The 64,879-nt window shown below is 38.7% G+C and overlaps 4 protein-coding genes across 9 annotated transcripts; 1 reads left to right on the plus strand and 3 right to left on the minus strand.

Moving 5' to 3' along the window:
- Positions 1-22,668: 22,668 nt before the first annotated feature.
- LOC108412640 (natterin-3-like) lies at positions 22,669-25,961 on the minus strand. The gene is made up of 3 exons (XM_017684749.2): positions 25,901-25,961; positions 25,420-25,513; positions 22,669-23,884 (listed from the first exon to the last, which is right to left on the minus strand). Exons 2-3 carry the CDS (start codon positions 25,511-25,513, stop codon positions 22,779-22,781), a joined length of 1,200 nt encoding a protein of 399 aa, XP_017540238.2. The 5' UTR covers positions 25,901-25,961; the 3' UTR covers positions 22,669-22,778.
- A 4,308-nt stretch (positions 25,962-30,269) lies between these two features.
- On the minus strand, positions 30,270-32,290 carry LOC108412639 (natterin-3-like). The gene is made up of 3 exons (XM_037531955.1): positions 32,279-32,290; positions 31,917-32,043; positions 30,270-31,528 (listed from the first exon to the last, which is right to left on the minus strand). The coding sequence occupies exons 2-3, from the start codon at positions 32,041-32,043 to the stop codon at positions 30,447-30,449; spliced, it is 1,209 nt and encodes a 402-aa protein (XP_037387852.1). The 5' UTR covers positions 32,279-32,290; the 3' UTR covers positions 30,270-30,446.
- Positions 32,291-42,225: 9,935 nt separating this feature from the next.
- LOC108412648 (protein FAM163B) lies at positions 42,226-47,761 on the plus strand. 3 transcript variants are annotated; one of them, XM_037531956.1, is made up of 4 exons: positions 42,226-42,457; positions 42,557-43,025; positions 44,808-44,923; positions 46,729-47,761. In XM_037531956.1, exons 3-4 carry the CDS (start codon positions 44,831-44,833, stop codon positions 47,209-47,211), a joined length of 576 nt encoding a protein of 191 aa, XP_037387853.1. In that variant the 5' UTR covers positions 42,226-42,457; positions 42,557-43,025; positions 44,808-44,830; the 3' UTR covers positions 47,212-47,761. The 3 variants fall into 3 exon arrangements, with proteins under 3 accessions (XP_037387853.1, XP_017540251.1, XP_017540248.1); XM_017684759.2 differs by lacking the exon at positions 42,226-42,457 and having other exon boundaries at positions 42,465-42,809; positions 42,924-43,025; XM_017684762.2 differs by lacking the exon at positions 42,557-43,025.
- Positions 47,762-48,435: 674 nt separating this feature from the next.
- On the minus strand, positions 48,436-60,639 carry adamtsl2 (ADAMTS-like 2). Of its 4 annotated transcripts, none has more exons than XM_017684757.2 (19): positions 60,509-60,639; positions 58,032-58,134; positions 57,736-57,878; positions 57,381-57,456; positions 57,007-57,109; positions 56,786-56,931; positions 56,473-56,596; positions 56,295-56,375; positions 55,793-55,968; positions 55,037-55,370; positions 53,687-54,029; positions 52,634-52,734; positions 52,398-52,524; positions 51,567-51,780; positions 50,901-51,056; positions 50,586-50,756; positions 50,113-50,289; positions 49,753-49,897; positions 48,436-49,294 (listed from the first exon to the last, which is right to left on the minus strand). In XM_017684757.2, exons 1-19 carry the CDS (start codon positions 60,634-60,636, stop codon positions 49,173-49,175), a joined length of 2,970 nt encoding a protein of 989 aa, XP_017540246.2. In that variant the 5' UTR covers positions 60,637-60,639; the 3' UTR covers positions 48,436-49,172. The 4 variants fall into 4 exon arrangements, with proteins under 4 accessions (XP_017540246.2, XP_037387851.1, XP_037387850.1 ...); XM_037531954.1 differs by having other exon boundaries at positions 60,502-60,573; XM_037531953.1 differs by lacking the exon at positions 60,509-60,639 and adding an exon at positions 58,233-58,768.
- Positions 60,640-64,879: the final 4,240 nt, after the last annotated feature.

Raw genomic sequence — 64,879 nt, forward strand, 5'->3', positions numbered from 1 at the left:
CTTGGAATTAAAAAAAAAAAAAAAAGTAAAATATAAGAATAACACTAAAAACAATAGTAAAATAAAAGTAAAAAGTACAGTTATGTGCAAAGCTGAAAGAAAATTAAAGTTACATGTGCATATGTGCAAGTATGAAGAGCAGCGGTTCATAAAGTGCATGTTGCAAGTAACAGATGTAAACAGTAGTGTTCTGACAGCAGCAGGAGGAGTGAAACTGTTTGTCAGTCTTGTAGTCCTGGACTTGACGCTCCTGTAGTGTTTGCCTTAAGGTAGGAGTGTGAAGAGTCTGTACTGGGGTTGTGTACTGCCCTGATGATGTTGTGGGCTCTCCTGTGATAGATGTCCTGCAGAGAGGGGAAGGCTGCTCTTGAGAGGGACTGTGCAGTTTTGATCACACACTTTCTGAGCAGTGCAGTTTCCATACCAGACCATGATGGAGTTGGTAAGAACACTCTCGAGCGTACTCCTGTAGAAGGTGCTGAGAACATTGGCTGGCATGCCAAATTTCCTCAGCCTTCTCAGAAAGTACAGTCGCTTCTGGGACTTCCTGATGATGACGTGTGTGTTGTGAGACCAGGTGAGTTGTTCTGATAGGCCACACAGTCATATGTGAAGATTATGTACAGAAGGGGGCTCAGCACACAGCTCTGGGGAACCCCTGTGCTCACTGTTCTTGTGCTGGATGTGTGGCTGCCGACTCTGACTGACTGGGGTCTATCTGTTAGAAAATTCAGCACCCAGTTGCATAGGGCGGGTGTCAGTGCGAGGGTGACTTTTCTGAGAGTTTATATGGGATGACTGCGTTAAATGCTGAGCTGACATTCGTGTCCTTGGCCTCCAGGTGTGTGGGCTGTGTGAAGGGCAGTGTTGACTGCGTCGAACGAGCATAGAACTACATTCAGCTCATCACGTAGTGTAGTGTGGCTTGTTGTGACCACCCTGCTCACCTGTTGGTAGTTGGTGATGTGCTGCAATCCTTGCCACATGCACTGGGAGTCAATGGTGGTGTAGTAGCCCTCCAGCTTCAGGCTGTACTGTCTCTTGACCTCTGATAGATCTATGCAGATAATATCTGGACCCTTTATCTCTTAGCTAGCTGAGAACAGCTCTTAGCTAGCATATTTAACTAGCAACTTTCATTAAGCTTCAACAGTAACGTTTTCTTAGTAAACATGAACAGCAGCTCTCTGAAATCAGACACAAGGCTTTTTATTAAAATGCAGTTTTAATAAAAGCATTTAAAAATGAAAAACAGCTCCTGGCTAGCATGAAACAAAACTTTTTATTAAAACAGTAGTAAGAGTAGGTTAAGTTAGCTTAAAACATACATATTTTCTAGCATTAAGCAATATTGAAACAGCAGTTCTAGTGAGAACATTCTTTGAGCTAACACGACACATACAGTGTGGTCCAAAAGTCTGGGACCACTGATGAAAATGGATGGATGGATGGATTTTGCATTCCTTTCTAATTTAATACGAGGCTTTTACCAATTCTATTATGAGGAAAAATATTTGAGTGAAAAGTAGAATTTTTGAATGTTTGCATGAATTTCAGAATTTTTAGTAATTGGTATTGTGGTGGTGACCACTTGCTCTGGTTCTGAGACAGGGGGTTTTAAGGGCATGGTATGCAAAGCTGACTCTTCTTCTGCGAAATGCCACAGTATGTCCCCCTTTTTCTGTAATGAAAGTGTGTGCTGCAAGCTGGCATAGCAGTCCAAACTTCATGAGTTTGGACCAAAGCCTCTGATGAACAGATCAAATGCACCTGAGAAACACCTACATGTGTTTCAATGGACTAAAAAATAGGAATAAGACTAAAAATCATCAGACCTTATTATACAAAGGCCTCAACATGATCAATTTCACAAATATGTTTCAAATTGAATAGTTACTGAAAGTTAATAGGAACAGTTTACAATTTCAAGCATTTTTTCTCCATTTCTACCAGATTTTCTATGTGGTCTCATACTTTTGGACTATCTTACCCCTTAGCAATCATGAAGCAAAACCCCTTACTGAAACATTAGTTTAGGTGAGGATATTCTGAGCCTCTCTGAGTTTCAAAAGCACTTTCCTATTAAAGTCATAGAGTAAACATTAATAAACATTTTCAGATTGAGTCTACCATCTCCCAGCAAAATCCTTTACCCCTATTAACTGTAAATAGAAAAAAGAACATTCCATTGTAATAACGAAAAAGGAGGATGCAGTTGTGATTAAAGAGAAGTGAATGTAGAGTCATGCAGAGGTCGGGCCATTATGATAGAATAAGGGAGCACACTGGCCTACAATGTGACTGAGCTGAGGATATGACAGCATCAGCAGAGTATTCTACACTCATGATTAAGTAAAAGTATTGTTACTTTCGTGAAATAATGAGGCCACAAGAAATAAAAGTAGCAAAGAACAGCTGGAGTTGATTGTGAGGGCGAAAAAAGACTGGACTGACTGAAACTCCTCAGCACATTCAGCCTTGGAACTTCAGTTAAGGCATTATTACCCTGTTAGAATGATGTCTTAAACAGAGCTGCTGTATATTAGAGGAAAAAACAATTTTTTTTACTTAGTTTAGTTTCGTCCTCTCTTCTGGAAGTGCAGGGTCATTTCAACAGGCATTGTTTCATTGTTGTACTTTGTCATGTGTTCGTGAGAGCGACTTTAAGGAGGCTGCACTAAGCCGTGTTGTGCAAAGGGAGTGAAATGTAGCAGGGAGGTGTCAGCATTCAAAATGCCGTGTAAGGTCATCATCTTCTTCTGAGTTTGCAGTGCTGTGATGATGCTTGTATTCCTGCAGAAGTCATGCACAAGGGCAGTGAGCCTTCCTGGGTGTCATGCTACTGTTATTTTACTGAGAGGGTGAGCAACCCACAAATCACTGACTTGCAGTCTGCAAGGATTTTGCAACAGGAAATGACAACATGTTCACAACATCCATGAAGAAAAACAAGCATCGTTTTTTTTTTCTCATGTCTATTTTTTTTTCAAAGCACATCCTCAATGTTTACATAAGTGCTATCATGGGGCAGAGGGTGGGAAAGAGACGAGAAACAGGGGGTGGGGCAGTTTGGAGATGATAGAGAGGATGGGAAGGAGGGGTGATGGTGAGTGAGAGACAGGGCGAGCGAGGGAGGAGGAGAATGAGTAAGAATGCGATATGGGAAGAATAGAAATGACAGAAGACAGAGAGGCAGAATGAGGTCGTTTTAGAGAGAGAGAGATAAGAACGGGAGAGTTAAAGTCACAGGAGATCAGCATTTCAAGTGATAAATATTAGTCTTATTAATATCAAGATCTTTTCTAAAATTGTTACATTTTTGTTTTTTCTCTTTCTAAAGAGAGAGAGAAAGAGAGAAAGAAAGAGATAGATAAAGATAGAGAGAAAGAGAGAGAGAGAGAGAGAGAGAGAGAGAGAGAGGTACGTATAATATATAATGTATAAAAGTCAGAGATCATTTATTAAGTTATTTTCAGTCCATTTTCATTAAGAAAGAGTTGTTTATTTTTCCTAGGATATTTCTGAGGAGATTAGATATAAAATAATCTGCTTTCAAAAGGAAAGGAAAGCAGAAAATCAAAGGAAATGTTTCCAAAACAGAACCACAACAAATTATTAAAAGATACAGAGAAAATGAAGCTGCTAACTACCATGTTTTATATTCTGTGCAAATTTCTATTAAATACGCTTTCCACTGTAAAAATGAATAACTTGTACTTAATAGCTGTTTTGGCTGTAAATGGAATGAAGGGCTCTGTCTGATTTTTACACAGTATTGTGTGTATGTGCAGTGAGAGAGACAGAGAAATCGAGAGTGAGTATGGGTGCACAGCAATGTTCTGGGCTGGAGGGAAGAGGCAGGTTCTCATGCTCCGGATCCTCTGGGGAGTGGCAGTGGCAGATGTGGCGTCTGGGTCGCCGTGCTGGAAAACAGTCTAATTCATCACACGCACAGGACCAAGGAATTGAGGGGCAGCAGTGGTGCATTTAAACACTCACAAAAAACATTTTATCATCCACCAGCACAAAACAAATACAGAAAAAGACATAGCTTTCCATACAGGAGCACACAATCCTGAGACTCTGTTGAATAAACAGCCTCTGCTGACCAAAACTGAAAAGGTCAAAAGCCTGGGTTAAAAGTATCAAAACTTTCCTCTTGATAACAAATCACTGCTGTTCATGAGAAAAGAAAAAAATAACTCAAGTGTCTATTTTTTACAGTTTGGCTCTTTATGATCCCTGGGAATGTTGAGCAAAAAAAAAAATCAACTGCAAGCACCGTTTTTGTCATAATTAAGCTGAACGGTGGGACTTCCCGATGCTTTATCCCTTTTTGGTGGGTTACAGGGAGGACGTGTGTGGACACAGTGTCCGAATGTAAAATCACACTGAGATCATGTTCAGATCTGCAACTTTAACTTACAGCTGCAGGTCAAGTGTGAGAGGTGAGAATTACTTATACGTAAATATAGATTTTAACATATGAGATGCTGACAAACAAACAAAGAGAGTGGAAGTAAAGTGACCCATCCTCCACACACTCTCATAGTGGCACTGCATGTACTTGCATGTTTATTTCATTAATGTTTTTTCATTATTATCATTCCAACTCCATTTTGTTGCAATAATTAATTCAAATAATAATTATTATTGTATATTACAATATATATTCATAATTATTCATATTCATTCATTGGTCATAATCACACTATTGTAACATGATATTTAGTAGTATTGAAAACAAAGAGAAAGGCAGAGAGAGAGTTTAAAAAAGGTGGATAGACAGGGGAGAAAGAGACACAGTGACAGAGAGAGCAACATAGTCACTGTGAGAGACAGAGGGAGAAAAAGACAACAATGAGAGAGAGAGGAAGGGAGCGAGAGGAAGAGAGACACAATAAGAGAGAGTGAGAGAGCAAGAGAGAGAAGAGAGACAATACGAGAGAGAGAGATACTAAATATCATGTTGCAATAGAGGAAAAGAGAGACACAATAAATAGAGACAGACAGACACAAAAAAAAAATATATATATATATATATATATTGTTATTTTATAAAATGTTATTTTCAGAGCACAGTAAATCTATACTGCTATACAAGCTGTAAACTTTTAGTTATATCCAAGTTTCATTTCTATAGTGTTGTCCCATGAAGAGATATAATAAAATATTTGCAGAAATGGGAGGGTTGTACATATGTATATGTTGAATTGAGTTGAATTGAGAGAGAGAAAGAGAAAGAGGAATACAGGTATACAGGGAGAGAGCGTTTTCTTTTCTGTGGATCTGTCAGTATGCAGCAGCTGTGAGGAGCAGGCCTTTATCTGTTAATACAGTGTATTACAGAGTCCTTGGAAAAAGCTCTGCTGGTGTGAGGGCAGATGAAAAAGATCCAGATGAGATCCTGCTTTAAACGGATTAGCGCTCAAGCAGTCACACATCCGCACACGCCTTTGAAGACCCACGAGTGGCTGTCGCCAGCCATCAAATGCCTTCAGGCCTCAATGTCAGGAGAGTCCAGGCCTGAAGAGGCCCAGATACTGGACTGCACACAGCAATTTGTAAGTGTTTTACTGCACTGATAAGTGTATTACTGGACAGTCGCTGGATTTGCCCAGGTAAAGTCAAGAGAAGGCTTGAAAATCATGGTGGTCATGGGAAGAATTATGAGTGGGCACTAATAGGATCAAAAGGGCCAAAACAGGGGATAATAGGATTCTTCTTGGAACACATTTTCCTGGAATATCACGCTTTGGTAATGCCATGTTGTAATTTAAACTAAATGTGGGAAACACTGTATATGGTTGAACTGGGTTTAGCTATGGCTAGAATCAGGGATGGGGGAGTAGCAAAGCAGCATGCTACTTTTTTGTAGCTAGCTACACATATTACTAGCTAGTAACTGTAGCCGCTACAGTTTTATGAAATGTAGCTAGTAGCTGTAGCCGCTACAGTTTTATGAAATGTAGCTAGTAGCTGTAGCGAAAATTTCCGTTACAATTTCGCTACATTCAATCCGTGCAAAATGCATCAGAAAGCGTTGTCGTTACCTGGGCTGGTGGAGGCTGTGCAATCCTGACTGAGCCGCCGACAGCTTGAGCAAACGGGCACGCACTTTAAATGCAAACTCAGACTTTCATTGCTCTTCTTTAACCTTTAGCTCAGCTGTAGCTGCATTGCTCATATCTCGGGAAACATCTCAGCGAGTTTCTTGTAAAATGTCTCTTAATGTTTGATTTTTTATGAGGTTGAAGTCGTTACTCTTCCTCCTGCTTCTCATTCGAATTCTCCTGTTCCACTTTAAATGTTTGCAGATTGTCCTGCTGCACCATATAATGTGGAACAGGAAAATTCGAACGAGAAGCGGGAGAAACAGAAGTGACTTAAGAGTCAGTGATGAAGATTTTGAGGCTAAAGTGTTGGTGATGTTCAATAAAGACTCTGAATGTCATGTCTGTTCATCAGGACCCCCATGGACCCTCACAGAGCAGGTAGCAGGTACTATTTGGGTGATGGATAATTCTCAGCACTGCAGTAACACTGACATGGTGGTGGTGTGTTAGTGTGTGTTGTGCTGGTATGAGTGTCAGACGCAGCAGTGGTGCTGGAGGTTTAAACACTCACTAGTGTCCACTCACTGTCCTCTCTGTTAGACGCACCTGCATTGTCAGTTCACCCTGTAGATGCAAAACCAGAGATGACAGCTCATCTTTTGCTGTACAGTATGAGCTAATCATCATCTAGTCCTTCATCAGTGGTCACAGGACACTGCCCAGAGGACACTGTTGGCTGGATATTTTTGGTTGGTGGATTATTCTCAGTCCAGCAGTGAGACTAAGGTGTTTAAAAACTCCAGCAGCACTGCTGTGTCTGATCCACTCAGGCCAGCGCAACACACATTAACACATCACCACCACATCAGTGTTACTACAGTGCTGAGAATGATCCACCACCCAAATAGCACCTGCTCTCCATGGTTGTCCTGACCACTGAAGAACAGAGTAAAAGGGGGCTGACAAAGTATGCAGAGAACTGGATTCACCAGTCACCAGTTTGGAGATTTGCCCCACATGTCCTTCACAATCAATGAAACATTAATGGAGGCTGAAAATTTCCCAGTGTCAGCACACCTGTAAGTTGTCAAGTGGTCAAAAGAGCCAAAACAGGCAAAACAACCAAAAAGACTGGTTCATTGAAGATATTTGCATGTGCCGTCACCTGTTTATGCTGGTTACTCATTAACATTTTGAGTAGAGTTAGTTTACTTGAATGGATAACCACGGTGGCATCTGATGGCTCTCTCTTGTCTCAGGTTTCACAAACCATTCAAATTTAGAATTATCTTCTCCAGAGCTCTGCTTCTATTTACTCTCTATCTGCTGCATCTGTATATGATCCGTTAACAGACACAATTCTGAAACATTTCACAGTGAGGGAAATAACAGGAAACCCACTGACTTGAGAAACACTTATAATAGAAGCCAATGGGCAGGTGCTAAAGCTTCCGTTATAAATGTTGAGTCAAACCGTTTTCAGTTCTTTTGCTAATTGGGGAAAAGCACACTTTGGGTTTTGCTTAATATTCTAAAAATGATTTGTACGTGCATAAATGACTCACAGTTATTTATTTAGCTAACCAGAGTAAAGCAGAGCCTCCACATGGCAGAGTTAGCTGTAGGTGTGGTTAACTAACAGACAGTGAGGTTACTGTTATCAGCTACTAAAAAGTCTTGTAAATAGATGCAAAACACAGTTAACTCAGGGCAATTCAGTTGTTAGGCTTTCATACCTAAATACACTAAAATCTATGCGTAAAAATAAATATGACTAGTGAAAAGAGGCTGTGAGAACACTTGCAAATTTGTTTCTAAAAACAATAGAAGAGCATAATAAAACTGAAAATCTGTGCATGAAAATGTTCCAAAAATGAACCGTTTAGAATTTATGAGGGGTATATGGACGCATTGTTTACTTTACAGCTGATGCTGCCATGTGGAGGCAGTACTTTAGTCTGGTTAGCTCTTACTGTGAGTTATTTACATATTTCTAAATTGTGCTAAACTACAGTCACCAAGAGGTTTATGAAAATTATATGTATAGGTCTGAATTATGTGGCTTATAGAAAAACCTCAGTAAAGAAACATCAATTAAAATGAAAAAACATTTATATGATACACAAATGTTCTTCAGGGTGAATCTTGAGACATATTTGTCTGACTACTGTGAAAATTCACAGATGATGTTGCTATGGGAGAATAATACATTGGCCATAAAACTCCATGACACATTTTACCCCACACTAGGTTGTGCCACTCTTTCCTAGAGGGAAACATTCTTTCCAATAGCGGGAAACATATTTAAATTATTGGCCATTGTAATCTGCTGTATTCTACCAATGTGGTGAAGAGATTGTCAGAGTCATTTTCACTTTTAGTTTTGGTTGTTCTTCTGTGTTACAATAATTAGCATTGTATTATATAACAAAAAGGGACTTGGAAGGCTTAAAAGAATAGAGTTTCCCAATATGCAAGGGACTTTTGCAGAAATAGAGTTGAAGTGAATTGGATCTAAAGCATTATGGTATGCTGAGTGGGTGTTATCTTCCTTTCAGTAACCCCTGTAGGGACTCCTGAAACAACATTACAACAAGACAAGGTTTCTCCAGGTATCACTCTGAGCTCCCTAAACAAGACATCAAGAGAACCTGACACAAAAGTCAGGTATTTCATTGCGTGGATGGCTGATCCTGCAATATCAGGCCACACAGCTATATTGGCCTTTTGTCTCTGGACACCTTTCACGCCCCGCTGACAGACAAAGCAAGATCTCCAGCCACAGCTTTGTGGGACAAAGATGTCTCTAGCAAGCCCACCTCCTTTCAGTTCAGTTGCAATATTGGGTTTCTTTAACCCACCTCTAATGGCAGACGGGAGTAAATAGGAAGATCATGTTGCCGAAACGTAGTTTGTGCCATTGTCTGGGTGGATCTGACTTAAGTGGTGATATTCTTTTGGTTTGGCAAAGGCTTAATTATGGATGAGTTTTAGAGGATTTGGAAACTACTTCAGTGTTTTCCAGCAGAGAAAAGCAGCAGAGGCTGTGGGAGGACACAGTTATTGCAACACTGCGCCCTACTGGAGAAGCATACACACATTCATACCTGTATTCCTATCGTTGTTGGGTGTTTCTATTGACTTCTGCATGATTGTATACCATTAAAAATAGACTCATAAAGGGATCTTTAGTAAAGGCAGTGGTCATATATACAACCACAGTAGAACTACTTAAATGTTTCAATGGTTCTTCTCTATGATGGAGGACACATTGGTGCAGCATAAAGCAAATCATGGATAATTATTGTTTTTTGATTTAACAATGTGTCAAGTCTAACAATGTTTTATATTATGAGTTTATTACTTATATATTACTTGTGATATTAATGGCATTTTGGAGGTGCACATTTTCCTGTCTTTATAGGCTATTTCTATTGACTGATGTATGGCTGTCGCTACATGAGGTTGTGCTATTCCTAACTCAGTGATATCCTTACCTCAGAAAATTAAAGGGGGTCTTCTGATTGTTTTTTCAGATGAAAGCTGAATTTTTAGAAAGCATTTCAGGACAAAAATCAGAATCGCTTTATAGGTATAATTGCATGTTCTCTGAATTTGTTCTTGGTGGGTGCAATCATGAATGGACAACATAGAAGACAAATAGAAAACAAATAACAGAATAAATACAAAGACATGAAAACAAAGAGTATTGTAAAATACATTATACACATAAATAAACTGGCTGTATATACAGGATATACACAACAATATAGATCAGAGGATAAGTTATATTTCATGATAATGTACAGATTCATATGTTTTACTATTATTCTGGGAATATTTGGTCTTCACAAAGAACAAAAACCATGACCCCTTCCCCCATCCACACACTGAGACTGAGTTTCACATTCACTATTATCTCACGCAGTTACTCTGCATCAGGGAAATCCCAGAAAGGGTTGCTATTGTCCGGAACGCTCTTCTATCCTTGGATGGCTCATCTTTCTACTGACTCAGCTTTCTGCTCGAAATGTGCCGAGACACACAACATGACAGCTTGTACACTATACCACGCAGCCAAAGTGAAGAGCAGGCACCCAGTAAGTGACATTAACTGTCACATTAATGACACACAGTGTTGGTTTTGATGTAAAATCAACCTGAAGTTTTCAACCCAACAAACACAGTGCACTATGATCAAAGCAGTTTCGTTAATCAAGCACTTTCCTGCTGGCTACAGTCCACTGCTTCCCGTTCAAGCACATTTGTGAGGCTGTGATTAATAATTTGCCTCACATGCAACCAACCCTGATTAGGGTCTCTGCAGGTCACCACATCTACTGCACACTTTAGGAGAGCAATGTTTTTAAAACGTTTGATGTACTTGTTTTGTATGAAATGGACCTGATAACTAACAAATACATGTGGGAGTCCTATTGAGGTAAGTTGCCTTGAGACAACATTGTACAACATTTGAAAGACATGATACACAGAATCATAGAATTTCATGGAATGTTCCTGATTTTCTTACAGTGCACATTAATTTTTTGCAGGCAGAATTAAACTTTATAGACTTTTTGTGTTGAGATTGCTTTTCCCTAACTGAAAGGTCTTCAGTGCTGTTCAGACAACATCACAGTCTGTATTCCTGTTTCTATTACTTCATTATTAAAAGATTCTTATTTAACATTTTATAGTAACCAGGTTGTTATTTTTTTTAAGCTAAGTTGTTGTTTACAGGATGATCTTTTATAACAGTCTGTTTGATTAATGGAAAAAAATGATCATATTTGTGAACTCATGCAAAATTTTCCAGGAATATGTTTTAAGCTACATCATGTTGCTGTTGGTGATTTAAGTTGGAAATATTTTGGGACTGTATAAGCTCTTCCTTTTCTCTTTGTACGGAGGCTGTAAATGATATTACATTATACAAGGTTCATTCTGTCTAACACCTGGAGACACCAGTGTCAAAGGTCATGTCAATGAAGTAAGTGCAGTGCTGCTCTCCTATTCAAAGCCCTTTGACCTCTGGCTCTCATTTCACATTATTTTCATGGCTAGAACAATTGAACAATTAAAAAGAGATAGAACAGAGAATACCTAAAGCACAGTGCTGCATGACCACTTCTCAACATGTCATTAACTGTCTGTGGTGATATGGTACCCAGTCGCTGTATCTACAGATTAAAAAAAACAATAGTATAAAGTCAAATTTAGGAGCATATTAAAGGCGTTCAGCATGGACATGCAATTGACAAACATCAAAGTAAGCTTGCAGGCCAATTTAAAACAAATAAGAAAATGATACTGAAGATAATAATTGCATTAATCCAACCAGGGAAATCGTTTAGTTATTAAAGTGGCAGGAACAAGTTTTAGTGACAGAAGCTGCCACTTCAGATGAGCTAACACTGGAGCTAGTCAGAAAAATGTTACACTCTGGGAAAAAAATGTTGTTTAAATGTTTAAAAGTTATTTGGGCTGCCTTAAAATTTTTAATTGACTGAATTTATCAAATTCAAAATTATAAGGTCTCACTATCTTTTACACAAGGTCTTTTAGCAAACTTGAGTGAAACAAACAAAGAATGGCATTACTATTTAATATTCATATCTAACATTTTAATATTAATACTTATCTTTACACACAAGGTTTTAACCACAGATGTGAATGCTGTTCAGTCTTGTATCATCTGTCTGGTGTATAAAGCTCATCAGCAGGTAAGTTTAGAAAAGCAAACTAAAGCTAATAAACTAAGTGATATTTATGTTTTTCTCTAACATTATTTATTTTCAACGAATTTTTAGCAAATTCAGTAATGCAGATATTGTTTAGTTAGTTTTTACCGTCACTGAGCTGTGAGTTTGTTTTATTCCTGAACTGTGAGTTTAATCCAAAACTTTTTCAGCTTCAGAAATGAAACAAAAGCAGCATCACCTTTCGGGTGATCACGTTAGTGTGTGTTAGGTTTAGCACATTCTTCAGTAACACCTTTCCACCATTTCTTAGTCTAATCATTCTGACTAATTTACTAATTTACTTAATTTACCACCATTCTCACAGCAGGTTTGTTGGGAGAAGTTCTGTTGAATTTTTTCCTTTACTTGATGGAAGGGGGAACATTTAGAAATGGTTGTGATTGGCAGAGAGGCATTTCAATCATAATTGTGCAGTTAACAGACGTGTTTGACAGTAGAAGGGAGATATGATGATTTCATTTTGATTAAACATTTTAGTCATGCTCTGTTGAAAGAAAAGCACTCTTTATGTTTTTTTTGCCGTTGTTTGTTATTTTTGTCATGAAAAAAGTTTGAAAAAGCTAAAAGTACAGACATGGAAACAGAATGTAAATGTTACTCATTAGACTGCATAAATATGCAAATAAAGACAGAATCATGTGATTACATATAAATAAATAAGTATCCATCCATCCATCCATCCATCCATCCATCCATCCATCCATCCATCCATCTATCCATCCATACATTTTCAAAGCCGCTTCTCCGTCAGGGGTAAATAAATAAGTATATGATGTAAATGTGTAGCCAAATGACAAAAAATGACAGTTTTGTTGTCCTGTCTAGTATTTACTGGCATATGTGTATGTTGTTCTGTATATTTATTGTCTGGTGTATCTGGTTATTATATCACTGCTGTCAGAACAAATCACAGTTTTTGACCTCATTTGAAAATGCCTGTTGCCCTTTAGTTTGTGTCAAAATTTCATGATGAATGGACCTAAAGAAAGGAAATCTGGTTCCTCTGACTTGCATTAAAAGTAAAGCAAGTTTTTTCCTTCTCCTGTCAAGTTACCATTTTGAAGATACAAGGTTTTGCTCTGACAAAAGCGATATATTCTTCACTCATTTCACACTGTCTTGAATTTATGCTTTGTGTAGTCCTGGGTACTGTACTGTTGTTGTGAGGAATATTGAGGAATAACAAGAAAGACCACTTTACTTGACTTGACAAAAACTCCAGAATTGACAAAACTCCAAAAGTATAGACATTTCCAATGTTAGCAGCAAAAAGGTGCCATCGATTCAGCTTGAAAAGGAATACCTCAGTGTTTTTCAGCCTAATCTCTGTTTCATACCGTGCCTATTAGCTTCTATTCTAACGTGCTTTGAGTGAACAGCTTTCCTGTTCTTTTCTGAGTTCAGAGAAACACGTCAACACTATTGCCCATAGTAAATAACTATATGATGCAGATATAGAGATCAGGCTGATAAATGCTGGAGTATTCCTTTAAGTCTCATCACGTCACCTGCTCACCCATTCCAAACAGTGGCTGGCAGTTAGCTGAGCTATGGCTACAGCTCATTACAAGCACGGACCCAGAGCCTCTTACGTGCGCCTGGTGTGTGCCGGAGACACGATGGTGTGTGATTAGGCTACAGAGTGGCTGCTGCTGGCACATGCAGATGCTGATTGCGGTTAACCCCCCATCAGCCCCCACACACAAATAAATAACACTGAAGGAGCTGCTCCGCACCTGCTCCACTCTTTGCTCAAGGCAAACAGTTATAGTGGAGGGAGGCCTGCAGAGTTAAGTGGAAGGGCAAGGAGGAAGAGGCACGGCCAATAGGAGCTCAATCAGAGCAAAGGGTACTTTCCCCCACCATCACACACCTGGTGGAGAAGTAGTGTCTCTGATCTCTGCAGTGGGGTGGTGACGATAACTGTAAATGATATTGCTGAGGCGTAACAAACACTTTGACTGAACAAATTCTACACAGTAATTTTCTACATATTGTTTTAGATTTTTACACTGAATTTATATATTTGTTTAACCTGATATTTGACCTAAAACACATTTGAAGTCTGATACAAAAATTTGAAACAATTTGGAACATAATTAAAACACCACACATTCATCATTTTTAAAATGATTCTGCTTTATGTGTGAGGTTTTAGTTTTAGGCTGAACAAAATACATTTCAAATCAAATAAATTAGTGAATCAACAACTAAGAAACGCCTTGTCTAAAAAAGTATTGGCACTACTGAAAAAGTAGTGCTGTGAAAAAGTATTTGCCCCTTCTTACTTTCACTGTTATTGCATATTTGTCACAGTGAATGTTATGTATTTAGACAAAAGGTAATATTAGAATCTATCAAACACAAAATACTTACTATTTTATTTAAGGAGAAAAGATATCTAACATGTGAATCGCCGTGTGAAAAATTTTATGGCTCCCTTAAAATCATGAATTTGTTGACCTTTAGCAGCAAGAACTGCAAACATTTCCTATGATTATGTACGGCTCTATACAGAAATTTTCAAAAAATGGTTCTACAAAGCACCAAAACGTTTTCTGCTGTTGGTACAAGCTTGACATCATAACAACAGCAGAACCCTTTTTGGGGCTTTATAGAACCACACACAATACATTCTCCATCAAGAACAATGTCCCCACGCAAAGAACCATTTAAGCACTCAAATAGTTCTTTGAGTGTTCATGGCTCTATATAAAAAATTTTGTTTACTAACAAACCCATAAAAATACATCTTTTTAAAGAGTGTACTATGAAACACATGTTCTTGCTGTCCAATCTCCAAAATGGTAAATTTACAGGAGAACAAAAACAAAAACATTCTTAACTTGTAATGTAAGATCATGTAAAGAAATTGTAAGTCATTTTTGAGCATTTTTGAATGTTTCATTTATCATAAGATTTTCCGTAGTGTAAAAGAGAGCTGCTGTGTTTAAATTATGTAGAACATATATATATATATATATATATACACACACACACATAGAGAGAGAGAGAGAGAGAGAGAGAGAGAGAGAGATACTTTTTGTGTTTTTTTGTGGTTATGTGGTTACTACATTAAAACAGTGAAGTGAATTGTGTGCCCCTGTACCGGCTCTAAGAGATGATCCATTTCAGAATGATGTAACATACAATGATGTTGTTTGGTGAACAAGTCACCAAAAGTACCTTTGACACCTTTCCTTTTGTTTGTCTCTGTATTGACCTCCCTGTCATGGCAATGTTTAGATGATCTTCGCTGGTTTCTCTCTCTCCTGAGGCTGTGGCATGCTCATACTCGATCAGGCAGAGCGCTGTTAGCACATGTCCACTCACTGATCTCACTGAAGCATTTATTATTCAATAATTATCTGCAAATATTTTATGAAAATCACCCACGCATGAGCCAAGACGCTTTACATACAAAACTAAGCACAATATATGGAGAGAGTGCGGGAGCTAATTTTCATAACAAATGTTACGCATGTAGGCTGTTGTAGATGTGCTGTAGATGGTGTTGAAGAGAAAATACAAAATGAAATGAATTGTGGGTGCAGTTCAAAGTTAGTAAAGGTGATTCTGAGAAGTTTGAATATAAACTCTGCAAATGGTGTTTAAACAGTACAATGTCAAAAATAATGACAGCCCAGGGCCAGAGACAAAGAAAGGAGAGAATTTCTTTGTTTCATTTCTGAAAATGAAGTTAGCTCTAATAGCTAACTTTTTACTGTCTCACAGCTAACTTAGTAGAGGAAGGTTAATTAATGACTGCTTTCAACTTAGCTTAGCTAACAACTACTTGTGAAATCTTTATTATGCATTTTCATTTTCTTTATTTCCCTCTCTTATTTGCTATAATGAGAGACCAGTCAGAAAAAAGGGAACTGTGCAGGTATATTTTTCAATCAAGGTACAAACAATATAAATGTACCTTCAAAGGAAGTTTTAAGAACCACCTTAAAACTTAATTAATACATTTTTAATTATTTTTTAAAAAATTCCCAGGGGAAAAGTACATATTTGTACCTTTTCATAAGCTAATGTTTTAAAACAGAACAGTGAAATGAAAAGCGAGAGAGACGAGAGGCTATGTGGAGTCAATACAGCTCAAAAAATATACTTTCAGTGTATTATAGTACAATTGTTGTTCCCATTGAAATAGTTAGAAGGCTTCTAACTCAGGGACAGTTCAGACTTCTTTTCTGAGAGTGTGATGAAATGAAAACTGAAGAAAGCTTTTGTCTTAGATGTGACATAATAAAATTTATGAGTTACAATATTATGAGAGTTAATTTGCTACAAACTAATAATAGCCAATCAGGTTTCTGTCAGCATTTCTCAATGCCCATATGTATATGTATATATATATATATATATATATATATATATATATATATATATATATATGTGTGTGTGTGTGTGTGTGTGTGTGTGTGTGTGTGTGTGTATTGTCAAAAGTATTCTCTCGTCTACCTTCACACGCATATGAAATTGAGTGAGATCCCATTCTTAATCCATAGGGTTTAATATGATGTATGTGGCTTTGCATTGTCATTGGTGATGTAAGGCTTGAATGCAGCTGCTTGGCCATGGAAACCCATTTCATGAAGCTCTCTACGCTGTTCTTGAGTTAATCTGAAAGCGAAATGAAGTTTGGAGGTCTGTAGCGATTGACTCTGCAGAAAGTTGGCAACCTCTGTGCATTATGCGCCTCAGCATCCGCTGACCCTGCCCTGTCATTTTACATGGCCTACCGCTACGTATCTGATTTGCTGTCATTCCCAATCACATCCACTTTGTTATAATACCGCTGACAGTTGACTGTGGAATATTTAGTAGCAAGAAAATTTCACAACTGGACTTGTTGCACAGGTAGCATCCTATCACGGTACCATGCTGGAATTCACTGAGCTCCTGAGACATTCTTTCACAACTGTTTGTAGAAGCAGTCTGCAGGCCTAGGTGATTGGTTTTATACACCTATGGCCATGGAAGTGTTAGGAACACCTGAATTCAAAATGGATGGGTGAGTAAATACTTTTGGAAATACAGTGCACTTTTAAAAAGTAATCAATTAAAAAAAAAATCTCACATTAAATATGGAAGTGGTCTTACAGGGTTTTTCTCACATATTCATTATTCTACAATACTACGGTTTAGCAAGACTTTTAATCATGGGGGATTTCAACTCCAGTTCTGAAGGGTTGGTTTCTAGCACAGTGTGGTTATTCAACTGCTTAAACAAACCACTAAACCACTAAACCAGGCAATAAGATGATGAGTTGAATCAGGTGTTTTTAGCAGGGAAATCATCAAAATGTGCTGGACATCTCAGCTGTATGAAACACTGTTAATATCTATTAACTACCAGATAAATAATTAATCATTTGTGGCAATGGGACCCTTTCAGATTTTTTGATCACTTCATTGAACTGACGTATAATTCACTCACTCACGTTTAGCAAGCTGAAAATTCTCCACAAGGGGGCACTCATATAGCTTTTGATGCTTCATAAGAAGAGTGTTTCACACCAATGATGCTGTATCAATATTTGCCATACTATTACAGTAACACCTACCACACACTATATAACCCTATATGTTTGACTTGATGTTTGATATGTTACCATAAACACATACTTTCCTGTTTAACATACAGATCGTAGTAACAAGGACAGAATATTTTCTGAGATCTTTAAACTTAAGGTAAGCTGGGTTCTACCAAAGAGGTGTATTGTAGATGCAGATATTTTCCCCTCAGGCCAGAGTACAATGAGGTACACCACTCTTTTCATCTTCTAGGAGAGAGAGCTAGAGCGGGAGACAGCCCCCTGCCCCACATCCCGTCTTAATTATGTGCAGGGAGCATTTGGAGGTGTACAAAAGGATTTCGTAGTGTTGGGTTCCCTGATGGATCGAAAGTGTTTCCACCTCCTCCGCTCCTTTTGTTTATTCAGAAAGCACAGGGCAGATTTATATCAGCCTAAATCTACAACATCACCTCTCGCTTCACCTACACAGGCCTAATTAGCTTCATTGTGCACTGATCATTTCATTAAATGCCTTGGGGAAAGGGTTTTTTCTTCTTTATGCCCGATCCAACATTAACCCCCTCATTAAACTTTACTGGAGTGCATGCGTATGTGCTGCTGTGCTGTCTGTGTGGTTGTGTCGATATGTCAGATGCTGGCTTCTGTTGATCACCCTCTCAGAAGCTGGCACTTAGTCTAGTGGCTAACTAAGGCACGTGTTTCAGTCAAAACGGGAACATTTGAGCAATAATATAATATTTTATATTATACATATATATATATATATATATATATATATATATATATATATATATATATATATATATATATATATATATATAAATGAGCAAAAGGTGTACCTTAAAGTAGCTGAAGTCACGTTTAGAAAAGTTTTCTCAAAATGTTTCAAGGTTAGTTTATCTCAGAAATGGTGACTTTAAAGGGAAAATGTCAAAAATGGCAATGTATGTTTATGTAATTATGGATCATTTCCGCCAATTTTAGTTTTAACAGCTGCTATTCTAAAACCTAAACAGGTCAAGGATGGCATCATTTCCACTATTAGAAACATGAAAATGTGCTGATGTTAACTCACACAAGGACTCAATTAACAAAACTCTTATTCTCAGAGTATGATTCATCTTCAGGCCTTTGCATGTCATTTCATTTTCATTTAAGAGTAAAACTGATCTTACATCAACATTAGAAAGGAGAATGAAGAACTCATTATTCCAACTCTGCAACAAAAACACAGATCTCTCACCATTTCACACAGAATATCCTCTTCCTCCCAGTTGGCCAAGAGTCATTAAACATATGTCTTATATTCCATTTTAGTCGTTTAATATCATGCAGTAGACAAAGGAGGTATATTTCAGTCTAAACCTCCACTCATCTCAAAGCCTAATGAGCAGATCAACTATAACTGACACGAGACAAAGACAAAAAAGTGCCAGGTCCGCAGTGAGAGAGCTTTAAGTGGGAGAACAATGGTGAGCGATGAAGCGAGAGTGCTGTCATGACGGAGGAAGGAGTTGTGAATGGAGCTGGAGCTGTAATGAAGGATTAGACGAGGGATTAGGATTCTTTATTAAGATGCACTTTATCCTCATTAGACCTCTTCTTATATCAGCAGATCGATTCCCGCACTCGCTCAGAGGCAGAGAGAGAGAGAGCTTGAGTGTGTGTGTGTGTGTGAGAGAGAGAGAGTAATAGTGAAGTTTGAGTTAGTGAAGGACTTTCTTTTAAACACTTAGAGGTCCTATTTATATAGACCTTTGGTTTGGTATGCTGTGGGTAAGTAGGGCTGACACTATTGATTATATTTGTAATTGTGTTATGCACCAATTATTATTACAAATAATCAAATAATCAGCGTTCAGTGGACCCGTGTCATGTTTAAAGTTTCTGAATACACAATTCACTCCAATCCATACAGTCCATATGTACATTAATGAGCCACATCACTAAAACCACCTCCTTGTATCTACACTCTTTGTCCAGTAGTCAACTCCACCTATCATACAAGAGCACTTTGTAATTCTAGAATTACAAGCTGTCGTCCTTCTGTTTTTCTGAATACCTCTGCCATGTTCTTCAATGGTCAGGACCCCCACAGGACCACCACAGAGCAGGTACTGTTTGGGTGGTGGATCATTCACAGCACTGTAGTAACACGGTGGTGTGTTAGTGTGTGTTGCGTTGATCTGAGTGGATCAGACACAGCAGTGCTGCTGGAGTTTTTAAACACTTCATTGTCACTGCTGGACTGAGAATTGTCCACCAACCAAAAATATCCAGCCAACACTGTCCTGTGGGCAGTGTCCTGTAACCACTGATGAAGGACTAGAGGATGACCAACACAAACTGTGCAGCAGCAGATGAGCTATCATCTCTGACTTTACATTTATAAGGTGGACCAAGAAGGTAGGAGTGACTAATGGGCTGGAGAGTAAGTGGACACAGTGTTTAAAAACATCAGCTGCACTGCTGGTTCTCATCTACTCAGTATGGAAACTACATTGCATAAAGAGTCTGTTTTGGAGTTTTTGTTTTTATAATATTACAAAAATGCATTTATGTATCGTTGCTGTCCAAAAAACTACATATTATATTTTTTCAATTTTAATTTTGTACACTGTTAGGAATAAATGCACTGTGCAGCTACATTTTCATTCACTAAGGTACAAACAATGTAAATGTACCTTCAAAGGTTTTAAGGTCCAATTGTGTACCTTAAATGAAAAAAAGTACATATTTGAACCTCTGTATAATCTAATGTTTTAAAACATTATGAGACGGGGTGTGTGAAGCCAACACATCTAAGACAATTTAAAACAATTTAAAACAAAATTTCAAAGGATTAAGGTACAGTTATGCTCCCTGACTAAAGACACTTTGATCTTCTTTTGAGGGTACCACATCAGTGACAAGAGGGGTACTGCCCCAAAGACAGTTTCATCATTTTTTGGGCTGTTTCTTACTGTAAGACAGTCCAGTATGTGAATTTAAAATATTTACTGTTTTTTTTTTTTTTTTTGATCAACCTCAATTTAAATGAGCATAAATGATCGTATCATGGATAAGCATGTCCTATGTATAAGCTATGCCTCTGAAATTAGTGTATACTGACAGCTGTGTGAAACTCCTATTGAATTTCCTGAGCTGTGATTGCACTGTTATCTCTGTCTGCTGAGAGAAAAGGAAATGTGGTGACCAGGACCAAGACAGGCCATTGATTTTCTAATGTCAATATTTACCCCCCACACCGCCCAAATAAACCCTGAAGGTGTGAACACCATAACCAAGTAAATCTCAAATATTCCAGTGTTTACATGAAAAATGCACAAACTCTCCATTTCAGTCACAACAATAATACCACAGATAATACAGTTTATTGCAGCAGACAAAGCTCCTACCTGGGCTGCCAGGGAAAAATTGAACATGTTGAGTGTTGTCTGTGTTTACTCACAGAGAGACAGTTATGATTTCGGGCAGTTGGAATCCGGTGCTAGTTTGCATGGGTTTGCATAAGAAGCTGAGACGGTGTGATTGTGAGATTGATTGACTGTTTAGATAACAGTTGTGCGTGCTTGTTGCTTCACACTATAAATATGGGCGGCCATCTCATTCAATACATCACCTGTCGCTGCAAAATAACCGGTTCAACCATTTATATGCATGGCTGTGATGTTGAGCATCTGTAAGACAGCTGGAGAGATCACAGATAAAGACAGTGGAGCTAGTAGTGCCACATTTTAAATAAAACCTATCACAAATTATGAATTTGATCATTTTTACTCCACATTACATACACTGTGCTTTCCTAAATCCAACTACATTATAATATAACATGCAGTCATTCAGTGCTGTTGATATCCATAAAATGCTTAATAAAGCACATAATGACAAAATGTGATGTAATTGATCACAATAATTATAATTATCATCATATTGCCCACCCCTACTGTAAAAAAAAAAAAAGTTTGAACTTGCTGACTGAAGGGAAGCACTTACGAATGTTGGGCCCTGGAACACCATTATACTGTTAAACCCTACAACAGGCCAGTGTATTCCACTGTACTGTGTTAGACCTCAGTTGAAAAGTGCCTCATATGCACACAAAAGACAGCAGAATATATAAGTATTTAAGTAGCAGTATTAACTTGTATTTTCTTCTTATTAATAAAAATGATGTACTAACTGCAACTCAGGTATAGTAAAGTAAAGGAAGGGAATAGAGTTACATTTTATTAATTAACATTTAGTTAATCATTTAACTTTGGTAGATTGCTAATAGTACCTATACCGCTTAGTGGGTCACATGCCTGACTTTTTTTCTTATTTTACGTCAGTGATCACCAACCTGGAGATCTACTTGCCTGCAGAGATTCATTCCAATCCACAGCTAACATGCTGCCCCTCTATCTTATCACACAAATGCATCTGATCCAGCCAATCAAGAACTCCTGAAGGAGTTAATGAACTGGTACAGGTGTAGCAGATTGTGTTTGGAACTAGACTCTTAGGGAAGGTAGATCTCCAGGACCAGGACTGTGAACAGGAGAACTTTAGTTACTATGCTGATAGATTATGTACTAAGACTGCAATTCTTTACTGGAAAAGTGCTTTAATTATTGTGTGAGTCATGATTTGACAAAGTAAGAATACTATTGTTTTAAGCTTTTCTACTGATCTCATTCCTTCCTATTTTCAGTGAATAAACAATTCAAGCTGTACTGACCTCTTCTGGTTGTTAGTGTAACAGCACTTCTCCATGTAGAACTCCTAAATCATCCTACACATTCAATCAAGTTATATTGAGTTCTTTTGATTCAACGGCACTGTAAAATGTCATTTATAATGGGACTAGTACCAAACAACTTTTCTTTACATTCTTTGGGAATGTGTTTATTCACATATAAGTGTGTTCACTCACAAAAATACTGCTCAGCTACCATATGTGGCCAGTTAAGTCTGGGCATTTCTCTGCATGTAGACAGAGGGGTGCGAAAGTAGTTGAAAGCCATACTCAAGTAAAAGTTGTACCTGTTGTAAAATAATGAGTAAAAGTAAAAATACCTTTCTTTAGTAGGTGTACAAAAGTATCAGGCCAAAAATGACTTTACAAAAGTATCTGGCTTTTAATATTTGCTACTATTTCAAAACTTTCATTAGCCTACATTTATATGTCAGTATATTTGTCTTCTAATAAAAGCAGTATAAGCATACATAATACATAAAAGCATGTATTTAAATACATGAATCTATAATCTGAATATATTATATTGCACTCTTTTTGAAATCAAGGTTCAAATCACATTTTATTGCAATAAGCAGTTTATTGCTGTTGATACATGTTATTAAGGAAGCCGATTCACATTATTATCAAGCCATTATTCAAGTAGATTTTGTTTTATTCAGGCAAATGTTCAAGGGTGGTCTTCACTTTCCAGAGGGCAGGGTTCAGCATCAGGAATGGGTTTGCAGCGTTCAACTATGGCATTAATCTCTCCAATCTTCACACCATCATATGTTCCAGTGACGGTGGTCCAGTGAGTGTCTCCATTGCTGTATTTACGACTCAGACGGGCTGTGAATGGGATGTCGGCACTCATCCTTCTAGCATCCATCCTTACTGAGCAGTAATGATTTGGAGGAACCAGGACCTGTACAGACATGGAATGGCTGATGGTTTCTATCATCTTTGTCCCCTGAGAAAAACTGACGGTCTGTTCCTTGGTGAAGTCCACGTTGTCTGGGTTGATGATTGGGATTTTCCCTGTCATGATTGAGTTGGTTCCATTACGGGTTTCTCTACCAATATTCCAGACCTTCTCCACAGTGCTGGTCTTCTCCAAAAGGACTGTCTTTTCAACACTGGAGCACTCATAATTTGTAGCTCTGGCCATTTGGATGGTCTCTGGAGGGTGATGGAACAGCTCAATCTGGTCAACAGCATACTCAACATGGGAGATGTGCTGGCTGTAATGGTCCCTGTTAATGGTCAACACGTCATATTTCTTGTACCAATACTCCTTGCCCTCCCAAGGCAGGAAAAAGGCTTCATGCTTAGTAACAACCTTGCCTAATCCATATTTGTTCTTACCAACATAGATATCAAGTTTTGAGCACGTCTTCACTGAATATTTGGGCACAGATCCATAGGAGCCTTCTTTCCACTCCAGGAACTCAAAGTGGTCTTCATTGACTAAAACCTCAAACTCAGGAGCTGGATACTCAGCATTTGCATAAGGGTAGTTGCAGTATGGCCCTTTGCTTGCAGTGTAGAATCCAGCCTCACAGTTGAATTTGCAAATGTAATCAGTGCGGCCTGTATAACCATTGTAGATGCCTACAGCCCCATTTGGAAGTGACCCATTCCAGCTAACCCATTTCAGGCTGACATTTTCTTCAAACATGAATGGGGAGGGTTCCTCCTTAGAGGCTAATTCTGGTGGAGTGTCAGGAAATACTACTGGAGTCCAGGCTTCAAGAGGTGGGACAACATCCTCCAGGTCAGGATTTAGATGTACCTCTGAATGAAGAGACAAATTTAGGGGCCAAATTATTCAGACGATCCAAGTATTCAAAGTTTGTTATGATAAAGTGTATCATTTGGTCCATCTTTAGTCTGTTTACTAGTGATACGCCAGAAAGGTTTGTTTTCATGAAGTTTCCACAATTTCCACTTTCCATACATTGACAAACCTTTACTTAATTTCTTAGAGCTTTAACACAATTTCTACAAGTTCTGAGTTCAAGAAAAGTCTTGCTTCTATAGAGCTCTATACAAGCTCACTGGACAAAAAATGAGTTCCATGCATAATTTCTTTTTTGTACTTGCATACGCGTCTCCTTGCCTTAGTAACAGCTGCAGTATTGTCAGGTACAAATCTCTTAAGATATTTCCTGCCCATTTTGGCCCCACTTTGTGTGCCATGTCTGAGAAGAACACAACATTGGCATTCCCACATTTCAGGATGACAACTCTAGGGTGTTTATACGAGACTGGTTCAACAGACATGGTGGAAGATTAGGACTCTTTGACTGACCAGCAATATCACCAGTCCTTATTCCCAATTCTCAGTCTGTAACACCAGGATGAATTAACATAAACACATGCAAACTCTTTATTTGACAGAACCGATGCTGTCATTAAAGGGAAATTCCACAGGTTTTTCAAAGTTTCTGCACAATTCAGTCAAAATGTAAACAAAGCCATTCAGAGTGGTTCAATGTGTAATGCTTCATTTTAGAGGAACCTGCTGAGCCAGAATTGTTCACTGTGGTGGTGAAAGGAAGTAGTTTTAAGGTTTTTCTTTTGGCCTAAAGTATATTTTTAAAGCTCATTTATGGCATAAATGTACATGCAGGACACTGTAAGCTGAAAAACTTTTTTTTTTTTTTTTAAATAATGATCAGTACATACATATAAACCTCCTGGTTGCATGTGGGTTCACATGTTAATTTAGGTGGTTAATAAAATGGCTATATTTCCATTGTAAACATAACAATTCATGGTTCATCAACACTGTAAATAAATGCAAGTTGGTGAGATTCTCGAGAATTGAGCTATATTACATCAGACCGCTGTGGACTTTATATCTAAACGACTGAATTATGTAGAAATTGTTAAAAATCTGTCGAATTCCCCTTCACGGCAAGGGGACATATAATCAAGTATTAGAAAAGAAATGATTTGTCTGATACTGCACAGTTTAGTTTGGCTGCACTCTAACAAAATAATCCCCCAAATCATGTCCACTAGAATATATAAGCAACTACATTAAAAAAAAATAAAACAAGCTCTGTCATCCAATCATGGGTGCCAGATGCCTAGCATGAAAGCATATACATTTTAAACACACTCACTATTTCAGTCTCTTAATATTGCGTTGAAATGGCATTCATAGTACTTACTACAGTCATTCAGGTTTTCAAACATTTTGTTAATCTCTCACTTTTACCTCCATGATAGGAGCAATCAGTCACATTTTAATGCTACAAATAAGAATAAATGACTCAAGTACTAAAAGTGTTTAAAAGAATATGTTTGTAAAGTGGGCTCACTGTTTGCTGCACTGAGCTCTGGGGTGGGGACTGACAGCAGCGATGGTAAGCAGAACTGCAGCACCACCAACATTAAAGGAACTGCTGCCCTCATCTGGTGAGCAAATAAAATACCATGTGAATATCAGCAGAGAGTCAGCGAGTTATGCATTATTAAATTGCATTGTATAAATTGATTAGCATTTTTCTAAAACATTACTACACATCATTAATACAAAATCTCTAATATCATATACAAACCAGTCTTCTGTTAACAAAGAGTTAAAGAACACCTGCTAAGTGAAACGGCTGCTATGAATAACATCCTTATAAGCTTCTACTTTATACTTTTTTCATGCCATATCACATGATTTGAAGCAAAATGTAGTTATTAACAGTAATATTTAGTCACATGCATTTAAAAATATTACACCATTTGTAATAAAACATTGTTCAAACAACATAATCATTGATTTCCAGCTATAATATCACCGTCTTTTACCTTGTTGGACTCCTTTTCAAGTGCTGATGCAGCTAACAGTCATAGGGCTCTTAAGCTCTTGTAATTGCCCCCAATAAACCAGCACTGGTGACCTCATCATAGGAGAATACAGTATTCACACACCAGTACAACACCACTTAATAATCTGAATATGCTTTTGAATGATTAAACTTGAGCTTAATAAATATTTCATAATGTAGATATTATACCAAGATACTGCAAAGAGCACTTAGTAAGGTCTCATAGTCACCTGATCTAAATGATCCCAATATTCTCTGCAAATAATTACATTACTGTAAAATCCAACATTTTAACTTTGTCAAAAACCTGCCTGACCTGTAGTCACAGGGTACAGTAGATTATTGCAGTATGTCCTCTGTATTTTTCCAGCCTATTTTTTTTACAGTGTGTTGTCTCTAAATTGTTTAGAGGAAGTGACATGAGCACAGCCTTTGAACTCACTGAACACAGTATCTTCTTTCATTAAGATAATCACAATCTGCAGCCTCTTTCAATATATATTAGTACATATAATGAGTTTTATCACTGACTGTTGATTCTGCAAAAAGGCTGATGGATCTCTGATATATCCGTTGCTGGGCTGAGAGTCAGGGTCAATCCTCTATTGTTGAGTGTCCATGGCACGTTATCATCAGGATTTATGGCCCAAACCTGTTGACACACTGTTCTTCACTGATGGGTCAGCAATGATAATGTAGGCTATCTCTAATAATAATACAACAGCCATCTTATTATTGTTTTATTACATTTTTATCCTTAAATAAATCATTTTAAAGATATTTTATTGTCATTGTTCAAATAGAAAATACTGTGTTATGAATTTCAGTTCAGGCAGGTCATCTCTATACAGAAGGTGAAAGGAAAAAGTAGTTTCCATCCTACACCGTAATTAATAGGATTAATTCTCTTTTTTTCACTTTTTATCATCAAGACACACTTATTTCAACTCATTTCAAGATATTTATAAAAAATCACTTGCTGTTTTCATGTCTGTAAAATAATTCTTTCATATTGTAGCACCTTCCTCTGAATATTAATGGTAAACCCGTTTAAATTCATAAAAATTCTTACATATTCAATAAAGGTGAAAGGATGCCTTCATCAATTAATGTCAATTTTAATTAATTGAAAGTCCATTTAAATTTCTGTCAATTTCTGAGAAGACAGGATTGTCACAGCACAAGTTTTAGAAGATATTTAAGTTAAATGGAATAAAAAAAGAAAATGAAATAGAAATCAATATTTTATTTACTTGAACTCAAGACAGTAGAATCATTGGGCAAAGCAGTTGGTATGACATAAAAATCAACTTTCAATTTAGGCAGAATAATGTTTTAAGTTATGCTAACTCAGGTTTTCATTACACATTTCCTAACGTTGTTGAGGTAACCAGCTGCTTTTAAGTAAATTTAACCTATCTGGGCTTACACTGCAACTTTTTTGACTACCACACTTCCTCTAGCAGTGCTGCTTTAGTCCCGTCACATTTGGCACACTTCCGGTCCTGTGGTCCTCATTTACACATATTATGCCAAAATGTGTCAAATTTCTAATTTTAGTGTGATTAGTGTGAATGCTCATAATGGGCCACTGTTTAGTTAAAAGCATGAATGGAATCCAGCCAATTGTACATCCAGAATCAACACAGACAGGGAACACGTTAATGCAATGTTTAAACAGCTTTAAATGCAGCCCAGTGTGGTCAAGGCCGTTCTGCGAGCTCATCCTTGACTTCTTTTCCAAAATTCCTTGAGATACACTCATCAGTGCATGAGCTGCATTGTGTAATTTATATTGAGCCACTATAGATAACCACCGCTTATTGACAAAAACAGGATGATTGATAAGAATTGATAAGATTTGAAGGGTACAGTTCATGTATAGCCTATGCAACGCATGAGTCTGTCCCAAATACACACTCGTAACACTCTCACACTCTGCTGATGTAGGCTACAAAGCGAAATTGTCAATTCATAGGAAAACCTGTAGAAAGCTGTAGCGGTGAGAACAAACTGAGTGTGAAACTAGTTCATTAGGGGGTACACTCAACAACATTGACCAATGGACAATAGCCTGTTGTTAGCCTATGGATGCAATGTAATTTGGCATGTCTACCAAACATCACTTAAGCATGTGTGCTGTGTGTGTAAAAAAAACTTTTTTCAGAGGAAAAACAGTTCCATTATCATTTTGTTAACCTGAACTGTTTCAGAATATTACATTTTTCATTATGTGGCACCACAAATGTGGGTATCTTACCAAACTAATGCACTGGGCAGTTAGTGGCTCTTTTTATAGATTGCATCTCCACAGCCTACTACTTGGGTTATTTTATTAAAGAATCAATTTCATGGAAAACATTCTCAGTTTTTTGAAGTGAAGAGTTTGGTGTAGTATGTAAGCTCTACAAAACCTCCCAGACCATCCAGTCTGCAGAAAGAGCCTGATGTGAATTCATTCTTTTTATGATGTCAATTTTGAAAAAACATGGTATTTACATATATCAACCAATTTTGTTTACAGCAGTTCTGCTTCTTCACACTGAAGTTATAAGGAGTGTTACAGCCCAGACTACAAAGAGAAACTGAATGAGTCAGAATTTTTCACAATGGTAGTGACAGGAACCAGATGACTCTAAAAGCTCCCTCACCGAAAGCTATCACACAAAATGATTATGAGACCCCTGCCTAATGCCCCCAACATTGTTTTACAATAGTTTTATGTTAAGGCCTTGGCCTAAAATGTAGTTTTAAAAACCCATTCATTATGATGAAGTGTGGTGAGGCAAAATAGTCCCCTAAGAAAGTATAAAGAAAACATCTATATTTGCGTTGTAGACATTATGACCACTTGTTTCTTTCACCACCACTGTAAACAAGTCTGAGTCAGTACAACCATCTACAGGGCATCATCAAATCACTATGAATTACTTTGTTTACATCCTAACAACCAAGTTATGGAGAAAAAGAGGAATTCCACTTTAACTCCTTACATGGCTACAAATTTTGTTTACATTGAAGTCCCTGTAGTTACTGAATAATAAGCCTTAAAATGTAATAAGCCTGAGTTTTTAAGAGGTTAAACGTTCACTAACAAAAGCAACCTGCTTAACTTCTGTTTAACTCTAAAGGATAAACAGAAGTTTGAAATGATGAATGACTGACTGAATGTTTTGTCACACAAAAATCATACGTGGACTTCAGAGGTGACCAGAGCATAGCCTTTGAATGAACTGAGCAAGGTATCTTCTTCCATCAAGATAATCACGATCTCAAAGTCTCTTTCAAGTTTTAAAATATAAGCTATTGTTGGAATGTGAACCTCTTTATCAGTGACTGTTGATCAGGCAAAAAGGCTGATGAATATGTAATAGAGTCCGAAGGTCATCAGGAACAGTAGTGATGAATTGAGGAAATGTGTCTTTATTTCCCAAGTCTGATGACACACTGTTGTTTAGTGGTGATAATATGGGTCATATTTTATTTTTACTAATTGATTTTGCTAAGCAGAGAGAGAGAGAGAGAGACATGATTTTACTTAGATCCTTAATGTAAAAAAGACAGCTTTTCTCATAAAATGTATGAATTTTTATTCTATGAAATGATGTGCTGTGTATGATCATGTACAACTACAATAAAATTGCATTTTGTGAGTATGATGCATGTGGGAAACTGAGTATGCAGATTTCTAGTTTCCCTAGAAGTCTTTCTAGAGTTGTAGCAACTATTGGAAATGCAGAATTATTCATTCATTTAGCTGTTTAAAGGTTGATTAAAAACTCTCTGCGCAATGCAGTTATTGAGATGGAAACATGGTCATTCTATGGGGTTTAATATGAAATGGTTCATTACAGAGAAATTTACCGCCTCTTTACTGTGGTGAAGATAGGAATCAGGGGTCAAGATGTCTATAACACAGATATAAACATTTTATGCACATTTCAAAAAGAACAGTGTGCCTACATATGTCTTCTGATTTTTCTGGGTAATTTTGTTAATGGAAAAAAGTGGAAACCTCCCAGAATTTGTTTTCTTGGGGACTAAATTTCCTCGCAATGACCTGTGTGTATCCTTCAACCATTAATACATTGTAAAATACATTGTAGTCCAACAGCTGATCTCAAAATTGACAGCATATTAACCATTTTATGTAATAATTTTTTGTGAGAGTGTTTTGGGTAGACATCTGGTTCCTATCACCATTATTGTAAACAATTCTGTCTTGGTCAGTTTCTCTTGAACAAAGCATTTCACATAAAAACACAATTTTTAAAGTTGAAAAATTCCACTGAATTTGCCTTTAAAAACTAAAATGTTTAACATAAAAACATGATCGATAAACTCAGTAGTGTTGTGTTTTTATTCTTTATTCTTCTGTTGCAAGATAGCATATCACACTTCTCAATTGCATTGATTGAAGTCTGTAGTCAGTTTGGTCAAAAACACTTTGGAAGCTTTTTCACAAATGGCATTTTTCCACTTATATTGTCCTGATTTCAGAAATGTTTCACTATGCTTGTATGAGTCTATGCACAAGGCTTGGCGTCTGGAATCGGCTCACAGCGGTCCACCACTGCTCGGACCTCTCCGATCTGCACACCATCGTAGACCCCATTAACAGAGGTCCACTGGGTCTCTCCATTTGCATATGTCCGGCTGAGCCTGGCCTTGAAAGGGATGTCAGCGGTGATCTTGCGGCCCTCCATGCGTGCAGAGCAGGAGTGGTTGGGCGGCACCGTGAGCTGCACGGAGACCTCATGGCTGAGAGCTTCTACCATAGTGGTTCCTCGGTTAAACTGCAGGGTCTTCTCTCCAGTGAACTCCACTCCAGCAGTGCCAATAAGGGGTATCTTGGCGGTGATACCTGCCGTGATACCAAGCATAGTGGACCGGCCAATGTTCCAGGTGCTCTCCACCTCCGAGGTCTTGGAGATGGTCACTGTCTTGGTCACGGCCTGGCAGTCATTGTTGGTCACGCTGGAGATCCTCATGGTTTCTGGTGGGTAATGAAAAAGTTCTACTTCATTGATACCATACTCTACATGGGAGATATGCTGAGTATAGGCATCTCTGTTGATGGCCAGAACTTGGTACTTCTTGTACCAGTACTCATCACCCTCCCAAGGAAGGAAGAAGGCTTCAAACTGAGGTACAACCTTGCCAAGCCCATACTTGTTTTTGCCTACAAAGATGCCAACTCCTCCACAGGTTCTAACAGCGTGGTTGGGAACTGATCCATATGAGCCATCCTTCCACTCCATAAACTCAAAGTTGTCTAAGTTGACGAGGACATCGAACTCAGGGGCATGGTATTCTCTGTCACCATAAGGGTAGTTGCAGTATGGGCCTTTGCTAGGTGTATAGAAACCTGCTTCACAGTTGTACTTGCAGATGTAATCGGTACGCTTGGTGTATCCATTGTATATGCCTACAGCACCATTGGGAAGAGAGGCCTCCCATTTGGTCCAGTTAAGATTGATGTTGTCGTCAAACAGGTGCGAATAGCTCACCGGTTCCTGAAGATCTGTAGGTGTTAGGGGGCCAATGACTAGAGCATTATTGGAGAGATCTGGGACTTTACCCTCTAGAATTGGGTTCAGTAGAGGTACTGCAATAAAATAAGACACCAAATCACTGTAATGACATAGTGGAGAAAGATTTGATACTTCAATGTTTTATCTGTCACTTCATATTATAGACTGAAAAATTACAAAGACATAAAATTCTACAGAAATTAAAAGATACAAAATTGAGAAATTTTCAATAAAAGCATGCTGAACTCAAAACCTTTAAAATGCATTATTATAATTAGACATTTTCTATTTACCAATATACAGCCGTATGCAAAAGTTTGGGCACCCCAGTCAAATTATGTTTTGTTGATTAGCTGAGTAAAAATTAGTCTAGAGAAAATCAACAAAATGTTATTTGACTGGCAGTTTTGAAACTTGTGCATATGCCTACAAATGTGTTAATTCAACTTAATAAATACCTACCTTTCTCTGTATGTGTTGTTTTCTCCACTATCTTTTTCAGGTTGCTTATTGGTTTATCTGGTGTCTCAGCAGCAAGGGCACACCAAGCCCCCAGTTGGAGTACAGCAATGATAGCAAACAGCTTCATCTACAAAAGACATATTTTTTTATTTTTTATTTTTTATTTTTCCAAAATTAGCAGTCATTTGAAAATCATTCAATATTGCATATGTGGCATTTTTCACAGCATGGACACTTCTCTCAGTTGCTTCCAGTTGAAAAAGTTGTCTTGTATAAAATGCTTGACAGATTTTATTTTTGAATAAAAGAGTATATTCATAATTCACACATCCACAAATGTCTGTATAGAAGAGCGCACATACCTTTGAAGTCTGACCCCTCTGTGCAGATCACCCTGACTGTTCAGGCTTATATAGCACATTTATGATCTCTCAAGTCATAAACCCCAGTCCCTCTATCTCATTCTCAGGTCTCATTGTTTCTGTGGCAACTAAGCATAACACTGCACCGTAATATGATACATTTCCAATTATTCTGGTGAGAAATAGACTATTTGTGATAATATACAATTGATGCAATTGACTAACGTTATAGTGATAAGGCTCTGTAATATGTCTGTAATAATATGGTGACCTGTAACATTTGCCTTGCTTGGAAAGTTAACATATGTTCTCTCAAGTAGACAATGAATTGGACTGTTTACAATGTTTGTGATGGGTGGCATTGCCCAATCAACTTTCAGTAAAAATCACCTAATGGCCACAACCACGAGAATTAGCATGTACTTCCAAAAATGAAATAATAAATAAACTGTGCTATAGAAGAACAGCAGGATACCTAAGAAAAAACAAGTCAAGTCTACCAAGTCAGCCCTATATCTGTAGTAGTGTTGCTGAACATGTCTCTGATGTTTTAGATCATTAGCAGATCCTTGTTCCACCACACTCTCCTCATTGTAGCATATTAATTTTGATCTCATCTCTTAGAGCTTTTAGGCTTCTTAATGCTGATATGATGTTTTGACTTGTAGTAAACCCTCTGGGATCTGTTGCTGTTGTCTACTTATTATAGCAGTCTTTCACATGCCTGCAATGTTCTTGATTAACTTGTTCAACAGTGTTCCTTCATGTTTAACATATTCTTTGATTATTCTTTCTTGACTATTTTTATCCACTCACATCCACTTTTATACACTTAACTCATCAGTTTTTCAGGGATAGACACAGAACGAACTCCAAAATGTTCAGTGTGATTATATTCATCCTTTTGATTTGATGTATGGTTCCCAAAAAGCAATCAAAGTTGGATTTTTTACCATAGGAATGAATGGCAGAATGCTCAAAAAATGACTGTTACATTTTTATGTACATTATTATATGACACACATCTGCTTTGCATGGAGCAGCTGCCCATGATGCTTGATGCCAAGTGTCAGCTAGAATGGTATAAAGCACCCCAGCAGTGGGCTTCTCTTGAGCTCCTTCCAATAGCTTACCCAGTTGGAGTAGTTTTTGTAAGCCAGACCTAATCAACCAACGTCACCATCTGACCTCACTAATGCTTTCATGGCTGAATTTGAATCAGATCCTCACAGCAGTGCTCCAACAACTACACAAAGTTTACAAGCAAAATAAATCTTAGTGCCAATTTTTACTACCTTTTTTCGTGTTTACTCAACTTTTGTGAATAATTAGTTCTACTGACTGACCTTCTGTTGTCAGCACTGAAAGAAATATCTAGTTGACCTAACAAAAGAATGTTTGTTGTTCTAAGAAGTACAATTAGTCAAAACTCAAAACCCAGCTTTTACATTACATTACATTACATTTAGCAGACGCTTTTATCCAAAGCGACTTACATACTTCTTTTCTCATACTGTAGCATCAACATAGAATAAGTTATCTTTCAGTTTAATTTGACCCCAGGCTAATCATCTCTAAATAATTGATTGACATTTTTTTGCTATATACTTTATGATATTTATCTAATTTGATGGGGACAACTGGGCAAAGAAAACTTAACAAGATGATATGTTTTCAATGTCATGTACACGTTTTGTTTGCCTCAAGGTTCTTTGGGGTCTGTTTGACCCCAGGATATCATCCAACTAATTTTTATATAAGATAAAGACAACACAAGTAAACATAAATTGCAGCTTTTAAATGCTAATTTCATTCATTGAAGATTGTATTGCAAACCTATATCACCAATGTGAAAAAGTAATTACTCCCCTAAACCTAACAACCTGGTTGTGCCACTCTTGGCAGTAATGTTTGCAAGCTTGTGTTAACTTGTAGTGAGTCTTTTACACCACTTTGGAGGAATTTTGGTCCACTCTTCTCTGCAAAATTGTTTTAATTGTACATTGGAGAGTTTTTAAGCGTGGACTGTCCGTTTCAGGTCCTGCCATAGCATCTCAATGTGTGAATGTAGTTCAGGACTCTGACTCAGCCACTCCATAACACTAGGCTTTTACTTCAGCGTTGGAAGAACAAAATACTCTTGATTTCAGAAGAAACACTGGATGAGCAGGTGTCTACAAACCTTTGGACATAAAATGTATCTCTGAACATGATATTAGAAGGTTCTTCAGTGTTTTTTCCCCAGAGAAAGACATTTTAGTGACTCTAGCACAAAATGCATGGTTCTGCTGTATGTCCATTTAAAAATATTCATATTTGAATGGACTAAAAGTCAGAGGGGGTGGGGGTCCATGGTTTTTGCAGTATCTACTCTATGATGGAGATGCATGAGTGCTTTTTTGCTATGAGGACACTGGATTTGCTGCACTTCTGAATGGATAAATAAAATATGCTTGTACTCTTCTCCAGCCCTCTCCTTTCACTCAGATGAAATGCCCTAGTAAATTTTCCCTCATGTGGAATAATGGCAAAGGTGTGCTCAGTATCACCCTGTTACCTTTCTCCTTCACTTTGGAAAAAACTTCAGTGCTGCAGTTTTTAGGCTAATGCTCCAGCCGTGGGAGTACTCTGAATTTATGTTAGCATTTTTACATGAAATGTTCCAGAGGAAGTCCTTCAGATCACATTACAAATCACATGATGGTAGACCTGGGTGGTGATGGTATTTAAAGCAAGAGTGTGATGGGACAGTAGCTGTGAGCTCATATTTGCTCCAACCCAAGTGCGTTTGGACGTATTACATGATTTTATTATATTGGTGCTACTTGGAATCAAACAGTGATGGATTCTGGTATCAAGGCTGAAGGATAATGCAGAAAATGGCCTTCTCCCATAATGCTTGCACAAACCCAATTCCAAAAATGTTGAGACAGTAGGTGTAATGCAAATAAAAACAGAAAGCAGTGATTTATGAATATAAAAGATGGTTTTTCAAGGGTTCTTTAGTAAAGAAAGTGGTTCGATATAGAACGATGAACGCTCAAAGAACCCTTCGCATGATTAAAAGTTGCTTTGCATCATGAAGGGGTTCTTCAGATTCATGAAGAATGTGTTGTAGATGGTTTTACATAGAACCTTTTCGAAAAGGGTTCTATATAAAATGGTTTCATTTTATTTGCCATGTACTTGGCGAAACAAAAGTGATTCTGATTCTGATTCAATGCTGGTAACATAATATGCCACAAATCTCTTCTTGTGAAAAACCATCTCTGTAAGAACACATTGTGCAGATTTTCAATTTAATTCGCAAACACATTTGATCAGAGAATGTATTTGCTTATAGGTTTAACACATTTTTGTATCTTTTCTAAGTAAAAGGAAATGCGTCAAAATAATTGTGATAACTGACCATATGCTGGAGATGCAGCAAATACAGATTAGGTTGAAAATAATTCCTTTAATAAGAAGACGTAGCATTCATTAATTTTCCCCAGTGACGAGGCCTTCACATGCAGCACTTTAACTGTACCTCTAAATGCCCATGTGTCTCTCACAGTTTGAGCAATTATAGCTGGGTAACAGGATCATTCATGAGCTGAGTAGATCCTAATGGCACAGAGCTACTCTACTCGGAATTTCAAGTCTGACTTGTATAGCAATGAGTCCTTTAATGAGCCTGTTACAGAGACTGTTCTCAGATCAGCTGATTATGCATCCCAGGGTACTTTGCTCTAGGCACAGCATCAGAATATTGAGCCCAAAGGCAGTTTCTGGGACTGTCCTATTAATCACCAACACTGACATTCTTCATTATTAAGACATAATTTCTCTGCTTTCACATTCTATTCTTTCTCTGACAGTCATGAATATTTTACAGATGGAAAAGATAAAATTCACTTAGTAAAAGAGTCGACATGCACTTAATAATCCAATCGTAATCAGATTTCAGCAGTCATCTTTATTCAAGTGGTCATGTAAACAGCATACTCCAATATCTTGGCTCGGGTTAAGGTTGTTATCAGGTTTCTAGAAATCTAGAGATTTTAGCACAGTAATCAGACTTTTAGTACATGTGTACCCTTACTCTCATTTCTTTTGTTTTTCTCAGTCTCAGCGTCTAACACAGCACCTGTGAGAGGGAAATAAAACACTTACGGAATGATGCTGAAACCAACCACATAGTTTCCAGTAAAGTGATTCAAAGTTTCAAAAAAAAAATCACATCTTATTCTGTGGGTGCTTATCGACTGGTTACAAAGCAAAAATCCAATTACTGTCTGACTTTAAAGACCCAGAGTTTTCCTATTATCTGTTTATCTAAGTGCATGTAAACAAATTACTAACAAAATGTGATTTTCTGCAGTTATCAGATTAGCAAATGCATGAGTTCATATGATTAGGCCATGCCAATGATATAAACACCCTCTATAAACACAGGCTACACATACAGCAAATAACACAGTTTATGCAGTACTAAATCCCACAGAAGAACAAGGTTGTTAATATGCACATTATGGCAGTGGTAACTGGATGAAAAAACACTATTTATAAAACTAACTTAAAAGCATACAAGACTGTTGTGCAGTATCCAGAAAAACTAAAACATTTCATGGAAGGAATGGAATACCTGGTGCTTTATGTTCCTACAAACCTGTTATTAGACTTCTGGCTATTGTTATTTTTGATCAATATTCATTTACACATCAGCATCCTTTCCTGCAAAAGTTAGCATGGTTAACAATGAAGTTTACACACTGCTTAATTTCTAATCAATAATACAGATAGCAAAACATTTTTAAACTGGAACTGGAATCGAAAATCAAAATGTAACTCATGTTCCCCTTAAATCATGGTGGATCGGCTCATTTATATAAACGCAAATAAGTTCAATAAAACATCAGGTCTAAAAGCAAGAATGAACCCTGAAGCCAGTCAGTACAGCATGAGTTCATTCCACTCGGTCACTTTCCTCTCTCCCTAGAACTCTGTTCAGACGGAGGAGTGATGAGGCTGCCTTGTACTTCATCAAATATAAATGGCTTTTTGTCTTCCAACACATTTGCATAGAGCAGCTGCAAGAAAACCTGCCTGCCCACATTTGTGCACATATGACATGTTGAAAAGGAGCAGATTTTATCTTCTTGGGAGCAAAAGTGAATAAAATAAGTGGATTCAGTTCACAGAAAGTTGTGCCTAGAACATTTCATGATATGATTAATATCTAATATGCTGCTTCCCACCCAATAACAGGCGGGGATAGGCTCCAGCACCCCCTGTGACCCTGAGGGAGAAGCGGCTTAGTGTGTGTGCCTGTCTGTCTGTCTGTCTGTCTGTCTGTCTGTCTTTCTATCTATCTATCTATCTATCTATCTATCTATCTATCTATCTATCTATCTATCTATCTATCCATATATATATATATATATATATATATATATATATATATATATATATATATAATCTTAAACTAACATCTGCTTAATTCTATGGGATAAAGAAGGGTTTGATAATGGTTTTGTATAAATGAATTCTGACTGGCACATAAAACCATACAAATGGACCTTGAAGTGGTTGTGGTAAAACACAAATGTGCAGAGCAGTGGGCCTCCAGGACCAGGGTTGAGAAACTGTGCTTTAGGGAGTAAAAAGTGGTTCCTCTATGGTGCATTTGACAATGCTTTTCATAAGCATTCTGTTAAAAAACAAACTGAAATGACACTGAGATTATTATGCATCATTAAAAGCTACAGATGTACGTCAGATGACAGCAAGAGTCAGTGAAACCCACTGGCATCATCATGAATGAGCAGACTGATTTATTCCACATGACAAAGGCATATGATGAACCCTTTAATTTAGCAAACATGTGGTGTGACATAACATTCATGAACAGGGAAATGACGTCATGTGGCAAACTGATAACCACTTACCAAACCACAAAATAATTGTTCCCACTGAATTTGTTTTATTACAGAAAAATGACATGTATATATTACATAGTAAGACAATTTCGTCTTTCAGTTTACTCACTTTTGGAAATAATCATATTGATTAAATATATTGCATTTGTGTGGAAATGATGTATATGTTTGAGACCACAAAAAGGCATCATGTAGTTAGATCTTCACCAGGCAGGCTCAGTGGATCTCTGCATGCTTTTGGAGTATCATCCTTGGGTGCACAATTTAGGATGACTGTGAATTTTTCAGAGCAGCCATGCCTGCAGTTTGCCTCTGGCTCTTTCATCATAGTTTAATTAGACATTCTTGTAACAGATGCCACACAGCTCTGTTTCTCTGACTCAGCTGACACTGAGTGGAAACAAACCCTTGTGTTATTTCAGCTTTTTTTTTTGTTTTTGCGAGTGATACAGGAACTCAGAAACAAAGCTGTCACTTTGCATTTCGGAGGTTTCTTGCAACACTGGCGTGATTTAAAACAAGGCAATGTTTTGGTTTGTTTAGTTGCGAGAAGGAGAGTAGCTCACTTGTCCAACAGGAGTTGGAAGGCTGGAAGGCAGGGGTATTTCGATATTGTGCATGGACCTGGGGTATTCCACAAAACAGGATTTCTCAATTAGCCAGGTAACTTAAGCCTAAAGATGAGGACTGTCTAATGGAAATATCCCTCAGCTCTTTTCCTATTAGACAGGCTTGAGTTTGGGCTTAGTTATCTAACTAAACTGAGAACTCCTGCTTTGTGGAATACCCCCCAGGACTAGAAAGAGATACTTTGTCATAATTTTGGTGGTGAAAGAAACACAGCAAAAACTTGCAGGGAGAACTTTAGACATACAAAAATAAGACCTTTGCTCTAGATTCTACAAAATTCACCAAACATTAATAACAGACATGCACCGGTATGTGTTAGGGGAAGTATGGCCTAGAACTGGTGGTAATTATGAGCTCAAAGCAAATGTATAGGATTACATTTTCAATCTAGTTGAAGTGGCTATAATACCAGATCAACAAATCCTCAAGACTATCATGAAATCTTTATGATAGGACTGCAAAAATAAATATTTTGATATTTGATTATTTATGTGAATTGACTAATAACCAAATAATCATCTTAAATGTGGCCTGTAAATATGCAGAATTGTATTAATAAAATGTTGGCAATTGAGGTGCTGTTCACCAAGAGCTAAATTACCACCGCAGAAAGTAACATTGGCACTTTGTTTAAACTTGGCTATAATTGTGAGATACAGTAAGTAACAAGCAATAAAAATCAGCAATATAATATATTTTGATGGATAGAAATAACATAAGATGTTAAAGAATTGAAATGTGGAAGAAATAAAAATAAAAGGTTTAAGAAGGAAAAGATGAAATACTCAGTTCCAGTAAACTTCTAGTACTGTACTCTTTCTGTTCTTTTACAACCAAGTGTTATAGCTCCTTGATGCACGTGGTGATCAAATGTACAGTTATCAAATACATGCAGGCTACAAAGGTCTTCCAGTTTCTGTCTTTTTAGAAAGTTTGTGCTGCCATCCATGATATTTAAACTAGATATGTTTGGTGTTCAAAATTTGTTGTTAGTTGTTGACTACATGATACTGTATAAAGTTTACTCATATTTTGGAGAGATTTTTCCAATAGTCTCCCCAATGCTATAGCTTTGCACTGGAGCTACGAGGCTAATGTAGCTAACAAGAAGCTTAATCTTCACCCAGTTAGAACTGCACAAACTGCATTCATAAATCATCAAACGATCAAACTATGTTAAGTTATCCTCAGTTCGCCTCGCATGTGCAGTGTCTGACCCTGTAAGACACATTTTAATAAAAATTAACAAACATACATGGCTAAAGACAGCAGTAGCAGCCATCGTGAAGTCTGAGTTTTGTCCATACATTTGTTCTTTTCTATTGAAAAAGACATAATAACACATGATAACAGTGATGATGTCAAACAGCATCAGAAAACACATTAGCAGATATTACTTGACAAACGGGTGATGCATGTGTGCTGTTCGAGGGATGCTCAATGATGTGTATGTGCTTCCATTACTTGTTAGCTAACATTAAAGTTGTAATGCAATCCCACAATAAAGTAAGGAAGTAAGCAAGTAAAGTACATAAAGAGTAGATTAGAGCTCCAGTACAGCTCAGCCAGGGTTTCTACAACAGCAAGGCTGTTTATGTCCACCTGTCTCTCCTAAACTTCTTCATTCCTTCATTTTGGCCCTGAAATTCACCTCAGCTCCAGCATGCTGCTGAGCCTGAGAGGCTCCTCTGGGGATTCTGAAAACACTTGTGGACGGAGGATGCAAGAGAGGAAAAATAACCACTCCATACCCTGCATCTCCTCGCATCAATATTTCAGGGCCGCGTCCGCACAATACATTGGAATCTCAGCCTCCTTTAATATTTGAAAGTTTAATAATTCATGTAATAAAATCTGTTTTTTCTCCTCCCTCCTGTGCGATCTCCTCTTAGTGGTACTCAAAGTGCTACTAGTAGCAGAACAGTGAGGTGGTGGCAAGTTAAAAGAGAAAGAAGAGACTTTTAAGTGAAAGAGGCTGTGTGGTATGTAGTGTAGTGCTGTGTGTGTGTGAGGTAAGAGTATGAGATATGCTATCTATAGCCTACAGTCACTTTTCTCTCATTGGTTTTAAATGTGAACACAAGGGATTAAAAGAATTACACCCCCTTAATTTATGTGTTGTTATTATTATTATTATTTAAAGTTATTTGTTTGAGGATATATCTTTTGAAGAGATTAGATACAAGATAATCCATTTGCATACGGAAGGGAAAAATCAAAGGAAAAGAAAGTGAAAAAAGCAGGAATTTCCAAAAGTGCAGTTAAAAGATATTGAAAAAAAATCAAGAGAAAATGGGATTCCTAACTGTGGAGCAAGACCTGTTGGACCACCAAAACTGTCCCAATCAGATAAACAGCACTTAACGATTTCATCTCTGAGACAGAGGAGAAAATCAAGCTTCACTCTTGCTTCAGCTCTGAAACAATCCACAGGTGTCTCTGTCCATAATTCCGCTGTGAGATGACAACCAAATACGTAGGTCTGAAAGGATGTGTAGCTGTCAAGAAGCCATTAACGAAGAAAAAGAAGAAAGGAAAAAACTGACAGAGAAAATTTAACAACTTGTACTTAATGGGCATTTTGAGAGGAAATTAAGTAAATGAAGGTTTTGACTTTTAGGGTCAATAAGTTTTCAATCATCAAGCATCACCAATTACAATTTCTGCTGTAGCATTTCTGAAAGAAAATGGCAACTGAAAAGATAAAAAGTGAAAAATAGCATTGGTAACAAAACATTAAATCTCTGTGTGGGGATCTCACTTCAAAAAAGAAGGCCTCTGTAAAATGCACCCGCTATTAACAATCAGTATGCGTAAGAATGAAAGCCAGGCAGCAATCACTTTTCATGAACACTTTCTCTCACCGTCCGCTTTATCAGGTTGGATCTACATTCAGAGTTTATTTTATCAGGCCCACTTACCACACTTACCACATTGAGGCTACAATTACAGACTCTAGCCTATTATCTGTGCATCATTTCTTAGCCAAAATTGTTCTTCAAATTGATGGAGAATGTTGTATAATGTCTTATACAGCGCCTTTGTGAAAAAGGGTTCTTCTATTTTTACAGTGTCAAGCTTGAAGCAATAGAAGAACCCTTTTTGGTTCTACATAGAACCACTTTCAAAAAGGTTCTAAACACAACTGTATACAACACATTCTCCGTTAATGTGAAGAACCACTTCACCATGGAAAGAACTAGTTAAGCATGAAATGGTTTTATACAGAACTCCTTTATGTAGAATTCCTAACTCTTGAAGAACCATCTGGTTTTAGAGTACAGGCTATGTCGTATATTTGCATATTATTGACTGTAACCGAATATTCTGCATGAGCTGGTTGCAAAATCTAGTGGGAAATTTTAATAGACAGGAATAGAAACACTCTGAGGGGAAGTGGGAACAGAGGACTGGACTGAAGTGGGATTAGGAATTACCGTTGACTTTCATAGCTCAGACTGCTCTGATCCATGACAGTAGCGTCCTAAACGCTCTCCTTCACAGCAGCGTTAACTCCACCTCACAGGCTGAAGCCCCTCAGACAGCATCAGCAAACCATGAGTCCTTCAACACTCGAGGAAAAGACAGACAACAGCTTTCGGCTCTTCTTCTCTGCTTTTACGCGCAGGTAACTGATGAGCCTGTGGGGTTTTTTCCTCCTTCTCTTTCTTCTTCTCTCACAGTCACAGGTGCTCCACTTCTGGACTGAGGAGAAACTGTTTTGAAGCTTCAATCCGCAGAAAGCACCAAAAGCCTCTCCTCTACTCTCACAAAATACCTCCAAAAGCCTGTTGTGGTTTAACAGCAAAGCCATTATTTGAAGAAACCGTTCCTGCCAGAGGGACGGACCACTAGAGAAGACTAAATCTTTCCCTGAGCTGCGTGGCGAATCACCTGAAGGAAATCAAAGGAGCGGAGAGCAAGCTGAGTATGTGAAACTCCGAGGACGGACGGACGGGCGGCTAACGCTAACGCTGGAGGTGAAAGGATACAGTGGGATATTAGCCACTTTTTTTTAAATATACGCCGTGTAAGTCGTCACATTTAGGCTCTTTTTCCCCTGATAAATACACTTGTGGATTTAAATGACACAGGACGAGGTAGTCAGCAGTTTTGAGCTCTGCTAAACTCTCAGTGGCCGCTTTGGAGACGCCGAGAGGCGGACAGTGAGGTTCCACTACCAGGGCTTCTTAAAGGTAATGAGAACCAGCACTCTAGAACTGCTTTTAGCACCAGTGTGTGTTTCAGTCCTATTATAGCCAAAGAAATATGATGTGGTTTTAACTGTTTTTAAAAAGGGCTTCTAATTCAAATGAATGAATCCAAGTGTATTTTCATTTGAACTGACTCTTAATCTTCTCATAAGATCAGTTATTTAAAAGTTTTATGTATTATATATTAATATATTATATATAATATTTATTTAGAAGCTGACAGTATAACTTGGGACACTGTACACAGAAGATGAAGATAAAAAATATTTTTTTAAAAAATGTTTTTTAAAATGTGTATCGAATATATGTGTGTATGGAATGTAGTATGTAATATGAAAGTATTATACATTTCTATAGAAATCACAGTTTCTTATGGTATACCCTATCTTTTTGTAAGGGCTGATGTTTTAAAAAAAAAGCTGAAATTGCTTACAGCTACTAAAAATGACTAGGTCTACATGTGTAAGTGCTCATTTTATATATGTTGTAGACCTCTAAGTTTTCATTAATAAAGGAATTATTAAGTGAATTCAACTTAACTAACATCTTAATCTTATCCCTCATAGAAATGGCTTACATACCCCCCACCCATCTTCATTCTCAGAGTTACACCCATAAATACACACACAGGGGTGCATCTACAGTCACACACACTCACCTCACACAAACACAAGCGCTTACTCCCACACAAGTCTTCCTCATTCTGTCAGACAAGCTGTCAACCTAGGTCTGATGTCTGCACCCCAAATATATAATCATAGAAGTAAACAGTGGGTCCAGTGCCATCTGCCTTTGTTTGTTCCAAGAGCTGATCATAATCAGACCTGAAGTTCAGTGCATTGTTTTGGTTTAACTAACTTCAGAAGGCTTTGAGAGCAAACCTGCCACTAATATTCGTGCTTCTGAATGTTTTTGCTGACTTTTAGTGATCTTTATGTTGGATTACATGAAGCTTGTTGAGTAATTTGAGCATAACGATGACTACTCTGTGTGGGAGTGAATGACTTGCTGGCCTGGGGTGAGTCGAAATGCTGCCATCATTGCATCTGAATTTCTAATAGAAAAGCTTGATGAGATGCACCGGTGAGCAGTCAGGCATTGAAAGAAGCTTGGCGAGTTAGCTTTCAGTTTAGGTACCTTTCAGTTTTTTCTGGTCCAGGTGGAGTTTTAAAGATGCTGCAGTATCCAAGGTGATTATTGATTCATGCAGATCACAAGTTGACGAGTGTGGTTTGTTGTCTGATACTATGAGGCAGGTCATTTTCAGTAGATAATAATCTTTGAGAAATATGTGGAAAAATCAAACAAACTTTTTCTTTGTGTATTCATGCGGCTCCTCATTAAGATTCTCGTGAATGCATCGCGTCTCTGAGTGGATTCTATTTTGGGGCTTCATTTTTGTCTCGCTAATGCACAGCCAGCTGCATTATACCATGAGAGTCCTACAGTGTGACATGTTTTTGGCTGCTGTCCCACATGCCCCTGAATATCGTCAGACAAATGGCATAATGAAGATTGGATGTCTATGTCATTTGAAGGATAGCCACATCTTATTATACACCACGGTGAGCATTTAGCTGTGAGGCAAAGTTTCAGCAGCTCTAACACAGCCAACTTAGCAGCAGATTCATTGCTGCAGTCATGTGATCATTGTGTAATCTTGTTTCATTACATCTAGTTAGTTCACTGGTTTATATGATAATGATTCGTTCTAATATGATGAAATTATTGTTGTTTTTCTCTTCGTCTTGTGCATGTGTGCAGGGTGTTGATGGAGAGGATTTCGAATGACAGCCGGAACAGTGGTCATCACAGGAGGAATCATAGCAGCAGTCATCTTATTGACTATTGTTACGGTGCTGTGTTACTGTAGGCTGCAGGTAAACACACTCATCCACGTCTGTTGGGGTCAGAATTAATACACTCTGGTACTTGCAATTGTAAAGGTTAATGTGAGTATCCTCTGATATTACTTTTAGAGAAGATCCTAATGGTCAAATTATGAGATTTTATTGTCGTTTAGAAATATAGCTCTTTGTAAAAGTCTTAGCACCTGAGAAAATTATATTTTAAAAAGCTCATTTTAGCATTTATATGCTCAGAAAAACCACTGATATTAGAATAAAAACAAATAATATTAAATCAGTAAGTAGTGATTTTCAAACCTGTCCTCATGGCAGCCCAGTATTATTTGTAGTTTCCATCCAGTAACTCGTTTGGGTAATTAAGCTTTATTAATGTTGATAGAATTGAACAAATGCATGTGATGCCTCAGGATGTCGAAAAGCTATCTGGTACCAAAAATCTTCACATGCTCACAAAATATCAACTACTTCTTATTCTAATGTTATAATGTTTTCAAAATCATAAGACTAAGACTATTGCACAGTGCTGCATGTTATATACAGCTTATGCAAAAGTTTTGCCACACAAATGACATGTTTTTTTGATTTTCTAAGTGAAAATAAATGAACACATCCTCTACAGAGAACATGTCTTCACATTTTAATGCACAATTACTGTTCATTTACTGCACGTAACATCTTGAACATGTGGCCTAACCGAAAGTTAGGACACATTTTATATTTAGTTTTTTTTTTTTTCACTGTTTTAATCTCACCAAATAATAAGTTGTGCACTAGATTTCTCAGAATAATGACAAATTGAAGTGTGTTCTCTGAAGAGGATCTGCTAACTTATTTAAAATCTAAAAATCAAGAAGAAATGTTATTTGGCTGGGGTGTTCTTTTCCATATGATGATATAAAATCAAGATATCAGTTGTGACCTGGCATGATCTTTTTGAACGAGTACAGCCTTAATAGCTTTAATGTAGACTACAGTTCAAAAGTTTTCACTTGTCATAATAATGCATGTTATAAATGTATATGCATTAATAACATGTACAATTTAGATTTATATTTTAAACTATTTTATTCATTTATAAATTCTGAACTAGACTTCAAAAAGGTGTTTTCCTCAATATTTCAGGTACTCTGGAAACAACCAGTTGTTTAATAAAGTGATACATAATTAGATCATTACAGAATAATGTACAGAAGTGCCATTTTTGAAATGTGACATTCTGAATTTATTAACAGGTATGTAAATTTTAGAGATGATCTACAACAGAGTTTATCAGTCTGGATGCATCTCAAATCTCTCCATTTGAAAAATTACATCCCAAAATGCACTATATCTGCCAGTGTATAATGGAAAACACATTCTATCTATAAAAAAATTGGTGTTAGTATTAATCATAATATAGCACTGATATTTCTGGTTTGTGTAAATCCCACTCCTAACAACATCTATCATTTAAAATAAAACATTTTTCGAAAGTGGTCTATAATGTGTTTTGCAGTGAAACAATTTTTTTGACAATATTTGAAATTTTTCCTTAGCTTTTTCATAATCACTTAAAACATATGACGTTGCACAGGACCAGCATACATAACCAATAGAATGTAATATGTGTAATACCAGTACAAATATGACAAAATATTAATTAGACATTTTAAGTGGTTCAAATTCTGAACAGTAGTGTATGAGATTGCTGTCCATTAGCCACGGTCACATAAAGAGTAATCAGTACTAAGAATCAACCTTCACTTTGCTTCTTCGATCTCTCTCCTCCCCTACATACACAATCGAATTTTGAAACTGGCGTCATCCATCACTACAAGTACTACTGCTGTAAGAGAGAGGGATCAGAGGGGGAGGAGGAGGAGCCTGACTTTACCAAATCATCCCCCAGTCCACCACAAGAACTAAACCCAAGCCCTCCTAGTTCTCCGAGTCCTCCAAGCCCACTGAGCTTTCACCCTCCACCAGAGTACTCGTCCTCTAATCAGCTTCTCATGACCGCCGAGCCTTATGAGCCCAATGGACCGGCCATCTGCAGCCGCTACAGCCCCACGGTCCCCCGCAGACCCATTCGCTCCTACACCTTCTGCCCCTCCTGCTCCGGCTACCTGCCCTTCTACCTGAATCCTCAGGAGGGGCTGCGTAACGGTGGGGGGAGGATCAGCTACAGGACTGTACAGCAGCAAGAGTTAGACCTGCCTGTGGTGCCTGTGGACATGCCTAACTTCAACAAGCTCAACCTCATCCGCTCCGTCACTATGAGGGAGGTGGTGACTCACCACAGTGTCAGCACTGATGTGTAGCACCACTCGATGGAGAGGGGCAACTGGACGATACTTGAGGCACAAACCATTCCAGGGAACCCTATTTTAAGACTCATAGATGACTTATAATATTCTTAATAGAAAACTAAAATGTAAGATTTGTATTATGTGTAAGAGATCACAGCATTTTTAATGTGGAAATGCCACATAGATGCACATGGTATGGATATTCTGTACACATAGGTAAATGTGTATAGGGTCACCATGTAGAAGCTTATTCATCTGATAAAGGACAAAACATGGAAAACAGTAATATGGACATGTTTCACGATGTTCAAATAAGCAAGAGGGCTCACTAATGGCATGCAGAACTAAGATCTGAATAGGTTAATAGTTGTGTCATGTAGTCTGTAGTGTCTATCACGTAGTGTCTAGTTTTAGATGATAAAAACATTTGTGGTTTTTTGTACCTGTTTAACTGAAATTATAATGTGCTGCTCTTTGAAGTCATGAAGTTATATGCATAAGAGGGTTGACTTTACACACAGGAATATGGGCCTGAATGTGTGTTTTATCTGTTGTTTATCTATTTGACTGCAGATTTGATTTGTGCAGAAATATTGTGGTGGCTTTGTCATTTTGAGATTTCACCAGTTTCTTAATGTTTTATATTTTGTCACCTTATTCAAGTCATTAAATTGGTTCACCTAATTGTCCAGTCAGTAATTACTCGGCACATTTCTCTCAGTTCATTTTGATGAACAGAATTTTTTTTATGGAATCTTTTGTGGTATCCAGCAAATTATTCATGGCTGTATTCTGTGACTGGACCAGCAGGTGGCATCAGTTCTTTAACTCAGATAGTCAGCTGTACAACAGTTGAATGCTTCAGCAACAGTTGAAAATTTATAGGCATGTTGGAATAGGGCTGCCAGTTACTTCACAGTCTGTAATATTGAGGGTAGAATGATCTGAAGATGTTACTTCTATGCTTAATTTGAACAAAGCCAGAATTTCACTAACTGTCCAACATAAAAATGTGCTTGATTTAACTGCACCAAGAAAATACCACACAAACACACCGGTGATAGCATCTTATTTATCGTATTTTGAGATGTAACATAAAATGTGCAATTTTTCTACAATAAAAGAAAATTATTTCTACTTTCGATTGCCTTTTGTACACTGAGGTAACAGCAATGCAACATTATATTAGCTGGATTGTGTCACAAAGGAGCATTATATAAATTGCATACAATTTCAAATATTAAATGTTCAAGTGTCAGGACTCACTCAATGGCAGATAGTAAGACACAGGAATATCAAGCGCACAGGTGTTCATTCTTCCATTGGTATCAAAAACAGCTGGTTGTAAGGAAGAAATTAGTCAAAATGGGAGGAAAATAATACTTAAAAGAAACACCTGCGCTGACCAATAAATAAACAATAGAAAAGCAATGGTCCAGCAACATTTCAATAAGATAAAAAACAGCAGAGCATTGGAACTGGCAGTGGATCAAGAGTCAACTTGTGTTTAGACATACAGTACTAAGTCTTCCATCATTAGCCAGAAGTAACATTCAATACTGACCCCATCTCTGCCAGTTTAATGGATCATAAATATTTTCATGCATTATAATTATGCTTCACTGAGCAATAATCAAAATAATTTAATGTTTCCTTAAAGTATCCCACAATTGTAGGACTTTGTCATAAAATATGTATTGTAACTATAATACTGACATCAATGGTAGTTTAATGTAGCTAGCTTAATAAAAAAAAACAATAAAAGTTATCCAAAGAAAATAAATGGCAGATGTTCAGTCTTTGGTCCACTATTCTGTATGGATACTAAATACTAGATATTCGGCTTATAAAACATCTTTGAAATTCTGGCTTTCACAAATTACCCGGTGGCATTAGTCCTAATAGAGTGCACTGGTCTAAATCTTATAAAAGGGCAGTGGCTCTTGCCCGTGTGGTATTTCAGGGGTCGAGGACTAGGAGGCTCGTAGATTCCGGCACGAATGGCAACAGGCCTTGCTGTAATACCAGTGGCTGCACAGGTTGACCTTCAGAGCCAGAGAGCAGTTGGTGGTGGGACGGTCCTGGCAGTTCTCATCTGTGTAGAAAACCAGCCATTTACAGTGTGGGTTAGTTATGACCTCATCAAGGAACTATAATTACTATAAAACTTTTTATTTTTTTATTTAAGTATCCATAAAATTTCCACCTGGAGGTCCCTCAATTATAATTTTTTTCCTTCAGAAAAGTGTTGATATTTTTATATCAAAAAAGCTGCAGTTGTTGTGCCCAGTTTATCTTGGCACAGCCGTCTTTGTGGAAAGTTTTGAATTGTTTTCACTCCTCTTTGCTTGCCAGCAGCCCTACACAGTGTCACCACATTTCACACACAGACAACAAACAGTGTCCTAGTCTGATAATAGAGGTAGCAGAAATTTTGTTTTTGATCACAGTGTTTAAAAATATCTTAATTGATTTTGATTCCACTGGCAGAATGGCCACTAGGGGCCTGCAGAATTCCAGAAGCCTTTAGTTGTTCTCCTCTTTGAGGTCTACCTGGAGGTTCGGTGGGGCAAGGTTGCAGGGCACAGGTCTGCTTGTTAACAGGCTTGGTCAGAGGGTCACATCCACGAACAAGCTCTCTTCCCTGGTAACACTTCACATCTCTCATTCTCACGCCCACGCTACACGTCTTGGTGCACTGTCATTTGAGGAACAGTCAAAGTGGTGGTCATGAATGATAGCGCACAATACCTAAATCTCTATGTCTTTGTTAAAGGATTCAATAATGCAGGATACAACAGGAATAACTGGACTACAGCTACAAAGCAGAATAGATATAATTAGATATACTATTAACAGGAAGATGTATCAGTATGTAGTAACACCACAGAACTATTCAAGCTAATTTCCTACCTCAGACCAAGGTGTTGTGTACCACTTGAAGCAAGGTCTCTCAAAGCATGTGTCTTCGTCCGTTGGTCTCTTGCTAGCGTCACATTCCTCATCCTCGTGGATTTGAAACTTGCCACCCGTGATGCCAGCGCAGAGCACAGTCCTCCTCTTCACACCACGTCCACATGTTGTGTTGCACTGAGATGAGAAAAAAGCTCACTAGCTGCAAAGGCTTCTTCAGCTTAGATATGTTTGACTCTCTGTACACAATATTGCATCATTTGACATTTTTATATATCCATGTTATTTGTTGCAAAACACCTAAAACCACTGGCGTGCTTCATGGTGGTCCATGAAGGCCACAATGCCTGCAGAAATGCCAATTCTCCATAACATTGCATAATTATATTAATGAGCTCTCCTTGGGGTTTAGCCCCAAAACTCATTAGGAAGCATAATCCAATTGAATGTCTGTTTTTTTGCTAATTTCTCACCCTTTCCCAGTCCTGTGTCAGCCAGTGTGGAGGACACTCTTTGTCTCCGCAGGGATGAATGGCCAGAGGCTTGTTCTCAGGTGAACACTGGGATTCGGGCACCACTCGGCCCTCTGGTGTTTTGCAATACACATGCCGAACCATCTTCCCTTGCCCACATGTACCTGAGCACTGAGCATCAAAGGAAAGGAGACAAATAAGATAGAAACAAAATGAACTTTAGTAACTTAACTTTGATGTATATCAACACTGATTTAACTGGAGTTCGGTAAATTCACAGTTAATGTAGCTGACGTGAGTCATGGCATGTCCTACCGGCCCCCACTCAGACACTGTCCACTGGCGCTCGCAAGGTGGACCGGTGCAGTTCTTGGCAGATGGAGGGCGGGTCGCCTCATCACATGGCCTGATCTCATCTGAACACCTGACCTCACGGGTTACCAAGCTTCTACGACCACATTTTGCTGGACACTGCTCAAAAAACAATAAACAGCTTTTATGCTCTAATAAAATTCTAATCAAATTCTTGCTATTTTGTGGTGGACTGAATTATCATAGTATCCTTCTAGCCACTAAATAGACTAGAATAATGAAGCAGGCCAATTCAAGCAACAATTTTTTATCTTAAACATTTTAACCCCTTAAACAGCAGGAAACGGTTTGTGGGCCCACCCTTCAGCTTTACACTACATACATTTAATTTCATGTCAGAAAATTATTTATAGTAGTCACTATATAATAAGTCGTAAGATTAATAAGACTGCACACAAGGGATCATTCAAAACCATTTGACAAAGATGGGACAGAATTTGCTTTCTTTTCAAACGAATAAGCCTGCAGTTTAAGGTCAATCGAAGCCATGAAATAATGAATACGCCTTCAGTATATTTCTGTGTATGCTTTACTATGCAGTGCATTTTAATCAAAGCCATAAAACACAAGTCATGTTTATAAATCAAGCAAAAGTCTCTCTGGACCTACCTCTAACCACTCAGCTACCTCCCACTGCGGGCCACAGGTGGGGCTCTTGCAGGGCCTGCGCTCTGGGGGGCGTTCTAGCTCAGCGTCTGTACACAGGTCACTGTAGACTGAGCTGTCCAGGCCAGGCGCCAGCATTTTCCAGCAGCGCACCTGCCTGAACTGAAAACCTTCACCACACGTCCGAGAGCACTCACTCCAGCTGCTGGCCTCCCACCTAAAGAAGGCAATGAGAAAATTTGATGTATGCCATCAGACTAATGACATCAGTTTCAATACCAGTGAAACTATCTGGGGGAAAAGTGAATTTACAAACTTACTAAAGAGGGTTCCCATAGTCAGCACTTGGGACCCCACTTTAAGCCCAGGTTACCAGGTCTGCCTTTGGGACCCACTGAGTTATGATGATGTCATTAACAATGAAACTAGTTGTTAATGACATCACCATAACCCAGTGGCTCCCAAAGTCAAACCTTATTTTAGATACTATGGGTAAAAGCTGATGAATAATTGGTCAGAGAGACCAATGGGCCTCATTCTCCGAAATCTTCCTAAGCTTTTTCTTAAATTAATTATTGAAAAAGGTCCTAAGAAAAAGTCTACATCAGATTCATGACGTATTCTTAAACCGCAGAATTGTTCACACCTTTGTGCTCTTGAGTGTGTGTAGATAGCTAAGAACAAACCCTGACTAAGAAAACATTGGTGAATGACAAAATCTTCATAAAAACTGCATAAGTAGGTTTTAAGAAGAAATTTCTTTAGTTGGTGAATGAGCCCATGTTCTTTTTCCCTTTGCTCTAGAGCCTGTTTCTGTTAGTATGGCATACATACCTAGGCTGGCACTCCCTTCCAATGCAGAAGTCATGCACAGGTTCAGGCCGAGTCAAAGCATCACAGTAAGTGTCATCCACCTCCACACCATCATATCGCACACACATAGCAAACGACTTTGCCACACCTTTTGCAAACAGAACCATCACAAGAATAAAACAGTGAAAAAATAATAATTACGTAGCCACTTAAAATCATTTTAAAGGTGAGTGTGGGATAAAGGATCTGGTCAGTACCTATCGAGCAGGTCATACTACATGGCTCTTGAGAGGACAGTTTCCAGCGATACATATCTGCTGCACTCAGTTTGTTCTTCTGTAGCAATCTCTGGTGACTCCTAAGGGAGGACAAAGAGTGTAATCAGTTACTTCTCAGGTTAGACTGATTCCAACTGTCTGCATCATATATGACATGAAATATATGTAGTTGTTAAATCTGAGACATCAAGTGGTACATCATTCATAAAATCACAAACTTTTTGCTGCTTCTGGTCACACTCATTACCTGAAATGTCAGGCATGGAAAACTGCAATGCTTCACTGAAATACAAGCAAATACAACCTACGCCTTGTGATTCCTGTAAATTTATCGGATGTGACAGGCATGGCCTGTACCCGAGTGATCTACAGTGCTTTTTTCCACAAATAACAAAACACCATGAGTAATGCCTTTCAGAAAGGCCATCTTCCTCACGCTCAGTCTCTACTTCTCTCTCTTTCTTTGCCTGGAATCTCTCTCTTTTCCTTCAAGTGCGAGAAAGGGTGTGTCATGTGATGTGTTTTACGATCTCTGGCAGGGAGGCTGGTGAAGCGGTGTTTGGATACATTGCAGGGAAGCCAACATGAATTATAAATATGATGGAATGCAATCCCACCAGCCCTCTGCTTGGCCGTCTCTCCTCACCACTCTTTGAATGTCTCAGAGAGCGCTAAAAAAAAAGCTGTCCAAGGAGAGTCTGGAGCACATTCCATTCCCCACGAGCAGGGCTGTCCCAGCTGAGACCATCCTGCTCTTCTACATGTCTGTTACAGAGGGCTAGGAGATGACTTGTGCTTTTGCTTAAATAAATACCTCTGTAGCAGCCCTTTTGTTTGAAAGTACAAGTCCTTATGATGAACATAGCTAAACTATGAACTGGTATTTCGCATGACTTTTATTAACAAGACTCATTACACTTCTTTATTAACAAGCTTATTCCACTTATAAATGTGGCCCCTTCGCCCATGAGACATTGTGCCAAGATCTGTGGCACACTGCTGTGAAAAAAATGACTTCAGACTAGCCTTTACCTGGTGCGATTTGTGCGGTTGCTGCTCCTTAAGCTGGGGATCAGAGTCCTGTTCTGGAACAGGTCTCCCGTGTCATTGCGTCGGCGGCCCAGCGTAAACTCAAGAAAGGAACCGGTAAGGTTCCCTTGCTCTGTGCTACTGTAGTCTAACTCCACTGGCTCTACTTCAGGGAAGAGGCCTTCGCCCTCACCAAGAAGCTGATTGGTTGAGATGTTAACATGCATACGCTGCCTGAGAAACATTCTCCATATGAGGTTCTCAGAGTCCACCATCTCCTCTGCTGGTCTGCTGGCAGGCACAATGCCAGGGGCAACCACTCCACTTGGCCAGCTGCTGTTGCCACCTTTTAAAAATAAAAAGTCACAAAGATGGACAAGTATGATTAATATAGACATTAAAGATTTGCTAATGATTTCAGAAGGATTCAGAAAAGTTTAGTGAAAGGTGTATCATCAAAAGCAATCATGAATACATCATCCTCTCAAATACCTCTTTAGATTTTCACAATATTTCAGACAGTCTCAAAAGACATTCCACAGCATATTCTCAAAGCTGGCATTCGCAAGGACCACCTTAGCCTCATTGACTGCCCTCTTTCCCATGTGGTTGCGGTAGCTGGCATGACATGGTGGAGAGAAACTGAGAGATCGGAGCGGTAGCCTACCACAGTCAGGGGGCAATAACAGGCTCCTGACCCTCCTGAAGTTGTCTCACAACACAGCCACTCTCTTTCAGAACTCCAGCTCTCCATATAATGATCACATACAGGCCTGGAGAAGCCAGTGCAAGGCCATTACCACACATGCCGGTGATTTGCCAATTTTAACAGAGGGAAAATGTCAAGGCTTCCTGAAATTTTCATCCTCCCTGACTAGTCTTTGTGTTGGTGCTCATGCATTATAAAGGACTCTAAAGGCCGAGCAGAGTGAGTCCTCTTTAAAAAGCTTGCTATTTTATCTCCTGCACAGTGATTACTCATTGAACCATGTACAGCCTGTTCCTCTCTGCTCTCCTAACGTGTGAGAGTAGCATGAAAGTGTCAGTATAGTGCACTAATCATCAGTTTGAGGAGTATGAGTGAATTTAAAAAGTTGACTAATATCAGTAATATGGTAATATTTTAACAATGCTTCAACACTGCTGCTGACTGTTACTATCTTATCTAACCCTAAAGGAAAATCCCATCTTCAACTTGCTGCAGTCATCTTGTGTAATATTCAGACAGATCAGATTTAAAATAGATTTAAAAAAGCCTAATTATTGAATTTCTTGAATAACTTTTCCAAAAACTTCACTACAAATTTGCCACTTATTTAAATAAAACAGATTACACTAATATGTAAAACCTACCCGGATACTGAGGTGGTGTTGGAGCATCCTGCTCACAGTCTATGGCAGCTGTCTCCTCATACACTTCATTGGTCTCCTGGCCAGGCTGCTGTCTCTCCGCTTTACTTGGCTCTATGCCCTGCGTCCGCACCTGCTTCCTCTCCATCCCAGGGACAGCTTTGTCATATGCGCTCTCGTTGTGGGGCAACACGGTGTCGATCTCCATGGAACTGTGGTGGCTGGAGCCCCTGTCTGAGCCGGTGTAAATGGGTGGTTGAGATACTGGAGCAAGGGGGTCTCGCATCACTGTGTATTCGTAAGTGATATAAGGGTTGCGGCCATTCTGGTTCCAGACCTTGGAAGACAGAAGAACCAGTCAATAGTACACAAATAAGTTAGAACATGGATGGACATGAACATGTTTATTAAATGTACAAGACTTAAACCGTAAGTGTCCCACTGCTGTTTTTTAGAACTGAACATCAATAGATCCACAGTCCATTTAGAAGGGACTATGCATAAACACAAGGCTGCAAAACTTTGTACCAGTAGATGCCACATTCCTAGGTGAATAGTGCATCTTTGCTCATGGTGTCATTCCATACACCACAAAATTGACACTTTCTGCCATTTTTCCAAGGGCAACATATCGCAGTGCTACTGCTTATTCCATATGAGCCATGGCACCTTTGGCACTATGTCAAAGGCAGGGTCAGCCAGCCAGTGAGATTACCCAGGGGCCCTTGGTGGCGGGAGGAAGGACCGCAGCTACAGTACCAGAACATTGATGGGCTGGTCGATGGGCCCTTTCGCCACGATGTACTCAATCCCCGTCTCATAGACATCGGTGGGCCTCCGGTACTTGAAGATAGTGCCTGCCACATGGAAGTTCTGAGGGCTGTCTGCTTTGTATGCACCATTGAAGAAGAAATTCCCTGCCTGGTCAGTCACAGCTGTAGTATAACAAGAGAGGAAATTTCAAAGAAGTTTAATCAAGCTATTGTTAGGGGGGCAGTGAGTCCACTGATACATTACCTAGTGATAAGTCAGGGTAATTGCAAACACTTGATAAAGGATGTTGTTTTCCATGGCTAGATAAATTTGGAAAAAGAACATATCTTGCATGCTTAAAGCAAAAGAATATGTTTAATCACCACTGTTGGCCTGTGCCAAATTAGATATGCCATATTAGTAGATATGTTGTTCATTAGTGCAGCACCTATTTTAATGACTTTTTACATGCTTATTTTAAAATTATTAATTATTAGGGTCTACACACCCAGTATATCTGCAGACTTCTTTCTCTCAATGATCTGGATGTCCCATGAGCCCTCTGGGATCTGAGTAATGAAGGAATATCCTTCAAGAAAGAAAAACACTTAATAAATTCATCAACTCTTCAATCATGGTGACAATTGGTGAGAATGTACCACTGGAAGTGATTTGACTGTCTATACCAAGGCTGGAGGCCCCACGGCGGAAGTTTCCTGTTACCCTACTACAGCTGCTCCCATCTCCTTTACACACACCACACTTGTCCAGTGTATTGGGAGAGAAGAGGACACCATCACATCCAATAGGCTGCAGAGAGGGGCACATTAATGGGTCGTATGTTTTAGGAAGCTAATTAGCATTTAGTCAGAAGCGATATTAAATTGAAAACATCATCATTTACATAAACATGAACAATGCTTACTGCAGCATGATCTGTTCAGTGTTCATCTGCCCATATGAGAGTGAAATCACATAAGTTTGCTGCCAAACATTTACCTCACACCTGCCATCAACACAGACTCCCCTGTAACTGCTATATTTGCAGGACGTTCCATCACGGGCAGGGACCATCAGCTGTCTCTGACCATCCGATGTAGTGCAGTGAAGGTCACAGGGATTGCTGGAGATATGAACGTAGTCATCTACGGAATTAAAATTGTGGCATCAGTGTTTCATGTTAAACATGCCTTACAGCTTTCTATTCTAATGATAGCTACCTGGGTAAAGGGGTTTCCAGTGGTAATATTTTCCATTGTACACCTGAGAGTTGAACGACCAGCACTGCTCCTCTCTGAAACTCCTTCCAGTTGAGGGACACTCCTGTAAGTTATTATCTACATTCAGTTGAGACACTGATGCTATCAGAGGCCTGCTTGTCTCTTTGTTTGTCCTTGTTTTTAGCCATTATCAACAAAAGCAACACATTTCATTTACTCATTGGCATTTCAAGTCTCTAACACGTGAAAGTAGGTGTAATCTACATATCACTCTTGTGCTGTCAAATGTGTGTCTGGCTTGTATTTCTAAGTGAAATGAGCAAATACACTGTGTGTTTGTGAGAGGAAAGGCAATACTGACAGTATGAACTAACCTTTGTATTGCAGAGGTGGTACCTTTTTGCATTGCCTGTGCATGTCATGTTGTCCTTACCAGTAGTTGCTTTCTTTCTTTAAATGAAGGAGACTTGTGTGATTAAATTATTCACAGTGACAGTTTTCTGTGCATTCAGAAATCCTTAACACAGATACATTCAAACGCCTTCATTTCTAATTCACGTTTAACATCTCTCTGTAGACCTCAAAATGCTAAATGAAATCATGCATGTATATATTATCCAGTAATGCCAACAATAGAGGACAGAAACATATGCATAACCCTTTACTTAAATTGGCACATCCTTGTTTGAATACATTAGTTAAGCTTATGTTTGCAAGGAACCCACAGACCTTTGCTTGAGACAGTGTCTCTCCTGAGACATGACCCCCCCTCCGCAAGTGCGTGTGCAAGCTGTCCACTTAGCCCATTCCCCCCACCAATATGTAGTCACCTCCAGTCCGTCTTCCAGACTGTTAGAGGCAACACCCTCATCCTGCAACAAACGGCGTCTATTTAGGAAGCATGTCAAAACTAGAAACCAGTTTCCTTGCAGAATACCGCCTAGAGTTTGCACACAGTAGGGCAGGTGTTGCAATATTAACTTACTCAGAAACTTGATTTTGGAAGGTATGTGGCCATTACTTACCTGTCCTCTAGTTGAGATGTTGCTCAGAGAAAAAGCCAAGGTTATGAGACCCAAGAGGACCATACAGCGCTCCCCATACTGGGCCCTTGAACAGCTCCTCATCCTGAGGGGAGATGCGGTAAAAGAAATGAAACTCTATTGCCTTTAGAAACACTAGTTTAATTAGTTCTGTTTAAAGGCATAAAGCCAGCAAGTTCTCACCTAAAATTCAAAATGCTCGAAATGGTACCTAAGGTGTCCCCAAATAAGCGGCACTGGCTATGTTGTATTTTTAGCATTGACGTGGGACAGCTGTGGGCTGATTAATTACAGGCACCACAGGCCAATAGATTTTGCAGCTGGCACGCTGAAACCTGTAGAACTAGCATGAGAAACAGAGAAGACTTTGCATTTGGATTTGCATAACTGCACCATTTAAATCTTGCACAAATGGGCCATTGTTATTCTCCCTTCACCTGAATGACCACTACTGACCAGAATGATATCAGGCCTACTGGCAAAACGTGACTGAAGGAAAGTCTTCAAGTCTCACATTGCCTTCTTCCATGTATCTGGGGTCTCCTCATCAGACCTGCCCCTCCAGTTAGGTTGGCTCCTTAAAATAAGCAAACAGATTGTAGAGCTCTGTTTGCAGTCTGGCTTTTTCTGGCACTAAATATTGGTGACAGGTGTCTTAAACTACCCACACGAGCACCTGGAGTTCATTATCCGGCCCAGACACAGCTGGAACACTGCCAGCTCACCAAACACCCGTCTCCCACAAACCCAGCGCAGCAAGCCCTCTGCCATTGAGACAGACCTTCCTCCTCTGAGCTTCCCAGGACATGGAGGAGAGTAAACACAGGCTATCCTCCTCCCCCCTTCCCCCCTGGGGCCTCTGCTCAGGGGAAAGGGGAGGGGAACAGGAGGTGTTTTTCTTTCCCTGGCAGCAGACAGAGAGCAGGGCCGTTCCCCCAGGGGTGCGGGGGGACCGGGGGAGCTAGCCCTGGTTTGGAGATTGGGAGCCTTAGACTCATCCTTCTCTGGAAGAGCTGCTTCTCACCAGACTTGGGGCTTCCTCAGTTCTCAGCAAACAACTCACGTTCGCAGTCCAAAATGGAAAATTGAAGGGGTGGTCATTCATCACTTGCTGGCCAGAAGGCAGACGATATAGTAACGAAGGCAGGAAGAGAGTTTAGTAGAGGTCATTCACATCTCTCAGAGCTTGGCAGCAGATTAGCAACAATTGCCTTGCATGATGTTTGTCCACAAAATATTTTATTAGGTTTGACTGCACACATCAGTTCTGCTGTATATCTAACACGTGTTGTTTTCCAACACTTGTCCTGGAGTATACATGTCTTATATATTTTTGCTTATTAACAAACTTTTTTCCAGGTTAGAGCAGGGAAAATAATAATATGTCCTGCAAGACCACTTATCAAGATGAGATTTACTTATAACAGTTCACTGTTTTGAAAGACATAATAAAGACCACCATTCAAAATATCTGACACACCTTCACCTATGAGGAAGAACTTGTTCTGCATCATGATCTTTCATGCATTTCAACAGGTTGAGCAGCTTTGCCCTTATCATTTATTTGCCTTTTAAAACCCCTTCCAAAGATCTGCTACCTGCAAATTTCTTATTTGATTGTATTGGATCTTGTCCACCCCAGATTGCTCCCTGATGTCTTGTGGTCACCCTCTGCCATTCCTCATCCTGACTGATTTATTTACCAAGACTGACTGATTTACCAAGCAAGAAGCAGCTTGGTAGCCTAACATCAGATTGATCGCTCTCTTAACTTAAAAATCTTGTCACTTACTAAATCACCCATACAGTTCCATGGGGGTTGCAGAATGCATCTTTCAAGATTCTGTATATTTTATTCAAACCCTTCAAGTAGCTTGGTAGCGTAAGTAGCTATATTATCACATTTGTTCAAAGCACTTATTTAAGCTAAAACATTACTAGCTATAATGTTACCACTATAATTTTAGTTCAGAAAAAAGAAATTTAAACTTCATAATACTAAATTTTTATATTTTTGAGTCTCAATTACAAAAAATACTACAGGTTTTTCTTATTCAAATTAACTACAATTTCTTTACATCATGGGCTTGGATATTGTACTGATGATGATGCTAATTGTTTTTTTTTTTGGTGTCCAACATTTGTGGAAACATTTAATTCATGCAATTTCACATTTTTGGTTGCAATATGACATTTCCTTGCCACCACATCGAATGTTCTGACCAAATAAATCCCACCTCCAGTCCAGTGCTTTATACCAGCATAGCTCTGCTGCAGAAAAGTCAAACCTGTTTGGGTTTGTTTTGCTGTGGAACAAGTGTCTAGTCTGTCTGTCTTTTTTTCTAGCTGTCTCTTTTCAAAAAAGTTGCTCTATTAACATACAAGGACCCCCCCCAAACACGCACACACACACACACACACACACACACACAGTCAGTAAATATTTACCCACATCTTACCTGCAGTCCTCAGGGCTGTAGTGGAGCTGAGTGGAGGCTGGGCAGTGTGGGTGGTGGTGGCAGTGGTGGTCAGTAATGGTGTGCTCTGAGGATGTGTCTTGCAAGGAGGGTAAGGTGTACATCTGCATCCCTCCTCTCAGCCCCCCCATCTCCTCATCCCTCCCTCCCTCACACCCACCCACCCCCTTGCTTTGCTTCTGGCCCAGCAGGAAGAGAGTGGCAGCGCTGGGGGAACGCCCACGTGAAAGCACTCAGCTGGTGCCAAGCTTGAGGGCTGCTGTTGCTGCTGCTGCTGCCGCTGCTGCTGCTGAACTGTAGAGCAGAGTCTCGGCCCCAGGAGCCCTAGCCAGACTGCTGTCGACTGGGCTCGGCTCACAGACAGACAGGGAGGAAGTCGTCGTTTCCCACAGAGCAGCCACCCACCCCCCTCCTCCTTCCCTGCCCCTCCAGCACCCCTCCGCATCACAGCAGCCCAGCCCCCCCCATTCACCCTCTTTTCTTGGCCTCACTGTATCATATCAGCCTCTTCCTAGCATTTAATGTCTTTTCGTGAGTGCCACTACTAGCCATGGGCATCACCCACCAGAGAGACCCATCATTAACCCCTTAAACCATGAAGGACTGTAGGCCTCAAGGAAGTAGATGATGAGAAGACCATGACAATGCTAGACCCAAAAACAAAAAAAGTAGCCTATACAAAAGAAATAGAGAAATATATTGAGAAATACCTACACAGGATGAAATAAAGTGCATAAGCGAGTGAGAGTTTGGCCAGGCAAGGCAGATAGCTGAGACCACCATGCCTGCATGTGAGACGCGTGCATTTAAAGACCACATGTTCTCTCGGCTGCCCGTGCGTCTGCTCTGTGCATTAGGGACGCTCTGCTACACTAAAAGCTCAATCAAGCACCGCTCTCAGACCGCAGATCTGTATGGTTGATAGACATAGTTCAGGAGATTTGCACAGTCGGCAAGTCTGGAGGAATGGCCGCTCTTTAAAAACCCTCAAATTACGAGGCAGCAAACACTAGAAATGTGTGTGTGTGTCTGTGCATGTGTGTGAACTCACCATGCTTCGAAAGTGAGGTGTTGTGTGGGAAAAATGCTCTTGAGACATATTGGTTATAAACACACAAGAGGAAATACGAATGTTTTTCCCAAAGCTGGGTGTGTTTGGGGGGTTAGACAAAGAGTCTGAAATGATTTCACACTGAAACAAAAAGTAAAATCTCAACTACTAAAGCCGGAAATAACAAAGATATTTCAAATTTCCTTAAAAAAAACTCTTAGAAACTTAAATGGCTTAATTTTTGTCAGGCCAAAATATAATAACTTTCTAATTTAGGTAATTGTTAAGGGCTGTTTGATAGCCGCCATGATAGGGAATGTGTGGGTAAGAATCAATGGGCCCATTCTGACCTGGTGTTCTTATCCTGCCTAATGTACCACACATGAATGCATTCACTGCACTCCCAACCAAAACAACTATTCCTCTCACATGAGAGAGTGTTGTGAGAAACTTAATTCTGCTGTGTCTGTTAGGACTACTGAACAGAGATTTGTATTTATTTTGCCTGTATTAAGGACAGTGCGTATGGTAACGCTGAGTGGAGCTTTTAGGCAACACACATTAAATATCCTCCAGGAGAATCATCCAGGAAGTTTATTCTGTGACTAAAATATCTGCAGGCAACCAAACAAATATGTGGTAGCTTTTGGTCATTTGCCACAGCCATTGCAAGAGAATATAAAAATACATACCTTGGACCAGCAAAGCAAAGACAGTATTTTAAATAGACTTACCAGAAAGGAGCTACACATAACTTCTGTTCTTTAATGAAAACATTTATTTATATACCATACTGTGCAAAGGTCAGAGACCAGCTGTAGTTTATTTAATTCCTAGTCAAAATTCCTATTAAGTGCAAGTTATTCATTTTTCAGTGGATATTTATAAAGATATTACATATAAGATGATCCATTTACATAAGGAACTGGAAAGTCAAAATAAAGTAAGTGGAAAACAGGAGTTTTTAAAGCTGGAGTTGTTAAATAAGAACCATGCAAGACGTATTTTTATGCATTACTCAAAAAAAAAATGCTGGATTTACTCAAAAATGCCATGTGCCATGTCAAGTGGTTCTACTGTGTTAATTGTGGTATTGATGCTATTTTTTAATTATATATAATATTCTACATTGTTTAAAACAGAAAAAGTATAAAGTAATAGGTTTAAGTTGGATCTACATAATTTTGTTAAGTTATTAGAATTACACTCATCAGAAGGTTACATGTATAAGAATGATTTTATATATATATATATATATATATATATATATATGGTAGGCAATGCTGGGGGAAAGACAGCATGAGAGTGAATAAAACTAATATAACAATAGTCAAATAGATGATGCCAGGAGTCAATGGGAAAGATGTTGAATTACAACCCAACAAAATTACATTGACCAAACAAAAACTTATCAAGTAAATCTGATAACTCTCTTAATTTCATTGAACCAACACAATTAAGTCAGTTCCACTGACCAATATGCATCTGTTATGTCATTTTAATGAGAGAAAACTGATCAAAACCAACAGCAGAGCAAAATGTTATGGATCATGAGAAGAGAAAAGCGCAAGCAACTTCTAAGACTGAAATACCTGCAGATTTCCCTTCTGAAAAGAATGGAAGCTGTAATAAAGGCAAAGGACACAGTGAAAACGGATTCGTTTGAAATTCTATTTAGTTGTTCGAGCGTCTGTGTAATTTTCTGTTAAACAAATTCTTTCTTTTATTCCTGACACTGGAAAATTAATAACTTTACACCTGATGGCCTATTTGACTGAAAATTTAGTAAATAAATGGAGGTCGCTATTCACAGTTCTAATTGAACTCATTTGGCAGAAATGGCTAAGATAAAACACATTTCTCAAGGCTTACAGCTCCTCTTATGAAGCAGAACATTTGTCACACAAGAGAAACATATAGTTTTCATTAAAAGAGATTGAAGTCTCACAGATACAGTAAAATAATGGTCTAAGTCTCCTATTTACTGCTTTAAGCCAACTTTGCCAGTGGTAAATGTAATTTCATGACAATTAAATGTATTTTCAATTGAAAATGAGCAGCAGTCTTTTCATTTCAACACTGACTCAAGATGGGTGTAGGAAGACACTCCTAAAAAGCAAGTTACTTCACTGAATAGAGTTTGTTAATACTCAGTTCTACAGAATTGAGTTTGTGAATGCTGGATTCAGACACTCTGCTACAGAAAAGTTCTTTTCCAAACATGGACATGTTTAAAAGTGGCATGAATTGGAGTGAAAGTAATGACAGTGCACTTTCAGCACGTCACCTACGACCCCAGTCAGCTCAAGCCATTCTCCTCATGCCAATCCTGTGTGCAGGCCTCCAATCCAAGTCTGAGCTTGGCATTTTTTTGCTTTCTCAAAGGATAGATTTACAAAGTCACTTAGGGAATGTCAGGCGTGGGCTGTCCATCCCCGTAACACTGCACTCTTTGTGTCCCAAAGGCAGGTGTGACAGCTGAGGGTAGAGGGCAACTGTGAGCAGCCTCTAGGCCCAAGGCTGGACTCTAGCTCACACTTGAAACAACAGAATAAGGACTCTTCATTCTGATGGGAATTTTAAATATGGCCACATTCAGGGGATGAATTGTAAATAAGAACAACAAAGGGATGTGGCAGTGCACTGTCAGCTGCTTGAGGTGAAGGAGTGTGCATTTCTATGCAAATAAGAAATTATTTATAACTGATCACAGTTGTCTACTTTGTTTTCCTAACTGAAAGTACCTCTTCCAATCTGTTGATGAATTGCTAACCACTAATTTTAATATTTTCTACTAAATGAATGGATGCAGCTATGAATCAACTCACTGACTGAGGAAAAATTTTGCAATGTAAAACCTGTGCTTGGAATAAAATGTATAATTGATGCATTTGTAGTCAGGCTGCAAGTCTCATGGAATGCATACTCAAAGTAGGCCACATTGACTTGATTTAACAACATAAAACCTGGACAAGACACAATATATGAATCTAGCCTCAACCTCACATCTCATTTTCAGCGGACACTGCCTTGTTTGTAGGTCCCCTAAAGTTCACAACGCTCTCCGTGCTCTCTGACACTGCGTCTCTGCCGTCTTGCTTCCCTAAACCAATCACATTCTTTCAACCCTCCGAACCACATTCACGTCAAGAGGGCAGCAGTGACGCATACAGGTGCTGTAGATTCCTCTCACATGGCCAACGTCAATAACCCAAAAGAGACAGTTGTTTCTACAGCCACTGCTGAGGATCGATTCACTCATAAGGAACAACACGACTAAGACTCAACACAGTGCTGCCCAG

This window comes from Pygocentrus nattereri, chromosome 20 (genome assembly GCF_015220715.1).
Source record: "Pygocentrus nattereri isolate fPygNat1 chromosome 20, fPygNat1.pri, whole genome shotgun sequence".
In the NCBI taxonomy this organism is placed as follows: domain Eukaryota; kingdom Metazoa; phylum Chordata; class Actinopteri; order Characiformes; family Serrasalmidae; genus Pygocentrus; species Pygocentrus nattereri.

Excerpts from the sequence above, each read along its gene's own strand:
- LOC108412640 (XM_017684749.2), bottom strand. The coding sequence starts at position 25,513 with ATGAGGGCAGCAGTTCCTTTAATGTTGGTGGTGCTGCAGTTCTGCTTA. Across the intron at positions 23,885-25,419 it reads AGAGCTCAGTGCAGCAAACA|AGGTACATCTAAATCCTGAC; the intron begins GTGAGCCCACTT and ends CTCTTCATTCAG.
- LOC108412639 (XM_037531955.1), bottom strand. The coding sequence starts at position 32,043 with ATGAAGCTGTTTGCTATCATTGCTGTACTCCAACTGGGGGCTTGGTGT. Across the intron at positions 31,529-31,916 it reads AACAACACATACAGAGAAAG|TACCTCTACTGAACCCAATT; the intron begins GTAGGTATTTAT and ends ATTTTATTGCAG.
- LOC108412648 (XM_037531956.1), top strand. The coding sequence starts at position 44,831 with ATGACAGCCGGAACAGTGGTCATCACAGGAGGAATCATAGCAGCAGTC. Across the intron at positions 44,924-46,728 it reads TGTGTTACTGTAGGCTGCAG|TACTACTGCTGTAAGAGAGA; the intron begins GTAAACACACTC and ends CATCACTACAAG.
- adamtsl2 (XM_017684757.2), bottom strand. The coding sequence starts at position 60,636 with ATGCAGATGTACACCTTACCCTCCTTGCAAGACACATCCTCAGAGCAC. Across the intron at positions 57,110-57,380 it reads ACCACCTCTGCAATACAAAG|GAGTGTCCCTCAACTGGAAG; the intron begins GTTAGTTCATAC and ends AATAACTTACAG. Across the intron at positions 56,376-56,472 it reads CCGTGGGGCCTCCAGCCTTG|GATATTCCTTCATTACTCAG; the intron begins GTATAGACAGTC and ends TCTTTCTTGAAG.